This window comes from Rhineura floridana, chromosome 11 (genome assembly GCF_030035675.1).
Source record: "Rhineura floridana isolate rRhiFlo1 chromosome 11, rRhiFlo1.hap2, whole genome shotgun sequence".
Classification (NCBI taxonomy): domain Eukaryota; kingdom Metazoa; phylum Chordata; class Lepidosauria; order Squamata; family Rhineuridae; genus Rhineura; species Rhineura floridana.
Window position 1 is genome coordinate 27,254,770 of NC_084490.1, and position 60,503 is coordinate 27,315,272.

Genomic DNA, 60,503 nt, shown 5'->3' on the forward strand with positions numbered 1-60,503 from the left:
ACATGGGAGCCTGACAGCTGACTCCTATTCCAACCACATCTTGCGCTCAGCCACCCCTCAGGCTATTCATTATTACAAAATTTAATCAAACTCCATTTAGTCATAAATGCATTTTTAAAATCTTTAAAATTTCTCTTTTTCTCGCAAGCGCATGACCATTTCATACAAACATTTACAACAACTTTATCCCATGTACCCAGGGTTCTACAATGCTTTTGTTTTTCTTCGTGACGCCTGCTCTCAGTTTCCAGGTTTTTTCACCTGTTTCCTCAAAAAAGCTGACTCATCTTGTGTTCAACACTCAGAGTCAATTGGGAGTTTCCACATTCCCCAGGATCCCCTGAGCTTTTCAGCAGGCCGTCATCCACATCTCCCTCTCCACATACACTGGCAATGCTTCTAACAGGAGAGGAGGAAATCCGCATCCGGATGAGCGTTGGTTCGTCTGAGTCTTTATGGGAGCCCTCAATTACTACTTACGTAGTGCTTGCTCTCTGTCTGCCCGGCCCTAGGGACAGGTCAAAACGACCTGGAGCGCTCTTACCCTAGCTCTCCGGCGCGGCCCAAGCACTCGTAAGGTTAACCAGAGGACTCCTGGCTGCTAAGCTCGCCAGAACTGTTACACCAGAATTAAAGTTCGTTCCCGCTGGTTGAGGCCCAATATCAAACAACGGAGACTCAGAATTGCCAACCAAGGCCTTTATTAACTATACGTTTGCAAAGCGGAGAGCCCACAGTAGACTCATGTCAATCTATGGGGTCTGAAAGTTACAGTCACACAGCAACACAGATATAGTTTCTTGTTTCCAGGCAATTTCACATACATTCCAACGGTGGGGGTTAGTCATGCTCTGTGCTTTTACACTGTGCACAAGGCTACAAGATAAGCAAACTGTATCCTCTGAATCATTCATTGTATTATTCTCAGTTTTGCTGACTTCCAGCAAATGGTCAATGACCTAATGTTGCCAACTTACCAAAGGTCATTGTCATCATTCTACATGTATTGTCAGCATTTCTATAGGTACAGGAAAACTTCCAATTTCTCAGTATAACAACATCACTGGAGGAGAAGCTATATTAAAACAATCATGTTGTTGGTGGTGTTGCTGCTCAAACTGCTGCATCATACTGTATCCAAGGCACATCCAATTAATTGCAGCATAAATGATAATCCCCTCCCCATTCCTCATGAATTTTACCAGCCAGGAGACCTTGTCATCGGTGAGATTGTTTTGCAAGTCTTCTTCTTCTATAATGTCCTCTCTTTCACAGAACAGCCTACACAGATCATGATTGATGAATCAATGTAAGGCACAATTTCTTGCTTTCATTTTGTAATTTGTACTGAGAAGACATCACTATTCCTTATTTACTTTTTGGTTTGAAAAGTGGTATTGGTATTGGTATTATTTGTCATGAGGTGGCCTATAAGGAGCTGAAATAGATAGGCCGCAAATAAATTTTCCTCCAGAAGCCCCATAGAAACATATGACTCCTGTGCATTTCTAGAGTTCTCGCTTAAAAGTTACTTATTTAGTTTTTATCACAGAATTTCAGTTCTTTACACAGATTGTTGCCTTTCATCTTCAGTGTTAATCTCTGTCCCCTTCCATGCACTTCCTGTGTGCTTGTATTCTTCCTGTGTTCTTGTATTCTGTGTACTTAATCTTTCACTTAATATAATTATATTGTAGAGATACTACTTTGTTTCATTACTCCTGCTGTATTCACATATGTAATTTGCCTGGCTTATTTCCACATTAAAAACCAGAGGAGAGATTTAAACCTCTTTTCTTCTTCGCTTTTAAAAGGATAGGAAGCACATGACAGTATACGCATGAACAATCTCATTTCACCTGGTTACTGTTTTTGTATTTATTATTTCTTTATTTATTACATTTATACCCCACATTTCTTTTCATGATAGAAACCCAAGGTGGCTTACATATGGTTGGTAGGAGGTCTCTCATCCAGGCACTGACCAGACCTGACCTTGCTTAGCTTCAGCTGGGTGCTGGCCTCATGTGCCTCCAGACCATAGCCTGGGACAATGGCAAGGTAAATGTAGTGACTTCAATTAGAGAAGGAACCAGTTAGCACTAGAATGATCCCAAAACATATTAATGAATTAGATATTCAGTTTATGAGAGGGATTTTTTCCACGAGTCTTGTTTGATGATGAAAGATACCAATGCTTTGTTTTTTTGTTATTGCTGTTGGTTTATTAAACAGCTAAGACTCTTATTACAGTTCAGTGCCTAAGAACTACCAGCACATCTTGGCCTTAGCATTTGCTGTCAAAGAGATAAATGAGAACCTCAAAATCTTACCCAATATCTCACTGGGATTCCATATCCTCAATAGCTACTACGCTGCAAAGAGGACCTCTAAGGCTATCCTCAGCCTGTTTTCTCCACGATATAAGTTTGTCCCCAACTTCAAGTGTGACAACCAGAATAATCTGGTAGCTATCATCGGAGGATATGTTTCTAGAATCTCTGCCAATATGGCCATCATTTCAGCAATCCACAAGACACCACAGGTAAGCTATGTCTAAGAGGGTATACAGATTTCATGACTATGGCATACCATCTTCAGTTAAGCAAAAACTCCCCATGATACTTTGGTTAGCAAACATGTTTAAGGTGGGCTATATGTTAATACAGATCATTGAAAAATTCTGATCAAAGAGTATTTGCCTTATAGTTACTGCAGGAAAGTATCAAGTGGGATGATTCAGGGCTCTGTACTGGGATTGATAGTCTAAAAATATCAGGATGGAGGAGTGGAGGAATCCTTATCAGCTGGACTGCCTTCAATCCAGTTCAGACTCATGGCGACTCTATGAATAGGGTTTTTATGGTAAGCGGTACTCAGAGGTGGTTTATCATTGCCTTTCTCTGAGCCTGAGAGGCAGTGACTGGCCCAAGTGATATGGATCTCAAGATTATAGTTGATCAAATAATAATCATGAGTAAGCAATGTCACGCAGCATAAAAAAGGCTAATACAATATCAGAATGCCTTAACAGAATCAGTTTCCATGTTACAGAAGGTTTTGTGTTTTTTTTTTGCACTATTAACACCTCATGTGGAGTACTGTGTACAGTTGTCAATACTGCATTTAAATAAGAATATAGACAAATTCAAATGGGTTCAGAAGAGAGTAATAACACTGATAGCATGGAAAATAATTTCTATAAGGAATGTTTGAAGGAATTATGTATATTTAGTGTGCAAAAGGTAAGGACAAGAAGGAGCATTGTTGCATTTTTCAAATATCTCAATGGCAATAACATACAAGATGAAAACACTTTTTCTGTGCTTCTTGAAAGGGAGGGACTAGATTTTGGATAAACATTAAGCAGGGCCAGCCCAAGCCATTTTGCAGCTGGAGACAAGACGTGAGCTGCTGCCACCTGCACCTTACACACAGTGCTGTTGTAACTTACTGCAGGTGCCACAGAGAAGACACCCCAAGTCTCACAAGACTTTCATAAGAATGTGGCAAGGTATTGTAAGATTCTGCAAAATATCACAAGAATTAGTTATTTCTCGTAAGCCTCAACCAATAGAGACCTGGTGGATTCATATATAAAATGCTGTGTCACAGTGGCAGGAGCTCAGACACAGAGAAGTGGAGGGTAGGTCTGCCACCTGATACAAGTGACTCAGTGAGCCTCATGACAGAACAAATTATTGGGGGGAAAGGGTCCACACTGGAGGTTGAAATACTTTTATATTTCATTTCAGCTCGCTTATGGATCATTTTTGCCACTACATGGTGAAGAAATGCAGTTTCCATGTTTGTACCAGATGGTCCCAAAGGCAGCCAAACAGCTCATAGGAGTTGTGCAGTTGCTTCAGCGTTTTGGATGGACATGGATTGGGCTGTTGGCTATTGATGATGACAGAGGGGAGAGATTTTTCCAGACAATGATGCCAATGCTTACCCAGAATGGCATCTGTTATTCCTTCATAATAAAAATTCCAAAACAGAGTAGTGTGGATGAGATGATAGACTTTGGTTTACAAAATTTGGAAAGGTACACAATTGTCTATGAGAGAAAAACAAATGTATTATTTGTGTATGGAGAACCTCCATTCTTTCAGGGCTTGAGAATGTTGCTGTTTCTAGCACCCCTCTTCTCTTTGCCACCTCTAGTAAAGTGTGGATTATTACTTCCCACTGGGATTTTGCTTCACTGTCTGTTCAGAAGATTTTTGATATACAAACCTTTTATGGTTCCATATCCTTCACAGTTCAGGCAAATCAGCCTGTGGGATTCCAGAAGTTCATTCAGATGATACAACCTTCCTGGGTTGAAGGTGATGGCTTTATCCAGGATTTCTGGGAACAGGCATTCAGCTGTTCATTAAAAGGGACTAAAGGGGAGGAGGATGAGAAATCCTGCATTGGGGACGAGAAACTAGAGAGTATTCCTGGTGTTCTGTTCGAAATGAAGATGACTGGCCATAGCTATAATGTCTACAATGCTGCCTATGCTGTGGCACATGCTCTTCATGCCATATACAAATCCAATTCCAGACACAGAGGAATGAAAGAGGGAGAGAGACTGGCAAATTGGAATGTGCAACCATGGCAGGTAATTACATCTCAATATTTTATGAGAAGAAGCAGCTTAGCTTTTGATCCAAAGGTAAAACAGATAATTCAATTTGTATAATTTAAGTCTGCCAAAATTATGTGTGGCTTTCTTTTTGTTTCGATCAGTAGTGTCAGCCACATTATACAATAGCGGTTTTTAAAATTCATAACTAGCCAGTGGCCCCCACCTGGACCAAATAGATGGAAATGACAACAAAACTGATAAAGTAAAAATTGCAAGACCTAGTTCTCCCTAGTTTCATATTTTGTTTCATTCTAGGTACATGCATTTTTAAAGAACATCTTATTTAATAACAGTGCTGGAGACACTGTGCAGTTTGATGACAATAGAGAATTAATTGCAGGTTTTGATGTTACAAACTGGATGATGTTCCCGAATGGTTCAGTGGTTAGAGTAAAAATTGGAAGACTGGAACCTGAGGCTCCTTCAGGCAAAGAACTAACCATTCATGAAGACCTAATTGTTTGGCATCCAAGCTTTAATCAGGTGAGAATAACTGCAAATAGTTGAATATACTGTATAAAAGGGGAATGTTTTGGCCACCTCCTCATTGGAAAATTCTGCTCAAAGGGTTTTCATCATATAGTTGCTGTAGGGAAGTTTCAAATGGGATGCTTCAGGGCTCTGTATTCACTCACTGTCAACCAGCACCAGCAGAGGCTACAGCAATAGGCCTGCCTGCCTTATTCTTGAGAACATGCTGCCCAGCAAAGGATCAACACTGTGCATGCTAACTGGTGCTGGGTAGCCTGACTCTTGCTCTATCCCCTTCATCATTTCAACATGATGTTTTCTGTAAATTCCATTTTGGCCCAATTGACTATGCTGACCGAAAGGCAGTTGGGAGGGGCCAGCCACCCTAGAAAAATGCTAAAATATTTTATGTTCTTATGTGTTTGCTTTTTTTCCTCTGGAGACAAGGTGAGATCCTGACCATAATGATGGCATGCTATTGCTCTTTGAAGCCACCCCAACCTCTGAAAGCAGCAGCGCAGGGTGGCTTGCAGAGCATAGGACAGTCAACGCCCCTTGTATTGTGGCTCCCAAGTTTGAGAACCCCAAACAAGTGATTTTTTTAATATTTATTTATTATTTGATTTATATCCCACCCTTCATCCCAGCAGGAGCCCAGGGCAGCAACAAAAGCACTAAAAACACTTTAAAACATCATAAAAACAGACATTAAAATACATTAAAGCAAAATATCTTTTTGACAGATAGGTGGAACAAACACACCTGTCAAAATGACATCATGTATGTAATGTCACCTGTTTATATGTATATTATTCATGGTAAGTAATGCTTTAGAGTGAGTAAAATGAATAACGGAGTGAATATTTGAATGTGGATGGTGATTGAGAGAGGGGGGAAAGAGAAGTATGGTATCTTTAGAGTTTGTTGTTTGAGGGATGAGAAGAAAAAGTTAGGGGTAGGAATTTGGTTTAGTTAGATCTATAGTGGTTGAAAATGTAATTTACAAGATACAGCGTCTGAGATTTGAGTGGGGTCTAGGGACAGACTGAATAGGAATGTAAGAGGGAATAATTGTAGTTAATATAATTAGTAAAACTTAGTAACTCAAATATATTTGCTGAAGGTTAACATGGTTTCTTATTGTGTAATATCTTTCAAAACTAAAATAATAAATATACTGTTGTGTTCATTATCTCATGCCTATTGCTCAATTACTACCAAGAGAGAAAGTAATACAGATTAAATAATAAGATTAATATGTGTCCTTGCATAATCTTAAAGAGAACATGTATTGGACCTGAAGAAAAAATCCTGGTGGCAGTGTTACTCAGCATGTAATGAAATTTACTGTTTGCTGAGGTAAAGGCCTGGTAAAACAGTGCATTCCCATTAAAGGAAAAGAGCAGGGATGCCAAAACGTGATTGACAAAGTACGGTTGCCCTACCCACGTCAAAGTTGGCCCAAAGGATGGGGCCAAATAAAAGTCTGGCTCCCAGAGCCAAAAACATTCCCTACCCCTGCATTAAAGTGAGGGGGGAGATAAATTATCCTTGCTTCCTCCCAAATGCTATCTAGGCTACAATCAAAAACCTACTTACCTTATGAGGAAGCCTCATTGAATTCAGTGAAACTTACAAACCAGAAGTGCAAGAGGTATAATGTACAGTGAAATCAAGGAATTTGTCCACTGCTGGTGTTCTAAAAGAAACTACTCTGATCTCTGCTGGTGTCTTTCATATGAAAGGCTTGTATATATGCTGATAAAAATTGAAATGGAACTGCAGCCTTGCTTGGTAGAGGAGCACAAATAAACCTACAAAACAATAACTTCCTAATAGTCATAAAGAAATGAAACAATTCTAGAAAATAATTAATTAGAAATATTTGAGAAGTTGCAGTTCTATAACTACACACAGACACACACATGTATATGTTACAAAAGCAGCAGTTTGACCATTATATCATGGGGTGAAGCAGACAGCAAAATCCACATACAGTGTACAAGGACCAGAAAATACTCTTTCCATCTCTGTTTTTTTCTCAGACTGGACTGGATGATCCCTGGCAGAGTTCATTGGTCATGAGACATCTTTCTCATGAATTTGTCAACAGTTCTTCTCTGCATCACGTTTCCATCTTAGCTCCAAATGAATTTTGAGGTCTGTAACTTTGACTGATTTTTGAGGCAGGATGAATGAGTCCTTGATGTTCCCTTCCTCACAAACACAGCCCGTTTCTGAACAAAGTTAGGATCCCTAATGCCATTATTTAAAGTCAACAGTCCACTCTTTGCAGGCCAGCCATTCTCAAGACACTTCATCCTTCTTCATTTGTTATGAATGAACCACATAATCACATAACCCCTATGTTATTAGAATCATGTAACTTTGTGTGTGTGTTTGCTCCACCTATCTGTCAAAAAAGGTGTTTTGCTTTAATGTATTTTAAAGTCTGTTTTTATGATGTTTTAAAGTGTTTTTAGTGCTTTTGTCGCCGCCCTGGGCACCTGCTGGGAGGAAGGGCGGGATATAAATCAAATAATAAAAAATAAATTTTGCTCATGCACTATTTATTAGCAAACTTATTTTTGGAAGCTGTCAATTTACCTTCCAATTCCCGTTTCATCCTAGGCTGGAACACAATTCAAAGGCATCCTATGATGAGCCTCTCAAGTTCCTTTCCAAATTCAGCATCATTTTGATTACCACTGACCTCTCTAATGTCATCATTCAATGTTAACAGCCCACTGTTTTCAGACCAACCATTCTCAAGACACTCTACCCCTCTTCAGTTTTTCTACCCCTCATGGCTAAAATTGTGTGATGGAAAAAGTGATGATGAGCCTGTTGGTTATGCCCCCTCCATCCCAGCCACTCTCCATTTTTTGTTCTGAGGAAGGGAGCTTTTGTACCTGCAGCGGAAGCCTTCTCTATTCATGCCTGAAGTAGACATTTGGTAGAAAAGGTTCTGCAGTAGACATTAAGATCTGAAGAGATGGTTGGTGATGAGAATTGGTGACAAGAGCATGACAGAGACCTGGGCCAACTGGCTCATCCCTGTTCTCCCCTTCAAATGATTCTAACTATATGGGAACTGATTTAGTGAAGAGAACAAATGTCTCTCATATGATTCTGTACAGGCGATGACCCTTTCTGTGTGCAATGGCAACTCCCACCAGGATATTCTATGAGTGGGCTGGATAATTCCTAATAGAAAAAGGCTTTCGTTTGACTAAGATATACCTTTTTCCTGCTCATGCAAAGCACTTGTAAATGAAGAATGAGTGAAGAGGCTAATCTCATATTGCCAATCACTCTTTTATGGTCCTATACAGGTCCTGCCTCTCTCTGTGTGCAATGACTACTGCTATCCTGGCTACAGTAGGAAAAAGAAGGAGGGAGAGATGTTTTGCTGCTATGGCTGTGCTCCATGTGCAGAAGGGATGATATCTGACCAGAAAGGTAGGAGGCCGAAAATATAGATAGATATAGTGATATCTGTCCTCCCCCCCCCTCCCCGGCAACCTTTTTAATATATTTGTCTGGAGAATGTTTATGGTTCACAATGCAGATTTTATAGCTCCTTGAAAAAATAGCATATAAATGCAATAATAATGTTACTGTATTATCATAGAATCATAGAATAGTAGAGTTGGAAGGGGCCTATAAGGCCATCAAGTCCAACCCCCTGTGCAATGCAGGAATCCAAATCAAAGCAATCCCGACAGATGGCTGTCCAGCTGCCTCTTGAATGCCTCCAGGGTCGGAGAGCCCACTACCTCTCTAGGTAATTGGTTCCATTGTCGTACGGCTCTAACAGGAAGTTTTTCCTGATGTCCAGTAAAAATCTGGCTTCCTGCAACTTGAGCCCATTATTCTGTGTCCTGCACTCTGGGACTATCAAGAAGAGATCCTGGCCCTCCTCTATGTGACAACTTTTCATGTACTTGAAGAGTGCTATCATATCTCCCCTCAGTCTCCTCTTCTCCAGGCTAAACATGCCCAGTTCTTTCAGTCTCTCCTCAGAGGGCTTGGTTTCTAGTACCTTATCATCCTTGTTGCCCTCCTCTGAACCTGTTCCAGTTTGTCAGCATCCTTCTTGAAGTGTGGAGACTAGAACTGGACACAGTACTCAAGATGAGGCCTAACAAGTGCTGAATAGAGGGGAACTTATTTGGAAACTATACTTCTGTTAATGCAGCCTAATATAGCATTTGCCTTTTTTGCAGCCACATCACACTGTTGGCTCATATTCAGCTTGTGATCAACGGCAATTCCAAGATCCTTCTCACATGTCATATTGCTGAGCCAAGTATACCTCATCTTATAACTGTGCATTTGGTTTCTTTTTCCTAAGTGTAGAACTTTGCATTTATCCCTGTTGAATTTCATTCTGTTGTTTTCAGCCCAATGCTCTAGCCTATCAAGGTCCCTTTGAATTTTTTTCTGTCTTCCATGGTATTAGCTATGCCCCCCAATTTTGTATCATCTGTAAATTTGATAAGCATGTTCTGTACCTCCTCATCCATGTCGTTAATAAAAATGTTGAAGAGCACTGGGCCCAGGACCGAGCCCTGTGGTACCCCACTCGTTACTTCTGCCCAGTTTGAGAAGGAACCATTGATAAGCACTCTTTGAATACGATTCTGGAGCCAACTGTGGATCCACCTGATAGTTGTTCCATCCAGCCCACATTTAGCTAGCTTGCTAATCGGAATACCATGGGGCACTTTGTCAAAAGCTTTGCTGAAGTCGAGATATATTATGTCCACAGCATTCCCACAGTCTACAAGGGAGCTTCAGCAAACAGTGGGAGGAAGGGGGATCTTTGGAGACCCATGGGGGAATGAGAGAGCTTCATTGACCCCATGGGGGAGGAAAAGGAGTTTGGTGACCTGGTGAGAAGGGGGGCTTTGGTGACCCAGAGGGAGGGTTTTTGGTGAAGGTACAAGAGGCTGGCAAACAAATGGAGCAGGGGCAGAGCCTATAGTAAACAAATAAAATATTAAGGGATCTAATCTTGTCTGAGCTGCCTGAGGTGTTGTGCTATTCATCTGTTGAAGGTTTCTTTTATTATTTATTAATTTTATTTATTAAATTTATATTCTGCCATTTCTCCCAGGAGGGCAGCGCCAAAGTTTTCTAAACGAGACCCTTAAACTCCAGTTACCATTAAGTCACTGTACAATACTCTGTTATTGCCTATGTCAGGAATCCAATTGCTGTTTAAAGTAAGAATTATCTCTTTGCTGTTTGCTTTAGTTTTCAAAAATAAAATAATCTAAGTATAGCACAGTAACAGTCATGGCTTTCCCCGCAAAGAATCCTGAGAACTGCAGTTTGTTAAGGGTGCTGGGAATTGTAGCTCTGTGAAGAGTAAACTACAGTTCTCAGGATTCTTTGGGGGAAGTCATGTGCTTTAAATGTATGGTGCAGATGAGATCTAAGATGAATCGCATTGCTGGGGTTATTCAAAATGTACGTAAGTGCTTATCACAACTGTATTCAGTTATTCCACCTTGCTTTTCTTGCCTTGGTACCTTTGGCATGCTAATCTGGAAGTAAGCTAGTTCTTTCAACTTCCTTAGGAAGGTGTAAATTGTTGGCACTGTCCTAGCTACTACAGAACATTGATCAGGCGAAATGCTGCCTCCTTTTCATGAACATACCATGGAACTTGTAAAGAGAGACAGAACAATCAGACTAAACATCAGCTACTGTTTTAAATCTTATTTCTTTTGATTTACCTTGGCTGTAATTCTTGGGATTTCTGTCGTGTTTGTTATTTATGATTTGTAGCCTTGTCTTTTACAAAATTAAAAAACAGAATAAGAAGAATTAGAAAGAGGTAATTCAATTGTCTCAGGTGATAAGAACTTCATCTGGTTCAGTTGTAGATTTTGCTGCCTCAAGTAATTGTGTAGCTATGTGGTTTGGGGCCACTGTTAAATCTGTATTGTTTTTGCTGTTGTTGTGGCGGCATCTGAATCAAATATTGCAAAACCACCAATAACGGGAATGTTAATCTGAAAAAAGAGTGTTAGAGAATCAACAATCAATCCTGCTATTTTTAGAATTAGGTACTGAGTCTGGGACTACCTTGGTGTTTGGTCTGACCCAAAGTAAATAATTACTACCTAGTGAGGTTTGGACTTGTGGTGACAATGCCTTGGTGGAAGTGTTCATTTGGATGGTCTGTCCCCAGAGACTAATGGAATTTTATGGATTCCTGAATTGTCCAAGACATTTCACAATAGTTAGAACTAGTGACCTTGTGGGGCCCTGGTCTCAATGAGAAATGGTGAGATGTGAGAGGCTTTCAGCCGTATTGTTCCAGAGTGCCCTCTCTGATGCTCCGGAGCAGTGCTTTCAGTGTGGCTGACCCTGTTCTATGGAACAGCATTCCACTTGAAATATGTCAGACATGCACTATCTATACATTGTGTAAATATCTGAAAACATTTTTGTTTCAACCAGCTTTTCTAGCTGGATATAAAGGTCTCTGCAATAGCTATTCATATTCTATTTCAGCTGTACTTTTTAAAAATATATACATATCTAGCTGTTGTTATGGTATGTCATTGAGGATTGTGATTGTGTAGATTGCCTTGAGACATATGTGAAAAATGATTAATATATTAATAAATAATAATAACAATTTCTAGAAATGTTTAAACAGCTCTTTAATTTTTTTCAAGATATGGATGCCTGTGGCGAATGTCCAGAAGACCAATATCCAAATGAGGACCAAACTCAATGCATTGCAAAGGTTCTCACCTATCTCTCTTATGAATCAGATTTAGGGGTCATCTTAGCTAGCTTGACTATTTCTTTCTCTTTGCTCACAATTTTAGTACTTGAAATTTTTGTGAAGCACAACAACCTGACCCTCACCTACATCCTTCTCATCTCCATCCTGCTGTGCTTCCTATCCTCTTTTGTCTTCATTGGACAGCCTGGCAAGGCAATCTGCCTTCTCCGACAAACAGCTTTTGGCATTATCTTCTCTGTGGCCCTTTCCTCTGTGTTGGCAAAAACCATCACTGTTGTTCTGGCATTTATGGTGACAAAATCAGGATCCAGGATGAGTAAGTGGATGGGCAAAAGAATGGCAAATTCAATTGTTCTTTCCTGCTCCCTTATACAAGTTGGCATTTGTACTCTTTGGTTAAGTTCTTTCCCTCCATTCCCAGATAGGGACATACAATCAGTGAATGGGGAAATAATACTAAAATGTAATCAGGGTTCAGCTATCATGTTTTATTGTGTCTTGGGCTATTTGGGTTCCCTGGCCGTTGTTAGCTTCATAGTGGCTTTCCTAGCCAGGAAATTGCCTAACAGTTTCAATGAGACCAAATTTATCACTTTCAGCATGTTGGTGTTTTGCAGTGTTTGGTTGTCCTTTGTTCCAACCTACCTGAGCACAAAAGGAAAATACATGGTAGCTGTGGAGATCTTCTCCATTTTAGCATCTAGTTCTGGGTTACTGTGTTGCATTTCCCCCCCTAAATGTTACATTATTCTTCCCCAAAGAATCCTGGGAAATGTAGTTTGTGAAGGGTGCTGAGAGTTGCTAGGAGATGCTAAACATGCCCAGTTATTATTATTATTATTATTTATTAAATTTCTATACCGCCCCATAGCCGAAGCTCTCTGGGCGGTTTACAACATAAAAAACAAATACAGTATATAATATACAATTCATATTCAGTACAATTAAAAGGAAAAATACATCACATTTTAAATAAACATAACTAAACAATAAATCTCAACAATGTACATAACATAACAAAATAAATAAACCGAACATAACAGTTATAAAACTATCTAAAACTATTCTCCAATGTCCCATTCTGCTTCTCCCCACCTAACCCCATCTTCTGTGACCAATAGCACTATAAACATTTCTTCCATTGTCTTCTTCCTCCAAAAATACAAGTGCGACTCCAAGTGCGACGCTAAGTGTGATGCTAAGTGCAATGCTAAGTTCTTTGTTTCCAGTCCCCTGATCAGACTAGTTGCCCTCCTCTGAACAATTTGTCTGTATCCTTCTTAAAGTGCAGTGTCCAAAACCGGATGAAATACTCAAAATGAGGCCTAACCAGTGCCAAATAGAGGTGAACCAATAATTCATTTGATCTGGAAACTATGCTTCCGTTAATGCAGCCTAAAATAGTATTTGCCTTTTTTGCAGCCACATTGCACCGTTGGCTCATATTCAGCTTGTGATCATCAACAATCCCAAGATCCTTCTTGCATGCAGTATTGCTGAGCCAAGTATCCCCCATCTTATAACTGTGCCTTTGGTTTCTTTTTCCTAGGTGTAGAATTTTGCACTTATACCTGTTAAATTTCATTTTGTTGTTTTCAGCCCAGTGCTCCAATCTATCAAGATCCCTTTGAATTTTGTTTCTGTCTTCCAGGGTATTAGCTATACCTCCCAATTTTGTACCATCTGCAGATTTGATAGGCATTCACTGCACCTCCTCATCCAAGTCATTAATAAAAATGTTGAAGAGCACCGGGGCCAGGACTGAGCTCTGCAGTACACCACTCATTACCTCCCCCAAGTATGAGAAGTAACCATTGATTAAACACCTTTTCAGTATGATTCTGAAGCCAACTGTGGATCCACCTGATAGTTGTTCCATCCAGCCCACATTTAGCTAGCATGTTAATCAGAGTATCATGGGTCATTTTGTCAAATGACATCAAGATATATTATGTCTATAGGATTCCCACAGTCTATCTGGGAGGTTACCCAATCAAAAAATGAGATAAGATTTGTCTGGCAGGATATTCTTGATAAATCCATGTTGTCTTCTAGTAATCATTGCATTGTTTTCAAGGTGCTTACAGAATGACTGCTTTGTAATCTGCTCCAGCATTTTCCCAGGGATCAAAGTCAGGCTGACTGGTCTGTAGTACCCAGATTCCTCCTTTTTGCTCTTTTTAAAAATAGGGACATTAGCCCTCCATCAGTTATCTGGCACTTCACCCATCCTCTACTAGCTGTATCCATTGTGATTGTATTTGAGGACACAAAATATTTAATTTTAAATATGACTGAGAGATGATTATGTATTTACTATCAGCTGTATGAATTAATATTAGTTATAACTGGAAGTAAAGGGAAGCACCAGCAATTTCCCAATGGTTATTGAGGGTATAGGATGTATGATAAAATTAACATTTTGTTCAGAAGGAGAGGATAGTAAAGAATATAGTATTTAGTGGAAAACTGAAGTTTATTTGTTAGGTTTTGAAATATGAAATATGAAATTTCAAGTTACTATAAAGACTCATGATTTATTAGATAGAGTATAAATAAACTAGATAGGCTATTTGAAGTATTAGAAATTAACAGACTGTTACTGGTTTTGTTTCATTTGTGACATTCATGGACATTCCATTATACATACTTGCATGTAATGGCAATATGTATAGTTCTGAAATGTGTATAATTTTAAAATATCAGCCACACAACCACATGTCAAATTCCTCACGCTTTGACTCTAAATTGAAGCATTCACATTATGCTCAATATAAATGAACTTAATGATCTGTGGGAGAACTTACTTTAGTTCTGTGAACTAACGTGGGCTAAGTGCTACTGACTTCTAATTATCTCTCAGAAAAGAATATAATAGATTGTTTCCAACTAAGTTCTACTCAGAGGAGGCAAAGTGGAATTATCAAACCTAAGTTCCTAATCATTAATTTCAGTACATCTCCTCTGAGTATTACTAATTTTGGATAAAAGCCAATGGTTGTAAAATTCAGGAAAAGAATGGCCAAACAGCTTTGCCATGGCTTATGCAACATCAGTGCCCACTGGAGAAATGATAATCATCCATATAATTCTCAAAATTAATGGTCTCCATTGTCTGCCACTATTGTCACCTCGACCCAGTAAGCAAGATCAACAATCAGCATTTGTAAAAGGCTATAAAACCCTTGTGTTGTTCAGAACTGCATCTAGGATAGGCATAGCACGGTGTCATTCTTTTTTATGACTGTAGTCCTTTTATAGGTTGGAATATGCTTCCAGCAGTTTTTTTTTTAAAAAAAATACACCCAGTGAGTATTGCTGTTCCTCAAACTTCTGCCTCTTTGCCCAGTTTATCTTCTATTTCCCATTTTCTTGCTGTGGAAAATTGGACCTAACTGACTAGTATGAAACAATAAGTATGTCCTTTAATTAACCCTGCATACTTTTGCACAGATTAAGAATTCACACAGTCACACTTTGCTCACCAAGGCAAAGTTCTTGATACCTTTGCCTAAAAAGAATTATATGAGATTTTTAAAAGAAGGTTTTAAAGGTTTTTAAATCCTCATAAGTCACACTCACCTTTGGAGAGTAATATGAGGAGATAAAAAATAAAAACACAATTTAGGGGCATTGATAGTCAAAGATGCATTGTTAAATATAAGACCAGAATTTCCTAACCAGCCAAGCTGTAATTATCTGTAACAGCAATAATATTCATGGTTCAAGGGAGGCTCCAGCAAAACTGACAATAGCCACAGAGAGTTTGCAGTTGGAATAATGGGAATCTATACTCAGAGGGAAAGGTTAATCAACAGGATCTGGCTGCCCCTGATGTTGCTGCTCACACTGCTGTGTAATGCAGTATGCAAGACACATTCTATTAACTGCAGCAAGTTTGATGATCCCTTTCCTATTCCTCACGGATTTTACCAGCCAGGAGAACTTCTCATCGGTGAAATGGTTTCTCAGGTGATCTTCCTCTATAATAACCTCAAGTTCACAGAACAGCCTGCACAGATCTTGATTGATGAACCTGTGTAAGGAATTATTTCTTGTCTCATTCTGTAATATGTATAGACCATAATTACTTAGAACAGATAATTACTGAATACTGTGCATTACAAACATTTTGGTGTGAACTAAGTGACATTGGAATTATTAATATATATATAGTCTTATAAAAGATATTGTTGGACACGAACCAATAGTAATTTATTCTCCTGAAAAGCCACAGAAACAAATGGCTCCTGTTCTGTCTAATTCGCAAAAAAGTCACACTGTGGTTTATATGCTCTTTAAGGTTTTGACACATCACATCTGTTCTTTTCACACTTGTTCCTTCTCATCATGAGCTGTCTTCTCCCTCCTTCCCATGCTCTTCCGGTTTCATGTTTGTTTTAAACTTTTATTTCACATAACTATACATTAGAGATACCACCCTGTTTCATTCTTCCTATTGTATTCACTCATCTGTTTTTCACAGCTTACTCTAGTCTAGTCTAGTCATAGGGACAAATTTAAGATTTGTCCAGCAACAAGAAGAGGCATTGAGATGGACTGACAAATCAAATCTGCCTATTATACACATTCATTTTCACAGAGGCGGCTTCTCTTTACGTCAAAGAGACTTTCACTGCCTGCCAGCTCCCCGGTCAGGGCCAACACTCTCCCTGTCCCCCAGACACACATAATCATTAATGAAATCACTCATTCATTCTCTCTGGAGTTCATTTTCAGTCTCTGTATCTGATAACCAATCAAATGCAAGCTTGAAGCCATACATGCAACCAATAAGCAATCACTGTGTGTTGCTAGACCCTACTCCTGTCTTAGGGAGGGAGGCAGCATTTTCCTCAAGCAATTCTTTCTCTCATAGAAAAAAGTGTAAGTAGGGAAGCTTGGAGGATGGTGAAAAGGGATAAGGCCTTTTCAGTTGTGTGCTCCCTGGTGAGGTCTGCTTGATATTAGGGGTGAAGGACCTATTAAAATGGTCTGCCCCAGACGCCTGATGGATCCGGATGGATTCCTGACTGTGCTTGGGGAATTGGAACCTGCTGAAGGTCGCCTGGTCAAAACCCTGGTGAAGGAGTGGAACGTGGGGATCATCAGGGCATTAGACCGGGTGGCTCCGAAACGTCCTCTCCCCCTGAATAGAACTCAGCTAGCACCATGGTATACACCGCGGTTGCATAGTCTGAGACAGGAGGTGAGACGACTAGAGCGCCGGTGGCGGAAATCCCGCTCCGAAGATGTCCGGACACAGGTTAGAGCAGCAGTAGCTGCCTACCAAGTGGCAATAAAGGTAGGAAAGAAGGCTTTCTTTGCTGCCTCTATTGCATCTGCGGAGTGCTGTCCCAGGAGGCTGTTCCAGGTGGTCCGAAGCCTGGTCGGTCCAGTTGCTCAGGAACCCTTGGAACAGTCAAAGGCCTCCTGTGACTTATTAGCAAAACACTTCGCCGATAAAATCGAACACTTACGGAGCTCGATCCCGTGCGCCGTGGACACAGTGGATGAACCAGAGTTGGCCAGTTGCATGCCGGTAAATTGGGATCGGTTTCGGCTTCTCCCTTCTGAGGAAGTGGACAAGGTGCTTTCATCTGTGAAGCCAACCACTTGTCTTACTGATCCTTGCCCTTCATGGCTCCTTGTGAGCTGCAGAGAGAAATTGGGCGAGGGGATCAAAGCGGTGGTAAACGCATCCTTGAAAGAGGGTGTGATGCCATCAGCCTTCAAGGAGGCAATTGTAAAGCCCATCTTAAAGAAGCCCTCCTTGGATCCCCAAGTATTCGATAACTTCCGCCCAATTTCGAATCTACCATTTCTGGGCAAGGTCATTGAGCGAGTGGTGGCCAACCAGTTGTCAGCACACTTGGATGAAATGGATTATTTGGATCCATACCAATCGGGTTTCAGGACTGGTCACGGAACTGAAACAGCCTTGGTCGCTCTGGTAGATGATTTGAGGAGGGCATTAGATAGGGGAGAATCCACCTTTCTTGTCCTCCTCGATCTCTCAGCAGCTTTTGATACTGTCGACCACAGTATCCTTCTGCTTCGCCTGGAGGGATTGGGAATTGGAGGCACTGTATTACAGTGGTTCCATTCCTTTCTCTCCGACAGGTACCAACAGGTAGCGTTGGGGGAGGAGGTATCGGACCCTTGGCCTCTCAATTATGGTGTGCCACAGGGCTCTATCCTCTCTCCCATGCTATTTAACATCTATATGAAGCCGCTGGGGGCAATCATCAGGAGATTTGGGCTGCAGTGTCATCAATATGCGGATGACACTCAGCTCTATCTCTCGTTTAAATCTTCACCAGAGTTGGCTGTGGAGACCTTGTCCAAGTGCCTGGAATCCGTGAGTGGATGGATGGGAAGGAACAAGCTGAAGTTGAACCCTGATAAGACCGAGGTACTACTTGTGGGGGACAAGAGAAGGTTGGGTGACATTGACCTGAAGTTCAACGGGGTGAGTCTACCCCTAAAGGACCAGGTCCGCAGCCTTGGGGTTGTGCTTGATTCCAGGCTGTCCATGGAGGCTCAGATTTCGGCAGTGAGCCGGGCAGCCTGGTACCAACTACACCTCATACAAAGGCTGCAACCCTACCTTCCTGTTCACCAGCTCCCACTAGTGGTACACGCCCTGGTCACCTCTCGTTTGGACTACTGTAATGCGCTCTACGTGGGGTTACCCTTGAAAATGGTCCAGAAATTACAACTGATACAAAATGCGGCGGCTCGACTACTTACGAATAGTCGCCGCCGGGATCACATCACACCAGTGTTGTTCGACCTACACTGGCTACCAGTTGTTTTCCGAGCCCAATTCAAGGTGTTGGTATTGACCTTTAAATCCCTACACGGTTTCGGCCCAGTTTATCTCACGGAGTGCCTTCAATGCCACCAATTATGCCGCTCGACAAGATCGGCCACACAGGCCTCAATCCCGCCAACAAAAACAGCCAGATTGGCGGGTACTAGAGAGAGGGCATTCTCAGTGGTGGCCCCCACTCTTTGGAACGCCCTCCCACATGATCTCCGGCACGCCTCTTCCCTAAATGTGTTTCGGAAAGCCTTAAAGACCTGGCTCTTTCAGCAGGCCTTCGGGGTATCCGGGGAGGGTTAATTCTTATAACTGTAATGCCTCCTGCCCAGTTTTAATATTGTTGCTGCAGATGTATTGTTTTTATATTGTATTATTATATTTTATCAATTGTATTCTAACAAATTTGTAAGTCGCCTAGAGTGGCCATCGGCCAGATAGGCGACGAAGAAATTAAATTTATTATTATTATTATTATTATTATTGATGCCTTCATTGACATCTTTTCAGAACCAGGTAAAGGCTCCCCCCCTAGGCTTTTGATATATTAAGGTGATACCATGTGTTATTAGCATGCTGCCAAAACTTACTATAGCTGTTGGGGGTGTGTGTGTTGCATTGTTGATGTTGTTGTGATTTTATTTTATTTATTAAACTTCTATCTCCACCTTTCACCCAGAAACTTTAAAACATCTCTAAAACATCTTTAAAATGCATTTAATACTTAAAAACATCTTACTTAATACTTAAAATACTTAAAAACACCTTAAGAAGCAATTCCAAAACAGACTCAAAGTGAGATAATGTCTCTACTTAAAAGGCTTGTTGAAAGCGGAGGTTCTTCAGTAGGCACTGAAAAGATAACAGAGATGGTGCCTGTCTAATATTCACTAATAAGCAAAAACTTGCTGTTTAAAAATGTACCTATAGCCCACAGATATTTCTATCCAACTTTAAAAAGCAGGGAAATTGGGCAGCTATAGTGAATGCATCAGGGAAGCAGAGGAGCAGACCTCCTCTCTGAGATATTGTACTGCCCTACAAATTTGTCAAAATGCAAACACCATTTGTGTTGGTCTTTCACAGTCCAGTTTATTTCCTGTATAGTATTTGATAACGTGCCTCTGAGCATATGGTGAGTGGTGGTAACTGTGATGCGTCCTCCCCTGGCTCTCCCTGTCAGGTTCCTACCTGCGCGTGGCTACTGCCTGTCACTAGGCACCACCAGGGACTCCACCAGTCCGGACCGCACTCTCTTCTGGTTTACCTATCCGCTCTAGCACAGATCTCAACAGATCCCCCTGCTAGGCAACCACCAGTAACGTCCCAATACTAGTATTCCCAGAGACTCTGAATACTGGTATTGTTATTCTCTTCACCGCTGCCACCATTTGTTACAGTTCCCCTTCAGCCTTGGTCATTACCTTACCCTCCCTTTTGGTCTGTGAAACCCCAGCCAAGGATCAGGCCTTTGGTAAACCAAATTAAGTATTTATCCCACTGTTTTATCTTGTGCAAACTGAGAAACTCCTCATGTCCATTGGAGGCTATTCTGCAGAACACTCAATGCCATTATTCCACAATTGTTTTTGGAGGTTTTTTTAGTGTAAATTTATGCAAAGTGTTGCTGTATTTCACATATTCACAGAAACAGAAGCAAAAGAAATTGATTTACTATAGGAAACTTCACTAAAATTGCAAAGTAAATTAAACATATTTAAATGACTATCTGAACTGTCTTAATATTGTTACTTCCTCCCTGCTAAAACAAGATCAGTACTGCACATGTCTTGTTTCTGTTATTTGGGCTGATTGCAGGTGTTGCCACCACTCACCATATGCTCAGAGGCATATGTTACCAAATTCTTGCAAGCTACACAGGAAGTGAATTGAACTGTGAAAGACCAGCCCAAATTGTGTTTGCATTTTTACAAATTTGTAGGGCAGTCCAATATCTCAGAGAGGAGGTTGTCCCCTGCATTCAGTATAGCTGCCCATTTTCTCTGCTTTTTAAAGTTTGGTAGCAATATGTGTTGGCTATAGGTATGTTCTTAAAGAGCAAGGGTTTTTTTGCCTATTAGTGAATATAAAGCAAACTGAGAAACATGACCATTAAAAAAAAAAACCACAGAAATGGGGAAATGAATTACTTGATAGTTGTAAATATTTACTCAATGTATTTAATGACATAATATTCTATTTATGATTACATTTCAGATATCTTATCATACTAAACAATGCATTACATTATATTTGTATTTGTATTGTATTTAACAACTTTTCACAATAAAAAAAGAAAACTACATGAATTCAATTAACTATTTACACTACCAAAAGCTGTAAAAACAAACATTATAAATCCCAATATAAATATTAAAATATATAGTCATCAGGATCTGTCTCCCAGAACAACTAACAGTTTATGGCCATATTGCGATTTCACATTCTATTGAGCCCATGTTGTGATGTTGGTAGCTTTGAAGTTCACAATGCACAGTACTTGCCATTAGAATTATAGCCATATTGCAAAGGTGGGGGGAGGAACAGGCCAGCTGGAACAAAAGTAAATGCCTGGTGATATCTTAGTGCCTGGTGTCTTGTAGGTTTTTCCTGTTATGAATTACATGTCTTTACACTAGATGGCAAGGCTAAGATGTATAGGCAAGTATGACCCAATGGTAAGCACATTCTAGAATGAGGAAATGGGTTTGAAAAAAAATTGTGTTCCCCTGTTGATTGTTCAACATCCCTACCCTTGGTTCAAATTTCCTTTTAATTTCTCTAATCTTTTGGAATAGGGCTTTTGTTCTACCCTTTTTGTTGTACTCTTCTATTTCTATACAATAACCATTGTAATAGTTCTCTTGGTCCCTACGTACTAGTCACTGTATTGTTGCATTTAGGGTTCTAACCACGTTTCTATCTCCTTTTGCTTTTGCTGTCCTTCTCCCTTTACCATTTTAACAGTATTTTCAGTCATCCATTGGAAGGGGCCTATAAGGCCATCAAGTCCAACCCCCTGCTCAATGCAGGAATCCAAATCAAAGCATTCCTGACAGATGGCTGTCCAGCTGCCTCTTGAATGCCTCTAGTGTCGGAGAGCCCACTACCTCTCTAGGTAATTGATTCCATTGTCGTATGGCTCTAACAGTTAGAAAGTTTTTCCTGATGTCCAGTTGAAATCTGGCTTCCTGCAACTTGAGCCCATTATTCCATGTCCTGCACTCTGGGATGATCGAGAAGAGATCCCGGCCCTCCTCAATGTGACAACCTTTCATGTACTTGAAGAGTGCTATCATATCTCCACTCAGTCTTCTCTTCTCCAGGCTAAACATGCCCAGTTCATTCAGTCTCTCCTCAGAGGGCTCTGTTTCCAGTCCCCTGATCATCCTTGTTGCCCTCCTCTGAAACTGTTCCAGTTTGTCTGCATCCCCCTTGAAGTACAGAGACCAGAACTGGATGCAGTATTCAAGATGAGGCCCAACCAGTGCTGAATAGAGGGGAACTAGTACTTCACGTGATTTGGAATCTATATTTCTGCTAATGCAGCCTAATATAGCACTTGCATTTTTTGCAGCCACATCACACTGTTGGCTCATATTCAGCTTGTGATCAATGACAATTCCAAGATCCTTCTCACATGTCATATTGCTGAGCCAAGTATCCCTCATCTTATAACTGTGTATTTGGTTTCTTTTTCCTAAGCGTAGAAGTTTGCATTCATTCCTGTTGAATTTCATTCTGTTGTTTTCAGTCCAATGCTCCAGCCTATCAAAGTCCCTTTGAATTTTGTTTCTGTCTTCCACGGTATTAGCTATGCCCCCCCCCCAATATTGTATCATCTGCAAATTTGATAAGCATGTTCTGTACCTCCTCATCCAAGTCATTTATAAAAATGTTGAAGAGCACGGGGCCCAGGACTGAGCCCTGTGGTACCCCACTCGTTCTGCCCAGTTTGAGAAGGAACCTTTAATAAGCACTCTTTGAGTACGATTCTGGAGCCAACTGTGGATCCACCTAATAGTTGTTCCATCCAGCCCACATTTAGCTAGCTTGCTAATCAGAATATCATGGGGCACTTTGTCAGAAGGTTTGCTGAAGAGATATATTATGTCCACAGCATTCCCATGGTCTACAAGGGAGGTTACCCGATCAAAAAATGAGATAAGATTAGTTTGGCAGGATTTGATCTTCATAAATCCATGTTGGCTCCTAGTAATCACTACATTGCTTTCAAGTTGCTTACAGATTGACTGCTTTATAATCTGCTCCAGAGGTTTTCCAGGGATTGATCTTAGGCTGAGCTGACTGGTCTGTAGTTCCCCAGTTCCTCCTTCTTGCCCTTTTTGAAGATAGGGACAACATTAGCTCTCCCCCAGTCATCCTGCACTTCACCAGTCCTCCATGATTTCGGAAAGATAATAGACAGCAGTTCTGAGAGTTCTTCAGCCAGTTCCTTCAATACTTTAGGATGCAGTTTATCAGGCCCTGCCGATTTGAACTCATTCAAAGTGATTAGGTATTCCTTGACCATTTGTCTATCAATCTCAGGCTCCAATCCTGCCCCTTCCACTTCATGTTTCCCGGGAGGGTCATAGACCCTTTTTTGGGAGAAGACCGAGCCAAAGTAGGAACTGAGCACTTCTGCCTTTTCTTTGTCTCTATTATCATTTTGCCATCCTCATTGAGTAGCTGTGCCACCATTTCTTTTCTCTGTCTTTTACTATGGACATTCAAAAAGTACAAGAAACTTTTAGATCTTCAATTTATTAGAGGAATTTTTATTTTGGATATCTTGTTTTTTGTACTTTGTACAGTTATCAGCTACATATAAGTCTCTGAAACTTGCAGATGAGTAATTATAAGAATATAAATGCTGATGTTCTTTTATTAAGCAGTTGTAACTCTTATTACAGTTCAGTGCCAAAGAACTATCAGCACGTCCTGGCCTTAGCATTTGCTGTCAAAGAGATCAATGAGAATCCCAACATCTTATCAAATATCTCTCTAGGTTTCCACATCCTCAATAGCTATTATACTGCAAAGATGACCTATAAGGCCACCCTCAGCCTGCTTTCCACACAACAGAGGTTTGTCCCCAACTTCATTTGTGACAATCAGAACAATCTGATAGCTCTCATAGGAGGATGTATCTCTGAAATTTCTGCTAATATGGCCATCATTTCAGCAATCCACAAAACGCCACAGGTAAGTTGTGTATGACAGCATATTAATTTCAAAACTGTTATGTACCATCTTGATTTCAGCGAATAGATTCATAGAATGGTGATGAAGATGGTATGGACAATAAGTCCTTTAAGAAAAAAATTTGGGGGGGGGATCCACTCTCTGTACATGTAGTTTTCAGAAGAGAAGCCTAAGGGGGAACTCTGCAAGTACCTCCATGGTTATCACATAAAGAAGGGCAAAAAATTGTTCCCTGCCATCTCATGCCATTTTGCATCATGACACAAGATACTAGAACTACAGCTACCTGCACCTCACATACAGTGCTGGTGAAGCCAACCCAAACCTCACAACACTGCCAAGACTGTGATGAAGTATCATGAGATTTTCCTCAGTTTCACGAGACTTAGCAGTTTCTTGTGAGTGTTGGCCTGGTGAGATATGGTGGAGGCCTGAATGAAGCCTCCCCCAATGTGATTCCTCCTCAGTCTAAAAGCGACTGCTGCTTAGTGTGGTGCTTCAGCCAGCCTAGCCAGCTGTCTGCAGCTGCAGAGTGATTGGCCATGCAGCAACCTTCACTTCCTTTCTCTTCTGTTCGATGTGTGGTGGTGGCTAGTCCAATTACTTCAGAAGACATGGGGATCCATCAGTGGAACGGCATTGCTTTGCCAAAATGTTGTTAGTTTTGCTGTGGAGCACCCATTCAGGCATATGACCTGATGGTAGTGGCTTAACCAGCACTCCAGCACCAGCCTGACCATGGCGTGTCTGGCCACAATGGTACCAGCAGCATCTGGCAGACTTTGCTCATCTGGACAGTGCAGCTGAAAGCTCTGGTGGCACAGTGACAGTGGCTCAGGCAATCATAGGAGATGGGCATGTTGGTCACACTGCAGCACCCAATCTGCTGCCTGAGACAGCTCATCAATTTAGGTTGCTAGGTAGGATGCTGAAAACCAGGACCTCCAAGGTGGCTTTCTCTGAAATGCTACCAGTTCCACGCGCAGGACCAGCCAGACAGGCCCAGCTTCGCAGTCTCAATGCATGGATGAGATGATGGTGTCGGGTGGAAGGGTTCGGATTTGTTAGGCACTGGGGAACATTTTGGAACAAGCCGGGCCTGTACAAAAGGGACGGGCTCCACTTGAACCAGAATGGAACCAGACTGCTGGCACTTAAAATTAAAAAGGTAGCAGAGCAGCTTTTAAACTGACTGAGGGGGGAAACCCGACAGGAGCTGAGAAAGGTCCGGTTCGGAATAAACCTCCCCCCTGGGATAAAAACCAAAGAAATGATGAAATTTTAAAAGGGATAGGCCTAGAAGTAGGCATTGTGAGAGCAGGGGCACAGGATATAAATTCAGAAGAGCAAAATTACCACAGGCCTAACCACAAGTGCCAAAGACACTTGAAGAGAGACACTGCTTACAAGTGCCTGTACGCTAATGCTAGGAGCCTCCGAACCAAGATGGGAGAACTGGAGTGCTTGGTCTTAGAGAAGAGCATTGATATAGTGAGCATAACCGAGACCTGGTGGAATGGAGAAAACCAGTGGGATACGGTTATCCCTGGATATAAACTATATTGGAAGGACAGGGAAGGACGTATTGGTGGCGGAGTCGCTCTATACGTGAAAGAAGGCATTGAATCCAGCAAGCTCGAAACCCCAAAAGAGGCAGACTCCTCCACAGAATCGTTGTGGGTGGTGATACTGTGCCCCAGGAGGGACTTAATACTGGGAACGATCTATCGTCCCCCTGATCAAAATGCTCAGGGAGACCTTGAGATGAGATATGAAATTGAGGAAGCATCCAAACTAGGAAATGTGGTAGTAATGGGTGACTTCAACTACCCGGACATAGACTGGCTGCATATGTGTTCCAGTCATGACAAAGAAGCAAAGTTTCTAGATATTCTAAATGACTATTCCCTAGATCAGTTGGTCATGGAACCGACCAGAGGGATGGCAACCCTGGACTTAATCCTCAGTGGGGACTGGGACCTGGTGCGAGATGTAAGTGTTGTTGAACCGATTGGGAGCAGTGACCACAGTGCTATTAAATTAAACATACATGTAACTGGCCAATTGCCAAGAAAATCCAACACGGTCACATTTGACTTCAAAAGAGGAAACTTCACAAAAATGAGGGGATTGGTAAAAAGAAAGCTGAAAAACAAAGTCCAGAGGGTCACATCACTCGAAAATGCTTGGAAGTTGTTTAAAAACACTCTATTAGAAGCTCAGCTGGAGTGCATACCGCAGATCAGAAAAGGTACCGCCAGAGCCAAGAAGATGCCAGCATGGTTAACGAGCAAAGTCAAGGAAGCTCTTAGAGGCAAAAAGTCTTCCTTCAGAAAATGGAAGTCTTGTCCGAATGAAGAAAATAAAAAAGAACACAAACTCTGGCAAAAGAAATGCAAGAAGACAATAAGGGATGCTAAAAAAGAATTTGAGGAGCACATTGCTAAGAACATAAAAACCAACAACAAAAAATTCTATAAATACATTCAAAGCAGGAGACCATCTAGGGAGACAATTGGACCCTTGGATGATAAGGGAGTCAAAGGTGTCCTAAAGAACAATAAGGAGATTGCAGAGAAGCTAAATGAATTCTTTGCATCTGTCTTCACAGTGGAAGATATACGGCAGATCCCTGAACCTGAACTAACATTTGCAGGAAGGGATTCTGAGGAACGAAGACAAATAGTGGTAACGAGAGAGGAAGTTCTAAGCTTAATGGACAATATAAAAACTGACAAATCACCGGGCCCGGATGGCATCAACCCGAGAGTTCTCAAAGAACTCAAAATTGCTGATCTGCTAACTAAAATATGTAACTTGTCCCTCGGGTCCTCCTCCGTCCCTGAGGACTGGAAAGTGGCAAATGTAACGCCAATCTTCAAAAAGGGATCCAGAGGGGATCCCGGAAATTACAGGCCAGTTAGCTTAACTTCTGTCCCTGGAAAACTGGTAGAAAGTATTATTAAAGCTTGACTAACTAAGCACATAGAAGAACAAGCCTTGCTGAAGCAGAGCCAGCATGGCTTCTGCAAGGGAAAGTCCTGTCTCAGTAACCTATTAGAATTCTTGGAGAGTGTCAACAAGCATATAGATAAAGGTGATCCAGTGGACATAGTGTACTTAGACTTTCAAAAAGCGTTTGACAAGGTACCTCACCAAAGGCTTCTGAGGAAGCTTAGCAGTCATGGAATAAGAGGAGAGGTCCTCTTGTGGATAAGGAATTGGTTAAGAAGCAGAAAGCAGAGAGTAGGAATAAACGGACAGTTCTCCCAATGGAGGGATGTAGAAAGTGGAGTCCCTCAAGGATCGGTATTGGGACCTGTACTTTTCAACTTGTTCATTAATGACCTAGAATTAGGAGTGAGCAGTGAGGTGGCCAAGTTTGCTGACGACACTAAATTGTTCAGGGTTGTTAAAACAAAAAGGGATTGCGAAGAGCTCCAAAAAGACCTCTCCAAACTGAGTGAATGGGCAGAAAAATGGCAAATGCAATTCAATATAAACAAGTGTAAAATTATGCATATTGGAGCAAAAAATCTTAATTTCACATATACGCTCATGGGGTCTGAACTGGCGGTGACCGACCAGGAGAGAGACCTCGGGGTTGTAGTGGACAGCACGATGAAAATGTCGACCCAGTGTGCGGCAGCTGTGAAAAAGGCAAATTCCATGCTAGCAATAATTAGGAAAGGTATTGAAAATAAAACAGCTGATATCATAATGCCGTTGTATAAATCTATGGTGCGGCCGCATTTGGAATACTGTGTACAGTTCTGGTCGCCTCATCTCAAAAAGGATATTCTAGAGTTGGAAAAGGTTCAGAAGAGGGCAACCAGAATGATCAAGGGGATGGAGCGACTCCCTTACGAGGAAAGGTTGCAGCATTTGGGGCTTTTTAGTTTAGAGAAAAGGCGGGTCAGAGGAGACATGATAGAAGTGTATAAAATTATACATGGCATTGAGAAAGTGGATAGAGAAAAGTTCTTCTCCCTCTCTCATAATACTAGAACTCGTGGACATTCAAAGAAGCTGAATGTTGGAAGATTCAGGACAGACAAAAGGAAGTACTTCTTTACTCAGCGCATAGTTAAAGTATGGAATTTGCTCCCACAAGATGCAGTAATGGCCACCAGCTTGGATGGCTTTAAAAGAAGATTAGACAAATTCATGGAGGACAGGGCTATCAATGGCTACTAGCCATGATGGCTGTGCTCTGCCACCCTAGTCAGAGGCAGCATGCTTCTGAAAACCAGTTGCCGGAAGCCTCAGGAGGGGAGAGTGTTCTTGCACTCGGGTCCTGCTTGCGGGCTTCCCCCAGGCACCTGGTTGGCCACTGTGAGAACAGGATGCTGGACTAGATGGGCCACTGGCCTGATCCAGCAGGCTCTTCTTATGTTCTTATGTTCTTATGTTCTTATCATCAAACACATTATGGGGTTCTTACTGGAGGTCTTCAAGAAGAGGATGGACAGCCAACTCTTGCAGATCTTCATACTCAGAATTTCCACAGGATTTTGGAACAGCTGGTCTACAGGACCCCTTGCAACCATATTATTCTATGATTTAAGCATCTACTGTAATCAATCTGGAAAAAATGATTATATATTTTATTTCAGCTTACTTATGGATCATTTCTGCCATTACAAGGTACAAAAACGCTATTCCCATTTTTGTACCAGATGGTCCCAAATGAAGCCCACCAGCACACAGGGGTTGTGCAGTTACTTCAGCATTTCAGATGGACATGGATTGGGCTTTTGGCCGTCGATGATGACAAAGGGGACCAGTTTTTACAGATAATTGTGCCAATGCTTTCCCAGAATGACATCTGTTATTCCTTCATAGTAAGAATACCAAAATGGAATTATTTGGATGAGATGATAGATTACGGATTGCAACGTTCTGTAAGCTATGCAATTATGTTTGAGAGAAATCCCAGTGTATTCTTTATTTATGGAGAACCTCCATCCTTTCAGGTTTTGAGATTAATTGTGTTTATAGCACCATTAATGGAATATCCACCTCTGGGTAAAGTATGGATTGTTACATCCCACTGGGATTTTGCATCACTGTCTGTTCAGAAGATTTGGGATATGCAAACTTTTCATGGTTCCTTATCTGTCACTGTTCACTCAAATCAGCCACTTGGATTCCTGAACTTTATTAAGGTGTTATGGCCTTTCTGGGCAAAAGGAGATGGGTTTATCCAGGACTTCTGGGAACAGGCTTTCAGCTGTTCATTAAAAATGTCCAAAGGGCAGAAGAATGAAAAGGAGGAGAAAATCTGCACTGGGGAGGAGAAGCTAGAGAACCTTGCTGGAATTCTGTTTGAAATGAAGATGACTGGCCACAGCTACAATGTCTACAATGCTGCCTATGCTGTGGCATATGCTTTGCATACCATATACAAATCCAGCTCCAAACAAAGAAGACTGGAAGAAAGAGAGAGAGTGACACTTCAGAATATACAACCATGGCAGGTAATTACATCTCAGGACTTTTTGTAAAGCAGTCTAGCTTGGGATCGAGAGGTAAAAAGAACACCAAAAATGTGTGTAGCATTTTTTGTTGTCAGTCATAGTATAAAACTGTGATGTTTTAAAGTTTGTAATTGGCCAGAGGAAGTCATATCTTGCTGTCCTGCTGTTCAAATATGACTCAGCTTTGTGAATGTCATGGAAATAATTTCAATATGTAGCTGTCCAATTTTTTTATGTTCTCTTTCAAACTAGGTCCATCACTTTTTAAGGAGCACTTCATTCAACAATAGCGCTGGAGACACTGTCCTCTTTGATGACAATGGAGAATTAGTTACAGGCTTTGATGTTACAAATTGGTTGATGTTCCGCAATGGCTCAGTGGTTAGGGTAAACGTTGGAAGACTGGAACCTCAGGCTCCACCAGGCAAAGAGTTAACCATTAATGATGATCAGATTGTGTGGCATCCAAACTTTAATCAGGTGAAACACAGCATTAAATATTTGACTGGCTCTTAGCTATCTTTGTCAGCCTAGAAAGTCAGAGATCGTATTCTGCCACCCATTTCAATCCAAGCTCGAAGAGAATGCAGGGGCTTGGAAAACTTTGACACAAACTATGATAAACTTCTCAATTTCTGTACCAAACTCGGAGCACCTCTCTTTAAAACCCACTTGGGCTCTCCAGTGTTACCAGTTATTTGCAGGCCAGCCATTCTCAAGACATGACAACCCTTTTCAGTCATTCGCACACCATGCAATTAGAATTATGTGATGGGAGAGTGGGAGTCTGTTGACTGAATCTCCTTCATCACCACCACCCCTCCATGTTTGGAGACTTGATGCCAGCAACAGAGAGCCTTCTCTATTCATGCAGGGTTCTAACTCATGCATGGAGCAGACATGGCTGACGTAAGTAAACATTCAGTAGAGAAGTATCCCCACTGCAGACATTCAGCCCTCAACAGGTGGATTATGGTGAGAATGGATGACAAGAAAATTACAGAGGGAGCTGGGTGGACTGGCTCATCCTCTCCCCTACTGACATGATTCAAACTGGATGAGGGTTCTGTGAATGAAGAGGGCTAATGTCTTATTGGTAGTCTCCCTTTTATGATTCCCTGCAGGTCCTGCCCACTTCTGTGTGCAACGACAACTGCCATCCTGGCTATAGCAGGAAAAAGAAGGAGGGAGAGAAATTTTGCTGTTATGATTGTGCTCCGTGTCCAGAAGGGATGATTTCTGATAAGGATGGTAGGATGCATAATGTACAGTGCAATCAAAATATATTTGAAGCACAGCATATTTATTATATTTGTTTTGAGAACATATATCCCCGGAATGCTTATAAAGGCAGTTCATAATACAGATTTTACAGCTCCTTGGATGAAAGGGAACAAAACAATTGGAACAATAAATTAAAACAAAGAAATGAAAGATTAAAGGGTCATAAATAGACATCAGCAATTTGGTAGAGGGAATGCCTGTCAAAATAAGAGAGATGCAAAACAGGCCCCTCTTGCCAAGGAATTCCAGAATTAATGAGAATGAGAATGTTTGTCCTCACCCCTCCCTTCTTCAAAGGAGATCCAGGAGGTTATCTCCCAAAGGTAGGAGGAATGAGGAGGAGGGACACATGGTGACCAATTGGAAGGGGGTTGGAGCAGTGCTTATAAGCCAGCTCCTTCCCCAAGACTTGGTCCTTGGTGTTTCTTCCCTCCCTCCTTTCACACAGTGTGATCATTGATGGTTGCCTATTTAAGGGACTAAGTAGGGATTTTGGGGGGGGATTCCTTAACTGGCCATAGGTTCCTTCCTTTTTTGGCCTTCATAATGTTGGGATAATTTGTTTACCTTTGGGGAATGGTGTGGTTTGTTTGTCCTTTAGGACATAGAATCTCAGCAAGAGAGGAAGTGGGGGAGAAAAATCATTAGATATACTGAGGCATTATGGGGGCTACGTTCAGACGTGGGGCTTATGGTGTTCGTTTAATAGATTAAAATGGTAGCACTTCTGTCCCAATTTCTAAAATTCCTTTCACATTGCAGTACCTGTTACATTAAGGAACTGTGGCTTTTTCAGCTGATATACTGGCATTTCACACAAATGTCTTTTACGCTGTTGGATTGAACATCCCCCACCTGTTATACACATGCACACTGTAGTTTCCCCCTTATTCACTGCTTGAGTTAGTGTTTGGACACAGGTGTGTGTGTGGGAAAAGAAGGAAGGGGATGCTATTACCCGTGCCTATGCCAGAATACCAGTACAATTTTCATCAGGCCAAAAAGTTGGTGCATGCCAGTTTGCATACCAACAGAGTTGCTACAAGCTACTGAGATGGAATCTGTCCAAATTTTGACAAAACATTGTCAAGAAATATGGAAGACTAAACAATGGCCCACAGACAGGAAGTGTACTATATACATCCCAATTGCAAAAAAAGGGGACACCACGGAATGCAGTAATTATCAAACTATTGCCTTAATATCTCATGCAAGTAAAGTAATGCCCACGATTCTACAACAAAGGCTCTTACCATATATGGAGTGAGAAATGCCAGACCTCCAAGCTGGATTTAGAAAGAGAAGAGGCAACAGATATCATATTGCAAACGTAAATTGGCCTTTGACTTTGTAGATCATGAAAAACTATGGAATGCTTTAAAAGAAATGGGGGTGCCACAGCATCTGATTGTCCTGATGTGCAACCTATACTCTGGACAAGAGGCTACTATAAGGATAGAATATAGAAAGGGTGTGAGACAGGGGTGTATTTTATCACCCTATTTGTTTAATCTATATGCAGAACATATCATATGGAAAGTGGGATTGGACAAAGATGAAGGAGATGTGAAAATTGGAGGGAGAAATATCAATAGTTTAAGAAATGCAGAGAATACCATATTACTAGCAGAAACCAGTAATGATTTGAAATGAATGCTGATAAAAGTTAAAGAGGAAAGCACAACAGCAGGACTACAGCTGAACGTCAAAAAGACTAAAGTAATGACAACAGAAGATTTATGTAACTTTAAAGTTGACAACAAGGACATTGAACTTGTCAAGGATTATCAGTACCTTGGCATAGTCATTAACCAAAATGGAGACAATAGTAATGAAATCAGAAGAAGGCTAGGACTGGGGAGGGCAGCTATGAGAGAACTAGAACAGATACTCAAATGCAAAGATGTATCACTGAACATTAAAGTCAGGATCATTCTCTATATGTGGATGTGAATGTTGGACAGTGAAAAAAGCAGATAAGAGAAAAATCAACTAATTTGAAATGTGGTGTTGGAGGAGCATTTTACGTATACCATGGACTGTGAAAAAGACAAATAATTGGGTGTTAGAACAAATTAAACCAGAACTTTCACTAGAAGCTAAAATAATGAAACTAAGGTTATCATACTTTGGACACATAATGAGAATACATGTTTCACTAGAAAAACTGGAAAAACAGAAGGGAGGAGAAAAAGGGGAAGGCCTAACAAGAGATGGATTGATTCCATAAAGGAAGCCACAGGCCTGAACTTACAAGATCTGAACAGGGTGGTTTATAACAGATGCTGTTGGAAGTCACCGATTCATAGAATTAACATAAGTCGTAATCGACTTGAAGGCATATAACAACAGCACATATTTTTGCAAGCAATGTCTCATTCTATAATGCACTTTTTGTCTGTTTTTAATACACACTTTCCCCTAACATATGCATTTGTTTAAACATTGGTTAGCTGGCAAACTGCATTGCAAAATTCAGATAACTGCAAATTTTGAATTGTGGATGTGTTTTGGTACTCATATTGTTTTGGGAAGTGTGAGTTTGGAAAGTATGAATTTGAAAGATTTGGCTTGAAATGCAAACTGAATCAAATTTATTGTCCATCCCTACCTGGGAGTAACCCATATTAAACAAAAAGACTTACTTCTGAATAGACATATATACCATGGGATTATTTTTAATATCCACCCACACTTACTGTGTAGTACAATGTGCAGAAAATAATTTATAAGGAGTACCTGTTCTCAAATGTAGATTGTAAGCACACAGAGGACACTAGCCAACTGCGAGGGGGGGGACAGCACCTCTTTAGGACTACAGAAACTTCTGGTGTCCAACTCATTTATCAATCACTGAGGGTGAAAGCTTATTCTTGTTGTATAATTTTAGAAGAGGGTGTGGCTGTGAGGGCTCATGTCTGTGAGGGTGAATGGTGTGACTATCATGAAGAGACCTTGCATTTATACATTTGCCACTGCACTACTGTCCTGCAGAAACATTTGGAGGTTGAGGTCAGACACCCTGAACAGTTAGCTTTTGGCATTACTTTTGACTGATATTAAAAGAAAGAAATACAGAGATGGATAGATACAGGCCACATTCACACCATATGTTTATTCCACTGTTGTTGTTCTTATACACTTCAAACAACCATGGCTTCCCCCAAAGAATCATGGAAAGCGTAGTTTATGAAGGATGCTGAGAGTTGTTAGGAGACTCACATTTTCCTCACAGTGCTATGATTCTCAGTGAAGTTTAACAGTCAGTTCCTCTTCCCAGAGAACTCAGGCAGTTGTAGCTCTGTGAGAGGCATCTCCTAAAAACTCTCAGCACCCTTCACAGGATACTTTGGGGGAAGCCATGAGTTTTAAAGTGGAATATATATATTATATTAATGTGGTCAAAAAGAGGGATCAAAGAAAAATACAATGAGGAAAAACTACTGTTAGCTGTCTTGTCTCATTAAAGGGTTATTGAATGAAAAAATATTTTACAGAAAGATCTGGATCATCTGGGTAGAAACTAATTTGTGAGATCAGGATAGGGTGTAAATTATTTTTAAAGTATGTTTTAATATGGGGTGCATATTTGTAGCCCTAAGGAATTTAGGAATTTAAGTGTCATCACTGAGAAATTTGAACTGAACTTGGAAATGGATTGGAAGGAAGTAAAAACAGCTATCTCTGGTTAAGGTACAAGCTTCTGCATTTTTTAACCACTGACATTTCAAACAGTCCCGTGTAGAGCTCATTGCTGTGATACCAACTAAATATAACTAAGTCATGTATCACTATGTGCAGATCCACATTTTCTACAAACATACACAACTGGAGCGCCTGTCAAACATGGACAAACACACCACACCACTGGCTACAGCAGCAACCTTGAACATCCAGGACCAAAACTCATAAAATCTTCAAAAGTTCCATCTTTGACTCATTTGTCCATAGAACATTGTTTGCCCAAAAGCACCTGGACGATTCTTCTAAATTAGACCATAAGAATTTCTGATATGTATCAGTTGCAGTGGTGGTGGGTACCCCTTTTATCTGGAGGGCTAGAGGCAGGACTAGACACACAAACAGTAACACCCCCTTTATGCATGCATACACTTAGCCACACTTAACACAGGCCCACACACCTTACACTATCTTTCACTTTACACTGATGCTTTCTCTCTCACACACACACTCACATAGGTGGGTGAGGAGGAAGAATAACTGAGACCTGGAGCTGGAACAGTGGTGGGGAGAAAGAATGAAGCTGGGGTGGAGAGCATTTCAGTGATTTGGGGAGAGGAAGAAAACCTCTTTCTCATCACACAACACAGAAGCAAACCAGGGGATCTCTTCATGGGGGAAGAGAGGGATGTTCCTCTCTTCCCCCTCAGCAGATAGCAGTTCTATGATGCCTGGAGAAAATGGAATCCCTTTTCTTATCACACAGCACAGAAGCAAGGCAGGTGAGAGCTGGGTAGGTGGCTGAGAGATTTTGGGGTTGGTGTAAAGGTAAGATTATTGTTACCTGGTTCCTGTTGTTACTACCAGCATTGTGATTTTTGTGAGTGCCTGGAGTGGTATGTTTGTTGAGGAGAGAGCTTGAAAACTGTGCTTGGAAGGGAGACACTGTGATGATGGTCCACAGTTATCAAACATTCCACTGGTTGGAGGGAGAGGTAGGTGTGGCTGGAGGGGGGTGGATTGGAAAGGGGTTCACAGATATTTGCATTCTGTTCCCACCTCTGAGCTCCCTCCTGTTCATGGTATCCCTGGAGACTCATCTAATTTGTCTAATGGTCTGATGATGGTAGTGTTGTTGAATCCCAGGTCAGTTCATAATACGGCAATGTTGTTCCGCAAGCTTATAATGGATGAACAGGCCAACCTGCTGTGCATAACTGGGTGGGGGAGTTAGGCAAGCCTGACCTGATTTAGCAGCATACATATGTGGTGGTAGGATCATTTTAAAAAGTAGCTCCAGAGACTTGAACCTCTGTCTCTAACTTTGGAGGCAAAACTGCAGGTGCTCATTCTTATCTGCAAAGTTATAATGTGGCTTGAATAAATTTGAACTCATTCTCATTGTGTTCAATGGGAAATTAAATAATGTCTAAACTGCCATACTGATGTCAAAGAAACCTATATTTCTTACCCATTATAGCCCACCACTTTTCTATAATCAAAGTCAAGGCAGAGTACAAGGGGCTTCCACATGGTGTGCCATACAGGGATGAAGCAGATTTAGAACTCTGTATCTTCAGCAGGATTCTGATGCACTGTGCCTTCAGACCATCCCCAGGACAAAAACAACAACTTTGTAACAGAATAACAGTTATGATTATGATTTATTGCCTGTGCTTCACCAATAGGTCCCAAGGTGGGTTACAAAATCTAACATACAATACTAAAAAGAATTAAAACACATTTCAGTCACAAGAATAGGGTGGATGATGATGATGATGATGATGATGGGGCTGCCCTTGAGGTTGGTCCGGAAGCTGCAGCTGGTGCAAAATGCAGTGGCAAGACTGGTCACTGGGGCAGGGTATCGCCAATGTGTCACCCTGCTGCTGAAAGAAATTGCACTGGCTGCCCATTTGCTACCAGGCCAAGTTCAAGGTTCTAGTTTTGGTGTACAAAGCCCTTTACAGCTCGGGACCAGGATACCTGAAAGACCGTCTTACCCCTTATATACCCAGTCGATCACTGCGCTCTGCAGGTGAGGGCCTCCTGCAGATGCCATCTTATCAGGAGGTTCGTTTTGCACAATATAGGAAACGGACCTTTAGTGTGGCAGCACCTACCCTGTGGAATTCCCTCCCTTTGAATATTAGGCAGGCGCCATCTCTGCTATCTTTTTGGCGCCTTTTGAAGACTTTCCTCTTTCAACAAGCCGTTTAGGTTGAGACCTATCCCAGTCTGCATCTGTGTTAGAATTGCTTAATATGTTTTTAATAATGTTTTTAACCCTTTTTAAAAGTTTTTAAAATGTTTTTAATGCTGTTTTGTTTTAATGTATTTTAAGATCTGTTTTTATGATGTTTTAAAGTGTTTTTAGTGCTTTGGTTGCTGCCCTGGGCTCCTGCTGGGAGGAAGGGCGGGATACAAATTAAATAATAAATAAATAAATAAAATATATAAAAAGTAATTTGCAAGTATTTAAAGTATGGCACATAACTTAGCCAAGTAATTTCAGCACAAACCCTGTAAAGTAGGTCAATATGTGAGTTGTTTGAATTGCAGATACACAAAATGTGAACTATCACTGGTTCTTATAAATCGGCAACTTAGATAGATATAGGTCAACTTCTAGAAATGGTTAAACAGGTCTTTATTTTTTTCCAGACATGGATGCCTGTGTCAAATGTCCAGAAGATCAGTATCCCAATAAGGGCAAAAACCAATGCATATCCAAGGTTCTAAGCTATCTGTCATACAAGGAAGATTTAGGGATCATCTTAGCTACCTCGGTTATTTCTTTCTGTTTGATCACAGTGTTAGTATTTGGAATATTTATGAAGCACAAAGACACCCCAATAGTCAAAGCCAACAACCGGACCCTTACATACATCCTCCTCTTCTCCTTGCTCCTTTGTTTCCTCTGCTCCTTCCTCTTTATTGGGCAGCCTAGAAAAGAGATCTGCCTTCTCCAACAAACAGCTTTTGGCTCTATCTTCTCTGTGGCCCTTTCCAGCATTTTGGCAAAAACCATCACTGTAGTTCTGGCTTTTATGGCAACCAAACCAGGATCCAGGATGAGGAAATGGGTGGGGACAAGAATGGCAAGTGCAATTGTCTTGTCCTGCTCCTTTATTCAAGCTGGCATTTGTACTCTTTGGTTAAGTACTTCCCCTCCATTCCCAGATAAAGATATGCACTCAGTGAATGGGGAAATCATACTGAAATGTAATGAGGGTTCAGCTACCATGTTTTATTGTGTCTTGGGCTATATGGGCTTCCTGGCCATTATTAGCTTCATAGTTGCTTTCCTAGCCAGGAAATTACCCAATAGTTTCAATGAGGCCAAGTTTATCACTTTCAGCATGTTGGTGTTCTGCAGTGTTTGGTTGTCCTTTGTTCCAACCTACCTGAGCACCAAAGGAAAATACATGATAGCTGTGGAGATCTTCTCCATCTTATCCTCCAGTGCTGGGTTACTGGGTTGTATCTTTTCCCCTAAATGCTACATTATTATACTTAAGCCTGAGCTAAATATCAGAGAGCAACTAATAAGGAAAACACAATGAAATAACATATAATTAAGGACAATGGTATATATCAATTGTAGCAGCTTGACATAAATACTTTAGATTTATTTTCAGAGTATTAAAGGAGAGTGGGGAGAGCAATTGAAACATGATTTGATTATTTATTCATTTATTCCTATCATTTACCCCCAGCTTCTCAGGGTCCAAATCCTTTTGCAGCAAACTGCATCGACATTCATTTATAAAATCCAATGCTCAGGGTTGTAGCTCAAGGGTACAACCTATGCATATTCAGTTTTGTTATAGACATACTACCAAATATGTGAGAAACATTGGAGAAGGCTGGTGGGAAGCCTCAATGATGGTGGTGAGTGAACATGTGTGGCCCTGCTTTCCTGGTTTCTGAGCCAGATTGCCTGAATAGAGCTTGGGTTAAATGTACCTCTCCATTATGAGCTTTTCTCAGGCTTTCCTAGCTAGGAGGTCACCTAAAATTTTCATTGAAGTCAAATTTATCACTGCAAGCATAATGGTATTTTGCAGTGTTTGCTTCTTTGCTCTCTCCTGAGCACCATAGGAAAAATACGTGGAATTGTGGAGATCTTTTGTATTGCATTGTACTGTATCCTCCTATTCTGGCTTTCTTAATTTCCCTATCCATACTTAGCTACCACAGTAAATAGAAAGAAATTATATCTAAATCTTCTTCCGAAGTCACTTCCCAAGATGCCTGGAAACAATTTTGCCACTGATTTGATGCAATTGATAGCTGGAATGGATGCGAACGTAAGATTGTTCCTAAAAGATTTGGTGAGGAAAGTTTTTCATTATAAAATAGAAGGGATAAATCTGTCATCAGCTTTCCTTTTGCTCTTAGATAACAGTTATACTGCTGTTTCGATTTTCCTTAGTCTATTTTGAAACAATAATAAACAAATTGATTCAGCTTTGTTCCACTTGAATTACCCTATCCTAAGAAAAACAATTAGTCATGGTTTACACTTTGAACATACTAAAACCATACAGGTATCATTTATTTAGGTTAGCCCTATCTTTAAATCTAATTTTAACGTAAGTAATAGCTTATTGGGTTTTTTTTTAATTCTTAAACAAATATTATACTTACAACATGAACTTTATATTATATTAGTCATAGTAAATAATAAGCTATATAATTATGTCAATAAACATGTCATTTCAGTAGTAAGAAAGCATGATAAAATTGTAAGTTATGCATTCTATTCATGTACATCATAATAAAGAATAATAATTCAAGTTTTTAACTTTTTTCTACTTTTCTTCTCTTATTCTGATTAGTTCTGTTAATTTACCTTCTCACATCTCCAACAAATATGCATATAATCCACTCCAGGTAAAGAGTTATGTTATGTGAATAGAAACCACTTGTTTCTATTCACCAAAATAATTCATTTTGCAGCCTGTTTAGTCTACATCAAACCCACTCCTGTAATTCCAAGATTGGTTTCCCAGCCCCTTCCAAGTCTAACACACATCATTATTATTAACTTTCTAATGTTCCAGTATTTTCCTCACCCGCTATTTGAGATGAAAAGGCCCATTAAAATATGTTCTGTCCTAGTTGTGTATGGAGATGGGGTTAAGGCTGGTGCATCCTCTTTCTTTGTGGATTGTAAAGGGAGAAATCCTTAAAAATGCATGCAGAAATATGATTCTTCATCCTCATCATTAGTGCTGGGGCAGCCATTCTTTTCCCCATACAATTCCATCTGAGAGTGATAGAATGTCATCCATTTCCACTGCTTTCAGGGGGGTTTGCTCTACTGTGTGCAAAGCATGCTGTGGCAAGAGTCCTGTGTGATAGCCACTATGGGTAACTGGATGACTGGGCTTTTTTAAAGGAAAGAAAAAATGTTATGGGATGGAGGCAGTGCTGCACCCATTGGACATCTCAATAAGGGAGTTCTGGACCCATGATGCATCTGGATCAAATCACAGCAGTCTGAACTGGACTCATGATGCATCTCCAAGTTCTGCATATTCTTCCCCTATCCCTAATTTCCACCTTCTCTTGTCCTGATACACCAGATAACTATATAAGTAATGTTTCCTTCCCAGATTGACTTCCCTCAGAAGGTCTCCTGACATCTGGAAGTCCTATAACTACTCTCCTATTCTACAGCTCAGGACTGAAACACCCTCCTAAAAGACCTATGTGATGGCACCTCCCAGGACTGGCATCAGTATGCCCAAGAAGGCCCACCACATCTGGTACCATTCTTATTTCAAAAAGCAACAACAGAAGACAAGATCATGCCAACATACTGATGATAAATCCTTAAACTGATGATAAATCCTCCATAAATCCTTATGATCTCAATCAGTAATTTCATGTAAATGCTAAATAAAATGGGGAATAAAATTGAATCTTATTGAATCTTATCCATGAATCTGAGCAATGTCCCCCATGCAAGACCTTCTGAGACCAACCATTCAAGTTGCAATGGAACCACCACAACACAGTGTCTCTCATCCTCATGGAACCACTGCAACACAGTGTCTCCCACCCCTAACTCAGACAGACACTCAAGAAAGATGCCATGCCTGTTGATATCAAAAGCCACTGAGAGATCAAGGAGAATCAAGCTACACTTCCCCTATTCCCTGACACAGGTCACAATACAGGGTGACCAAGTGCATTTCAAACCCAACGTGAATCCTAGTTCAAATGGATCCAGAATGTCAGTTTCATCTAGTATAACTGGGGTTTGGCTGGCAACCACACACACCAGGATCTTGTCCAGGAAGGGAACATTTGCCACCAGTCTAAAATTCTAGGATAAGGATAGGTTTCTTGAGGAATTGTGTAGATGGAGACCAAGCCCCAGTTAATGCAAGCTCCAGTGAATGCCTAGCAAATATGTCACAGCAGGCTGTGATGAACAGATCTAGGATCTGCCCTGTTCCATCATTAGCCAACCCTGCAAGTGGAATGTTCAGAAATAGGGTTAACATTAGAGCCTGTTTTGTCAGTTAAGCAGTTAAATTGAGATTAGAGTTGAGATGAAGTTAATTAGATGAGAGTTGGATCAGACTGAGATAGGGTCTGGTGTTCAGTCAGAGAACTAGTTCTGTTGAAATGGGAGGTGAATTGAGTTGGAAGTAGAAGGAGTATTAGGAGGTAGAGGTAGAGAAGGGAATAGGCAGAAATGAGAAATGTTATGATGTGCTAGGAAAGGAAAATGTTAAGAGACATTGAAAAATAGAGTTCAGGGAAAGGTTGAATCTATGACAGTGTAACCATCATGCTTTTGTGCCAACTATACATGCTTGTCCTAAAAAAGTTCTTGGTTCAAAAATAAAACTTTTCTCATTGCTTCATCTATTACCTGGAACTTGTTAATGTTGGGGTTAACATTATAGCATGTATAAACTTGGTCACATGCTCTCACCATTTATATTATTGCTCCTAATTTGGTCAGTCTCCTCGTGGGCTGTCAGTCACCTAAGTGGGGATTACAAAAGGCAGGTGAGGATAGGTGGTTCCAGTGAGGGGAGAATTGAATTAGGGGAGTAGACTTGGTTTCTCATGTGGACTACTGTGTCCATTTGCCAATGCTGTACCTAAAGAAAGGTATAGACATATTTGAGCAGGTTCAGAGAATGGGAATGAAGATGGTTTGAAAAGTAAGTCCTATAAGGAAAGTTTGAATGAATTATGTTAAGTATAGAAAAGAAGGTGTTAAGGGGGAACATGGTTGCACTCTTCCAACAGCTCAATGGCAGTCACATAAAAGTAGACAAATACATGATTTCTGTTGCCTGAGATGGACTAGATTTTGGGTCAACATTAGGTAGGTCCAGCCTAAGCATATTGTCACTCAAGGTCCACCCCACATACTGTGTTGCTGTGATTTACTATAGGTGCCCAGCAGTAGTCAACTGAAGTCCCTGTAAATCAGAAAACTAGATTAAATCCCAACTTTGGAGAATGGATAAAAAAGAAAGAAAAAGAAATCAGAGTGGAAAAAAGCAGAGCTTGAAAATCAAAGTGCCATTATCATCATGCCAATATACAATTCTATGGTGAGACCACCTTTGGAATACTATGGATAATTTTGGTTACCTCACTTGAGAAAGAGTATTGACACTGTAAAGGCACATTTGGGAAGTTTGACTTTGGAAAAAAAAGGTGAGTAATGGGGAACATGAAACAGGTGTATAAGATTATGCATGGACGGTGTACACACCACACATTTAAAGCACATTGCTTCCCCTCAAATATTCTGGGAACTGTAACTTACCTCTCACTGAGCTATAGTCCCAGCACCTTTAAGACATTACAGTTCCCAGGTTATCTGGAGTGAAGTCATGGACTTTAAATGTGCTTTTTAAATGTATGGTGTGAAGAATCTGGACACAGTTTTTTCCCCTTTTCCCTCTCTCATAATGCTAGCATCTGGGACCTCATCTGGGGCTTTAATAGGTCTGTCACACAGGCTTCCAGTGGTTCCACTTCCTCACTTGCTCCAGCATGTAATAGACTCCAAACCATTCAAAAAAATCCCACTGGAAGACATACAGAGGGTGCAATGGAGGCAGAGAAGAAAAAAATTATTTGCCACTAACTGCTACCGAGTAAGCATGAACATTCACACATATGCCAATGTAACTGCATTCTCTGGGAGTCTTTCTCTGCAAGCACTCATGCATTTTCCTATTGCTTTATTGCTCTCAATTTCAGGGATCTATCACAGACATTTAGGAGATTTGGGAGAGGACACTCAGAAGCAATTGTGTCAACTGCCCAGGTCATCTTGTCATTCCACACAGAAAACATTTACCATATAAACTGGAAACACACCAACCCCAGCTCTCTGGAAACCATCCAGATATATTAGCCTCTGAAAGTGTACCATCTAAATGGGTCCCCAACCTTGCAGATCCAAAAATACACAAAGAGGGTGATATTAAAAAGACAAAGGGACACATACAAAGTCTCCCATCTTCAGATCAATATCTCCTTGCCCAGTTGGAAAATAACAATGATAGTAATGCATAAATATTTTATTTATTTATTGTACTTATATACCGCCCCATAGCTGAAGCTCTCTGGGCAGTTTACAGTAACTATTTTAACTATAGTAACAGTATTTAATTATAATACATTAATAAATGTAAATTTTGGGAAGTAAATAAATTTTGGGAAGTGATCTATTAAAGATGTCCCCCTCATTAAGCCTCAAATTCCCCAGGCTTTGACTCTAAACCAGTGTATTTACATTGCAGCTGTAGTCATGAGATAAAGAACCATGACAAGGTGAAGTGTGGGCAAAACAAGGGCCACATTTATTTAAAGTATGCAAATTATGCAGATGACTATGCAAAAGATCTGCAGAGTGACTGGGCAGAACCTAGCTGTTAAGCAATCAGTGAGTATGACCCTGCCATGTGAAAGAGGGATGGTTCAAGTTCCACCTTCCTTCCACCAGCCCCAACCCCTAAGGGTGGTTAGGGAGGCCTTTCTGAGCCAACCTCTCTCAGGGCCTCACATCCCCAGGTGGTGTTACAAGTTAGCCCCAAAAGCACAATGTCGTGTGCACAGGCATGCTGACTCTTCGAAGCTGTGCTAGATCCATTCCTGGCATGGCTGCAAAGCCCTGCTGCCAATGGAGCCTGGTGGGCCTTCTCAGCAAGATGGGAATTATACAAAATAAGAATGGTTTGTGGGTGAACTCTAGTCTTGGGCAGAGGCATCCAGGATCTATTGGACTAAGTGCCCCTGAATGCTTATCATTTCTTATAGAAGAAAATAATAGTTGAAAAATAAAGAAAAAGAGCCTCCTAGCAGTTTTGTACTGAATGATGCAACTTCAAAGGCTAAAACACTGGGGAAATAATCATTATCCCTGCCATTGTCAAAATTACTGCTTTCTGTATATCCAGAGTCTGGAAGATCAACAACAGGCATCTGGAAAAAGCTATAAAACTATTGTGTTATTCAGAACTGCATCTAGGGATAGGTAAAGAATTCTCATTCTTTTGTGTGACCATTTCTCATTTATACTGTATGTTGGGTGATGCTTCCACCGTTATATTTTACAAAAAAAGGTATACAGTGAATATCCCTGTTCTTCTCTCAGCTTATGTTCCACTTCCCAGAGTTTTTCTGTGGAAAATGAAACCTCATTGACTAGCATGAAATAACACACATGCCCTGTAATTTGCATATGATTCTTTTCAGGAAACAATTGCAGATTCACAAGGTTACATGTTGGTTTCTTTGACCACCAAGGCAAAGGTCGATCACCTTAGCTGAAGAGACTTACATGAAGATTTTTTAAAAACAACAACTTATAATCAAGTTCATCCTTAGAGGATAAAGTGAGGAGATAAAGAAAATACACTGTTGGGAAATAAATGGATAAGGAGGCATGATAAGATATAAAGACAAGATACTGGTGCATGGATTCTTTAAATAGCCATGATGCACATTTCTGTAGCAACAGTATCCACCATTCAAGGGAAGCTACAGCAAAACTGATAACAACCATATTAATGCTGCAATTAGAAACATGGGAATACAGTTTTTAAGGGAAAAATTTGTCAGCAGGATCATGCTGTTGGTGGTGTTGCTGCTCGCGCTGCTGTGTCATACTGTATGCAAGACTCATTCCATTAACTGCAGCATATCCGATGATCCCCTCCCTATTCCTCATAACTTTTACCAGCCAGGAGACATCGTCATTGGTCAGATTGTTTCTCAAGTCTTCTTCCTCTATAATATCCTCTCTTTCAAGGAACAGCCTACACAGATCATGATTGACGAACCTGTGTAAGTAATTAATATTTCTCTCACACACACTTTGAAATATGTACAGTCTCCTTTCGCTATAACATCCTTTCTTTCATAGAGCAGCCTTCTTAGATCGTGGTATGATAGTATTTCTCTCACATACAATTTGTATAGACCAGAATCACTGAGAACATCCCATTAAAGAATTATGTGCTTTATTTACTTTTTGGTGAGAGAAAAGTAGTATTTAAATTATGAATGTGTGTGTGCATTGCCTTCTACAATATCTTGTTGGGCGCAACCTGTTAGTGAGTTTTCTTCAGAAGCCCTGTAGCAATGAATTGATCCCATGCTCTTCTATTTTGCTGCTGGAGTAGTGGCTGCTTCAGACACCCTGTTTATTGAGCATCCTAATTTACTTGCACAAAGCCCATGTGGAGGTTAGTTTATATCTGGTCTTTATTGAACATTCATTCTGATTTGTTGCAGGGTGTTATCCAATAAGGAACATTCATCCTATATTCATACTGATTGTGGGATGTTTATACACCTTCCTATTAGTCATTCATTCATCTTATACTTTCATTGTATTTTAGTGTCTCTTCTCAAACTAATGAAAGTCTGATTCTTTTTAAAAGTGGGTTTGTTGCACTAGGGCGACAGAGCACTTTAATCCACTATAATTGCACAAGCCTAACGTTCCAGTATGTGAATGACAATCTGGAGGAACCTTACAATTATACAACTTCTGTCTTTCCACACTTTGTTTTCTGTCATCCTGAACCTCCATCTCTTCCCTCTCCCTTGCTCTTTCAGATTTCTGGTATTGTTAATATTTTGTTTGATGTTATTATATTTTAGAGCTATAACCATATTTCTTATTATCGTTTTCCCCATTTAATTTGCAGAGCTGACTATTTCACCTTACACAGAGACAAACATAGGTTTACTGATGCATCATTTTTTGGGAGGGGGTGTCACAGACCCTTCTGAATCTGAAGAAAGCTATGGACGCCCATTTCATTGCATTGGTGTTGATTTATTTCACCTGGTTCACAGATCCCCTGAAGCCCATCCATGGACCCCCTTGGTGTCCATAGACCCCAGGTTAAGAGCCCCTGCTATAGAGGGGCCCACAGACAAATCTGACCAAATCTAATGAGAGTACGATATGCACATATTTATAAACAGAAACATCTCCCTAATTCATAATTTTTACATAATTCCTATTTTTTTTTTAAAAAAGTGTGCAGATGTGAAAACTAGAAATATATCTGGAGAAATATAAACAATTATACAATTATATCACAATTATACTGTTCCATTAACTTTAAGAGAGAGAGCACTAAATCTCTGGATGTTTTTGTATTCAACTCCATTAAGGATTTTTAATGCCAGTAATGATAGCTGTGGGAAATATGGTGCAACTCAAGCTGGTTTTATACACTGTTGGTGGAACTGCCCTGAAGCTAAAAGATACTGACAAGTAATAATATCCAATATAAGATATATTTTGAAACATTTGGTTCAGTAAGACCCCAAATATCTCTATTTACATATTTGGAAAATGCAGTACCCAAATAGAGAAAAAATGTTGTTTCATATGACAGTCGTAGCATGGATTCTACATGCAATATACTGGAAGAAAAAAGTAATTTTCCATTTGGGAGAATTGTATGTCAAATTTTGGGAAATGGCTGTTTTGAGTAAGATTACTTGGTTTATTTGGGTTCAACAAGGAAAAAAAGAAGGGAAATAGATTTGAACAGAATTGGACACAATTTTATAGAACTTTGGAATAGTAAGGAGGTTATAATCTCTCCTTGATTTTACAGTATGTGATTATGATTACTTTTAAGATATACATTTTCTTGTTTTGCTTGAATTTGAATTTTGCATCCTGTTCTTTTCTTTTCCATTTTCTTAATTTTTCAATATTTTTCTCACATTATCAATTTATGGCAATGTCCTTCACTTCCCTTAATACGTCTCAGACTTCAGATAATGTATATAATTCACTATCAGTTACTTTAACTGATTTAATCTTATATTTCTTATTTCATTAAACTTGATACTGAGATTCTCACTGATAAAAATGAGTGAGTGAAATACAAATATGTGCGCTCTTGTCCTTGCTTGGTTAAGCAGCTGACAAAAGACTCTCACTCTAGATCTGTCTTCTTTTAATTGGATTTTTAAAATATAGGCAGCACATCATAGCCTACATAGGACCTAATTTTGGCTAGTTCCTGTTGTTTGTGTAATTCTCTTTGCACACAAAGGGAGTGACTCTGGTAAGTATAGGAAGGAGTTTCAACCAGTAGAATGATTCTAAAACATTTTGAGCATTTAGTTCTTTGGTTCATGGGAGTAATATCTATTTCTAATGGCCTGTCATTTTGTTTTAACTTCATCGTATGGTTGTAAGGTACTACTCAATCTTGAAAATGTGGGTAACAATGAATACTACTACTATGTGTGATCTTATTCTTGCTTAGTTAAGCAGCTAACAAAAAAATCTCATTCTACATCTTTTTTTCTTTGAGTTTTCCTTAAGAAAGATAGGAAGCACACTGTGGGTTACATATGGCCTACATTCAGTTGTTTTTGCTGTTCTTCTTGACAAAGGGATAGATTCCAAAAAATGCAGACAGAAATTTATTAACCTCTAGAACTGTGCCAGAACTCATTACAGGAACTTATTATAATTCATTATAGGAGCATGTATTTCAGACGTCTTTTCCCCCCCCTGTACTTTGGACTTTAATCATGTACAATAATAAGTACACCCCAGTCTTGGAAGTTTGTAGATACGTGTAGGTGATATGAACAAATGTATACAAATGTGTTTCTATTTAAGCTCTTGTGGTTTTATTAAACAGCTGCAACTCTTATTACAGTTCAGTGCCAAAGAACTACCAGCACATCCTGGCCTTAGCATTTGCAGTCAGAGAGATCAATGAAAATCCCAACATCTTACCAAATATCTCTCTGGGGTTCCACATCCTCAATAGCTATTATACTGCAAGGATGACCTATAAGGCCACCCTCAGCCTGCTTTCCACACAACATAGGTTTGTTCCCAACTTCAAGTGTGATAACCAGAACAATATGATAGCTCTCATTGGAGGATGTATCTCTGAGATCTCTGCTAATATGGCCACCATTTCAGCAATCCACAAGACTCCACAGGTAACCTGTATAGAGATTTCACAACTGCAGTATAGAACACCATCTTGATTTCACTAAGCTATTTAACAAAGTTCCCCATTATATTTTGATTAGTGAATGGGATAAATGTGGGCTAGATAATCCTACAGACGGATTCAGATTTGTAGGAAAATTGAACTCAAACAGTGCCTCATCAAAATTAGGGAAGTTTTCAAGTGAGATGCTTCAGGGTTTTGTCTCAATGCTAATACTCCTCATAATATTTATTGATGATTGAGACAAAAGGATAGAATGAATCCTTATCAGTTTGCACATGACTAAAACCTGGGAGAAACACTGTTCCTGAGATACAGGAAGAAAATTCACAATAGTGTTGATAGTGGGAAACTGGGCTAAAAGTAACATATTGGAATTAAACAGAGAAAAAGGTGATATACTTCATTTAGGCAAAAAACCACAATAGCCCCCAAAATGCATAGCTATGAGCTATGGCATGGAAGTAGTATGTATGAAAAGGATTACAATTCACCAAAACTGTTACAGCAGTAAGTACTGTGATACAGCTGTAAAAATGTTCAGGCAATAAAGACTGAATTTATAGAACCATAATTTCCATTTTACAAAAAACTAATACTTTCACTTTATTCTGCATTAGTCAGACCACATGTAGAGTACTGTGTCCATTTGCCAATGCTGTACCTAATGAAAATTGTAGACATATTTAAGCAGGTTCAGAGAAGGGGAATGAAGATGGCTTGAAAAGTAAGTCCTATAAGAAAAGTTTGTGTGCTTGCATCCCTGCCATTAACCAAGATGGTGGCAGAGGCTTCAGCTCCTTAGAGAAACCTCAGCCGCCATCTTTCTTAAGGGCACCACTGCGTGCGCAACCACAAAGCAAGGTAAGTTAAGCAAGGGAATGGCGGAGTCCCAAAGCTCTCGCTGTGCGTGAATCATGGGAGCGCTGGGGCCTAGGGCAAGCTTCTGCCCAAGGGCTCCAGCATGTCTGGGGCTGGCCCCAGTATGTCTGGCACCAGCCCTGGGTGTGGAGAATCTGGAGGTGTTTTTCCTTCTCCCTCTCTCATAATACTAGGACCTAGGGCAATCTAATGAAGCTGAATTTTGGAAGATTCAGGACAGACTAAAGAAAGCACTTATTCACTATAGATATTGCTCCCACAAATTGTTGTGATGGTCCCCAATGTAGATGGCTTTAAAAGAGGATTAGACAAATTTATGGAGGATAAGGTTCTCCATGGCTGCTATCCTCAATGGGTATGCTCTACTTGCAGTGTCATACCTAGTATGCCTCTGAATACCAGTTTCTGGGAACTGCAAATGCGGGGAATGCTGTTGCACTCATGTCCTGCTTGCAGGCTTCCCATGGGCCTCTGTTTGGTCATTGTGAGAAGAGGATGCTGGGCTAGATGGGCCTTTGGTCTAATCCAGCTGGGTTCTTCTTATGTTCTTAAATCTCACAATACTCTGTCAAGATTTTGCAAAGTTTTGTGAATTCTGTTATGGGAGCCATCCTTGTGAACTGTTGTCTTTCTTGATTCATGCAGGCACTGAACATGTAATGGTTAATTTCGGTATATAGCTCATTCTCTGGATTTCCGTTCAGGTTGTTTTGTTTTGTTCTCTCTCTCTCTCTCTCTCTCTCTCTCTCTCTCACACACACACACACACACACACACACACACACACACACACACACACACACAATTCCTTCTTTGCACTCCATTTGTTCACCCAATTTTGCTTGCTCCTTGCCAATTTTACCTAACCTTTTTTGATATTTCTCCATTTTGTGTGTTCCTCCTCTTTTTTTAAAAAAAAAGGCAGGGGGTGCTTCCCTAAAGGATGCTCTGCTTCAAGCAAGACTGCAGACCTTACCAAAAAGAACCTGAGTGATTCAGCAATGTGGAAAAAAGAACCTCCACAGCTGCCCAGCTTGAAATCATGTAGCTTGCCACCATGGGGCCTTTCCTAGCACACAGCATGTGTTTTGTTTCATTTGATTCTCCCCTACCTCTGACCATGAATGCTCCCTCCACAGAGCCTCTTTTAGCACCTGATGCAGCATGGTAAGAAAAGCAAAGGAGGAATTTTATGTAGTGCCCACCAATGGCCAGGATGAGGCTCTGGGAACCAGCAGTACTACTTCCCTTTTCCTGCCTGAAAATGAGAGGTACCAAGCCCTGCAATCAATCACCCAAGTTCCATAACTATTTCCTCTTTCTCCTCATTTGGGAACAGTGCCCATTTTCTCTAGATTGGTTTGCAGTATTTTTTTATGATCACCAGAGGTCCTTGGAAGACAATGTTGTACTATGCCAGCCTTTCCCAACTATTGGGCCACCAGATGTTGTTGGACCACAATTCCCATCTTTCCTGACCATTGGCGATGCTGGCTGAGGCTGATGGGAGTTGTGGTCCAGCAACACCTGGTGGCCCACAAGTTGGGAAAGGCTGTACTATGCCTTCTTTGTGTGAGGTACAGTAAACTGGACTTTCTGAGTCTCTCCAGACAGAGCCAGCTCTATTTAAACCACTCCATCCCTTTTCTAAGGAAAGTATTGCTTTCGTAAAGAAGACCCTGCTGGCAGATATTTCTAAGGATCTGAAATTTGAAAGGGACAATGAGCACACAAAAAAGTGCCAGATGTTCCTCTCAGGACCTTCCCTCTCCACCTGCAGAACTCTTTCGTCAGAGGTTTCTGGCTATAGGTCTCCTGATCCAGTGGCCATGACTGAATCGCTGTGCATTTGTATACACACTCAGATACAGAGAGAGAGAGAAAGACAGTTACAAGATTTTAGGGTTTTAGTACCAGAGTAGCTCCTCTTCCATGCCCTCAGAAATTGAGGAACAACAACATTCAGACCCTGCCTCTCCACATGGGCTAGAATTAGAACAATATTCTTTTATTTCTGACTCAGAAGAGACTTCTGGGGCTGACCGACCTACTAAAGGATTTGGATAACATTCTCCTGATCACAAAGATATTTTCCTTGGGCTTGTGTCCCACTCTTGTTCCATCAGCCTATAAAGGATCCTTAGTACTGCCCCTCTCACAGTGTCACAGAAAGAAGCTCATTTACCTGAAAAATTAAAATACAGAGTTATGTTAGAAAGGGACAATCCAATAAATAGCAAAAAGATTCCCTGGCTGCACCCTAAGATATATCATCTCTGTAACTTATGGACTTGGCCATAGCTGTGCTGATTTTGGAGGCAATATTGCTTAAAGATGAACATTTTGAAAGAGATGGGAGGAGAAGCAACTCCACCCTCAAAATGGCTATGAAGCTATTGAAGCCATCTCCTCACTTGTGGCTAACGCCAGCCTCTTATGATTCAAAGAACTCCTACAGGATGATGATTTGAATGCTGACAACCTTCCTAAGTGTATTTCTACACTTTCTAGGGCTTAAGAATTTATCACCATTGCTACACTAGACTCCCATCTATTCTGTTCTTGGGCCACTTCAGCCAACATCATAGTAAGTTGTTGATGTGGCAAAAGCATTTAGCTGTAGACACCATAACATGGCATCTGTGAATCACAAGGATGGATGCCTCTCGGGTAAGGAAGCCCAACTAAGGACAAGCACAGATATATGTCCTCCTCACGAATGATGACAGTAGAGATGGCCTCCCTCATCTTCCTTTCACCCCTACGGGTCCATCTCCGGGGACTACACACCATCCAAGACAGTGTGGACAAGATCCAGATTCTCCAGGCATCAGTCCTATCCCTCAATTAAATCATCCAAAACAAGCAATAGTTTTGATGCCACAGGCATCCAAGTGACTGAACATCACCAATAATTCTATCATATTTGAGCAACCACCATCACCACCACAGATGCTTAAGGCTTTCAGATGGTCAGTCAGGGATACAGTCTGGAACTTGTTCAAGTGCCTCAAAACAGCTTACTTCCTTCTCATCTCCCAGCTTCTTGGTGAAGTGTTGCATTGTACTTCAGACAATCTCTCACCTCTTCAAGATCAGAATGATCAAGTGTATGCCTCCAGATAAGTAGGGCTGAGGTATGTTTTCCATCTTATATGAGGCCCCCAAGAAGGGAAGGCGAGAGACAGGAGGACTATACTGGACCTCAGGCATTTGGAAAAAAAGTATCTGGTACTAGAAAGTAGGAATAGATCCTCCTAACCATTCTGGAAACTTTACAACAGCAGAACCCTCTGTCATCAATCAATTTAACAATTTACCTGCATATACCAATCTATGACCAACAATAATATAGAGGAAGCACACATACTGTAAATAGGCAATATGGGATTCTATCCAGGTCTCTCCAGCCCAAGGCCTCTGCCCTCTTCTCCTTGGTCAAATGCTTAAATCTTAGCAGATCTCAGGGGTCTCCAATGCAATGACCAATTATCTTAGCAGGACATAAGTTTCCTCAGGGCAATGGACCTTGACCCACAAAATCTTCCTTGAGCCCAAAGCCTTCTAGCTGAACTAGAACTATCTGGGAGCCTCCCACCTGGGTCTCTCTGCAGTGCTTCAAAACATATGACTCAAGAGATGTTTCCTCTAGCTTCTGGACACAGGGTGGTGGTGGAAGGGATGGATGTCCTCAACTCCACATTGTCCAAAGGCCTACTATACACCCATATCATCTCTTTCTGCTATTAGCCAGAGTCCTCTGCAAAATATGTGCAGGGAGGGCAAGTAATCTTAATAATAACCCCGCTGGTCAGTCTGTGGCTTCCAAACCTCTTATAGAGGGCCACCTCTGAAGAAGGTGTTACAGGACCTCATTCTGCACACAGATCCTGCATGGTTTAGCCTTGCTGTTTGGAACGTGCACAACAAAGGCAGTTAATGTTCATGACTAAGGTGGCTAATGTTATTTGGCACAAAAAATCTGGACTATACTTTCCTCCAGCCTTGGCACCATTAACCAGACCACCTTGGAAAGCACCTTGGAAAATCTTGCTCAGTTGGACTAGAAGGAAGAAACTGGATTTCAAGAATGCTGGTTTTAAGAGTTGCTAGCTTTTCTCCAAGAGAGTTTGGACAGGATCCTTAAGCAAAACACTCTCAAAAAAGGCCCATAACACACCCATAGTTGACACATGCTGGGCACATGCTCTTTTCTTTTGGCAGATTTATTCTTCAGAGCATACTGCACCCTCCCACAGCAGCCTTATAAATTGACATTTACTTAGATCTGGTAAGTCCCATCATGTGTAAGTACCATCATTCTTTCTAGTTAGAGCTTTGCCAATGATAAATAGGAAAGATCTATCAGTTCTGGTTCTCTCATTTTCCCAACCTTAAATTCAGTTCTCCACATTTCTGTAGAATTTTTAAAAAATCCTCATGAAAATTATTCAGCCTTTTAGTGCCAATTTTTCCTAAAGCACCCATTTTTGTATGCAATTTTGACTTATGTACACATTTTTGCAAGCAATTTCTCCTAATATATGCATTTTTAAAGATGTTTTGGTTGGAGAACTACATCACAAAATTTGTATAAGGGAGAATTTTGAAGAATAGCTGTGTTTCTTTTCTCACATAGTTTCAGGAAGTGTGAATTTGATAGATTTGGCTTTAAATGCAAACTGAATCAAATTTCTCCCCCATGCCTAGCCACAGATGACAAGCTAGAGAGAAATCCAGAGAGGGCAATATAATGAAACTAAAATTCACATGGTCTTTGCCTGGGCAAATCAGGAGAGACAACCCACTAGTAAGGTGCCACACTATGCCAGTCTAGAAGGGCCATATATGGTAAGTAAACCAATGTTTTAGTTTTGCTGATAATCATGAGAATTATCAATTCCACATGAAAATTGGTCTAAAGAGACTTGGTGGAAACCTATATAAGATCTCTCACTTCATGGCACATCCTCAGTTTTTCAGTGGTGGCTGCCTCATCTGCTGATCCAGCTCCCAGCCAGCTGTTGGCAGGCATGAAATGACTAACCAGAGAACTAATTTCATTTATTTGTCTTCTGTTTGATATGTGACCCTGTAGCCAGCAGGGTCTTGCTATGAAGCATGTAACCTGCAGGACACCAGTTTGGACATGGAGTGCACGGTCAAGGTGCCGCTAGCAACAGAAACTCAGGCAGCAGTACTTGGTGGTTCATTATTCATGGACAGTGTAGCTGGAGCTGTGATGGCACAGTGGAGGGGGATTAGACAAACAACAGTTTGGGGCATGTTTGTCACAATAAGCATCTCAATCTGCTGCCTGAGACAAGTGTTCCTTGTGGCAAATTACTAGAAGTGGTTGTGTCTTGAACATAGGTATTCAAGAATTGGTTGTGCAGCCAATTTTGCAGATCATCAAACTCTTGATTTCCACAAGATGTTGAAAGAGATGGCTTACAACCACTGTCCCCCTGCAAATCTTTAACTTTCTGATCTAAAATTATCTTTTAATCCATCTGAAATATGCCTTTTATTTCAGCTCACTTATGGATCATTTTTGCCTATAAAAGGTGCCAAAATGCTATTCCCATTTTTGTACCAGATGGTCCCAAATGAAGCCAAGCAGCACATAGGAATTGTGAGGTTACTTCAGCATTTCAGATGGACATGGATTGGACTTTGGGCTGTGGATGATGACAAAGGGGACAGGTTTTTACAAACAATGGTGCCAATGCTTTCTGAGAATGGCATCTGTTATGCCTACATAGTAAGAATACCAAAATGGAATTATGTAGATGAGATGATAGAGTTTGCTTTGCAGCATTTAGAAACCTATGCAATGGTATTTGAGGGAAATCCCAGAGTTTTCTTTGTTTATGGAGAACCTCCATGCTTTCAGGTTTTGAGGATGTTGCTGTTAGTAGCACCCATACTAGGATATCCACCTCTGGGTAAAGTATGGATTGTTACATCCCACTGGGATTTTGCATCACTGTCTGTTCAGAAGAATTGGGAGATACAAACCTTCCATGGTTCCATATCCTTCACAGTTCACTCAAATCAGCCATTGGGATTCCAAAAGTTCATTCAGATGATAAGATCTTCCTGGGCAAAAGGAGATGGTTTTATCCAGGATTTATGGGAACAGGCATTCAGCTGTTCACTAGAAACATCTAAAGAGGAGGCAGCGGAGCAGCAGCACTGTACTGGGGAGGAGAAGCTAGAGAACCTTCCTGGAACTCTGTTTGAAATGAGCATGACTGGCCACAGCTACAATGTCTACAATGCTGTCTATGCTGTGGCACATGCTTTGCATGCCATATGCAAATCTAGCTCCAAACACAGACAATTGGAAGAAAGAGGCAGACTGACATTTCAGAATATACAACCATGGCAGGTAATTATAACACCACCCAATCTCCAAGTGGTGAGAGATCTCCAGGGGTCCCTGCATTTGTTCAGGGTTTGGTTTCATTAGAAAGAAGGTCAGCGGAGACTGTGGTGTCTTTATGAAATAAAGGTTTATTTATTTACACACATTCTAACCTGAGCTTAAGATGGAGGGGTTCAAAGCACCAGCAGTCCAATAGATCTTTCCTTTCCATCAGGTTTACAATAACCATCCTAAAGCCATGGTGCAGGAAGCAGCCTCTCTGTGTGTCTCCAGTTCTCAGCCTTTCCTCAGACTCACCTAAAAAACAAGCCTCTCTTATTTATTTATTTATTTATTATATTTCTATACTGCCCAATAGCCGTAGCTCTCTGGGCAGTGCACAACATAAAAACATCCAATATACAAGTAAAAACATATATCAACAACTTAAAAATAATATACCAAAAATAGTAGAACATAATTAAACATATAAACAACTACAATACAAGCCTAAAAAATATATCTTTTTGGCTCTAAGGGCGGCGGGATCTCTTGAAGAGTTTCAGTAACAGGATCTCCTTGGCCCATTCGTCAGTTAATGGGCACTTGATAGACCCATTAGCCCACCTGGTCACTCTATTAGATTAACAAAGGAGACTCATCTGACCAACAGAGCAGTTTCTCAAACTGCAGAGCCCAACTCCAAGTGCAGGGTCCCAAATCAAATGCTGGAAAGGAGACTCATAGAAATAATCTATCTCAACCTCTTAACCTATAATAATACTTTTGAAAAAAAGAAAGAATGAAAGAAAGTCCATGTTTGATCCAGAAAGTGTGGGGGAGAACTATAAGTTTGAACTATTCAGCTTTACCAAAATTGTGTGTGGATTTATTTTTGTTTTGCCCTAGAGAATAGTATCATCCACATAATAAAATTGTGGTTTATTTATTTAAATGCATAATTGGCCACCAGCATGGACAAAATGGATGGAGATGTGAACCAGAAGGAGACCTTTGATCAGCTAATTAAAATAATTTCAAGACCAAGTTTGCTTTTTGTTTGTATTCTAGGTCCATCACTTTCTAAGTAGCATTGTGTTCAACAATAGTGCTGGAGATACTGTGTGCTTTGATATCAATGGAGAATTGGTTGCAGGTTTTGACGTTACAAACTGGGTGATGTTTTCCAATGGTTCTGTGGTTAGAATCAAAGTTGGAAGACTGGAACCTCAGGCTCCTACAGACAAAGAGCTAAAAATTAATGATGACCAAATTATGTGGCATCCAAGCTTTAATCAGGTAAGACATGTCAGAAAAGGGACATGTTCAATTTTCACCAGTTTATTTTTTATTTGCTGTTTAGGTGCTCAATTATGCAAGTTAGAGATATATTTGAATCCCCACATAGCCATGAAGCTCACTGGGTGACCTTGGGCCAGTCACTGCCTCCCAGCCTCATGAAAACTCTGTTCATAGGGATGCCATAAGTCAAAATTGAATTGAAGGCAGTACATTTGCATTTTAAGGGAACAATTCAACTCAGGGGAAGCCGGCATAAGTTGTGATGGAGCCAGAGAAGCTGGTGTAAAGTTCTGCCACATCAAATTGCCATTCAGGAGTCTCTAGGTTGGCTAAATGCTGGCTTAGCCGGGAGCTGTGTGCAGGGACCAGAAAGTAAAAGCCTGCTCTCATTAAATATCCCTACTGGGAAGAAGCCCTCTTCATTGCCTTCTATTGCAATTATTTTCTTAGATTGACCTTTTCTCTGACATAACTTTTCTCTGGATTGGGACCTGCAGGAGGGCTCCAAACATGAGTTGGATATGGCCTAAGTCCCCTCATCTCAGCCGCTCCCCTGACACACCCCAACACATCCCTTTTGGGGGCCTTACACTAGCTTACAACAACTCCGCTTGCACTAGTCTTGGCTGAGCAGGCTGGGGCCTGGCTGAGCCAGGCTGGGGAACTTACGGTGGCATAGCCTGGCTGAGCTGGGACCCAGCTGGCTCATCTGGAGATCCGCCACCTCCAACTCCCCTCATTCCAGTGTTAAATGCAAGTTGGATTGCACCCTTAATCCACTTTCATTGTCCCAGACAGGAGGGTGGTCACAGTAGATTTTTAGCTTTATTAACGGATTTTTAACAAACCAAAAGGAACCCTTCCTTCCTGTTTTGTTACCACATTTTGCTGTATAAGCCAGTTTTAATTTTGAAAACATGTCACTGCATGTCTTATCATTTGATGAACTGATTACTGGGGAGAAAAAGGCTCAGCCTTTATCTTGGAAATATCTAGCAAGATGATAAACATGGTGTGAGGATTAAAGTCAAGCCTCTTCCCCCACTCCTACCAAAATCAGTTTGGTAACAATGCATTTTTATAGTCACACTTGGACCTGAGAAAGAAACATATTTTGCCTACTGAAGCCAAATCTGGACTGATGGCTGTAGCAGGTAGGGATAGCATGTGTGGACAACTCTGCCAGATGATATGATGTCCCAGTGCCAATGTACATCACCACTCCACCACCAGCATCTTCTGCAGGGCCACTCACAAGGGAGCAGAAAAGGAGACAGTTGTCCCACACCCAGTCTCTGTGCTGGATCACCATTGCTGCTAGTCTACTCTTGTGGAGTATGCTGAGTTGCCATACATATTGTGTTGGCTTTATGTTTTGATGATTACAGGAGAAAGGAAAAGGAGACTAGAGGAGCAGGGAGTCCCTCATAATTTCTCCCCCTGCACCCAGAATGTGAAAAGATGCTTCCTTGTTCCTCCATCCATTCAGCACTTCCAAGCTGCATCATTGAGAAAATAGTGGCAGAAAAGGAGGCAGCTTCAGCAACCTCCTACACAACCTCATTTTAGCCAAATAAACTTGTTGTGTCCTTCCTCAATCTGTTTTTCATTCACCCAAGTGCTTGAGAGTTGGAATCTTGTGATTTGCCAGTATGGGTATTTCAGAAAATACTTTCTACTGCAGAAAGCCAAGTTCCACTGCAAGTCAGTGCAGGACTATAAAATACATTTTAAAATGAGAAAACCTCTCAGCTCATAAGACAATCCTAACTGATTCTGGAAAAAAAATAATAAGAAATATATGGGTGTTTCAAGAATGGCATGCAGGGAGGCTGCATGCAGAGAGTTTAGTTAAGGTCTTTAAAAAAGTTTCCAAAGTAATAATTACCTTTAATCAACAACATCTTAAAATTAATTAAGATAAGAGAAAAATCAACTCATTTGAAATGTGGTGTTGGAGGAGAGCTTTGTGCATACCACGGACTGCGAAAAAGACCAATAACTGGATGTTAGAACAAATTAAACCAGAACTGTCACTAAAAGCTAAAATGATGAAACTGAGGTTATCATACTTTGGACACATAATGAGAAGACATGATTCACTAGAAAAGGCAATAATGGTGGGAAAAACAGAAGGGAGTAGAATAAGAAGACCAAACAAGAGATGGATTGATATGATAAAGGAAGCCACAGACTTGAACTTACAATATCTGAGCAGGGTGGTTTATAACAAATGCTATTGGAGGTCGCTGATTCATAGGGTCACCATAAGTTGTAATCGACTTGAAGGCACATAACAACAACAACAAATGCCAAACATGCATGTTTACACATGCACACACACATGCACTCACACACATCCTTAATATCTCCCTCCCCAAAGTTACCATTTGGGTAATCCTCTGTCCCCGGTCCTTTCTGCTTTCAATCACCATTCTTAATTTTCTCTTGTTTTCTTCTCCCCCTCCTTTCCCATACTCCTGTATCCTAATCTTTCTTTCCATTCTTTCTTCACTCCCTTATTTTATTGTCCCCTTTCTTTTTGTTCCCCCCAATTTTGTCTTTATCTTTCATGATTTTCTACCATTTTTTGTGTCTGTGCCCACTATAAACCTTTTCTCCCTTTTTTTCTTTTTTTTGGTTCCTTCTGTGTCTTTAATAGATTTTGGGAGAGAGATAGAGAAAGAGAGAGACTTGTAGCATGTAAACTCCTGTGAGTTAAGAAAGAAAAACAGGTCCACTATTAACATCTCCCAGTTTAGTGGGTACAAGAGACAGAGCCTTAACAGTGGTGGCTCCGTAGCTGCAAAATACCCTTCCACGGGATATGTGTTTGGCTCTCCATCTACTATTTTTAAGTCAGCTTCTAACTAAATAAAGTTGTTGATTTATAATGTAAACTGCCACTGTTTGTTTATATATTGCAATGAAGGCTACAGTTTCATGTTTTAAATTGAGAGCCAGGATGTTTCTCAGAGTATCGGACTAGGACTTGGGAAAAGGTGGTTCAAATCTTCACTCAGCCATTAAGCTCGCTGGGTGACCTTAAAATTAGTTTTTCTCTCTCAGCATAACCCACCATACAGGACTGCCATGAGGATAAAATGAGGACGGGGAGACTCATGAATGCCACCTCGAGCTCCTTGGAGGAAAATTGGGATATACATGTAATTTGTTTTATTTAAAATATTTATATACCACTTTATCATTTGCATTTCTAAGCAGTGTACATAAAAGCAAGCCTACATAAAATAATAATAAATAAATAAATAGATTCTATACTTCTAATTACAAACCGTCTGGGGAAGGCCTTTGGCCCTGGAAGGTGACCTATCAATAAATAAGCATGTTACAGTAGCTGTGTTACAGCACAATCCTATACATATCTTCTCATATATAAACTCCATTGAATTCATGGGGCATACACCCAGGTAAGAGAGCAAAGCATTGTAGCCACAATCCTGAACATAGCAAACTTTGTTATGAGTTTAGCCCCCATTTGTTGTCACTTTGGTTTATTAACAGAAAAAAAAGAACAGTGCCTTTTGAAGAGGCAGATTATTACAATGGGAGCAGATGAGACAGGCAGTGTGAACGTTAGGAAGATAAAGCCATTTGTGATTATTGATTAGCAAACTGGACAAAGGGAGAAGTGAAGAATCTTCCCTGCCATTTAAAGATTTTCTCACCTCCCAACCCCGTCAAATGTTGATTAAATAATATATTATGTGGCATTTGAGATCAACATTTTAAAGAAGGAGCACTGGAACTGTGGAGATAGGGTTTGAATATAGTTTTTATATTCTGATACATTTTGATCACCACTCATTAAAGAGAGGAGAAAGAGAAATTGTCACTGTGTGCAAAGTGAGTTACTTCTGAATACACATATCTAGGATTGAGCACTTCTGATGAGTTAGGAAGAAACTGCTCAGAACCTTGTTAACATGTTTCTTTTGAAAGGGCTGTATGCATTTAAATCAAAATTGAAATATAACTGCAGCTTCCCTGCATGTAGGAATACAAATAAGCCAACAAGTCTATCATTGTTCCTAGTAGCCAAAAAGAAATAAATTATATACT

The 60,503-nt window shown here is 40.6% G+C and overlaps 2 protein-coding genes across 2 annotated transcripts; both read left to right on the top strand.

Annotated features, from left to right (window-relative positions):
* Positions 1 to 2,053: 2,053 nt before the first annotated feature.
* Positions 2,054 to 12,632, top strand: LOC133367644 (vomeronasal type-2 receptor 26-like; the record flags this gene model as incomplete). The annotated part of the gene is made up of 7 exons (XM_061591741.1): positions 2,054 to 2,061; positions 2,254 to 2,545; positions 3,756 to 4,048; positions 4,168 to 4,609; positions 4,892 to 5,119; positions 8,443 to 8,569; positions 11,806 to 12,632. Coding segments are annotated over exons 1-7 (2,217 nt in total), but the record flags the coding sequence as incomplete, so codon positions are not given.
* Positions 12,633 to 15,839: 3,207 nt separating this feature from the next.
* Positions 15,840 to 37,924, top strand: LOC133367645 (vomeronasal type-2 receptor 26-like). Its single transcript, XM_061591742.1, has 6 exons — positions 15,840 to 15,919; positions 23,622 to 23,913; positions 28,593 to 29,393; positions 29,646 to 29,873; positions 30,518 to 30,644; positions 37,023 to 37,924. The coding sequence occupies exons 1-6, from the start codon at positions 15,840 to 15,842 to the stop codon at positions 37,922 to 37,924; spliced, it is 2,430 nt and encodes an 809-aa protein (XP_061447726.1).
* Positions 37,925 to 60,503: the final 22,579 nt, after the last annotated feature.

Bases quoted from the DNA above. Each gene is read 5' to 3' on its own strand.
- LOC133367645 (XM_061591742.1), top strand. From the start codon at position 15,840: ATGGTTTCTCAGGTGATCTTCCTCTATAATAACCTCAAGTTCACAGAA. The intron at 15,920-23,621 runs GTAAGGAATTAT...CTCTTATTACAG, and splicing joins ATCTTGATTGATGAACCTGT to TTCAGTGCCAAAGAACTATC. The intron at 29,874-30,517 runs GTGAAACACAGC...GATTCCCTGCAG, and splicing joins GGCATCCAAACTTTAATCAG to GTCCTGCCCACTTCTGTGTG.